Raw genomic sequence first — 72,089 nt, 5'->3', positions numbered from 1 at the left:
CTCAGTCTGAAGTTCCATGATCAGCTTGTCCTTTAAGGATATCCCGGCACGGTATTTGGCTAGCTCCCTCTTAGTGTTGGCCACATTTTCATCATACAGAACCTTGAAGTTGGCCATGGCATGCGGAAAGAAAGCGAATCAATAAGATAATCAAACCATCTGTATGTGAGGACAAAGGATCCTTACCTTCGAGAGCTAATCGAATACATCCTGGGCACTGTGGACTTCCACGTCAGGGTCCCTTTTTCTCTTCATGCTAGCCTTGGAACGAGTAGTCATGGTCTTCGGAGGTTCCATGCTGGAACTTTTCATCGGCTTCTTCTCGGAAGAACGAGATGAGATGAGGCTGTCGATATCTTCCAGTTGGAATTGACCTAACAAATTCCTGGAAGGCTTTAATGATGATTTCTATGCACCTGTGCGAAAAAAGATAAGTTCTTTATGACCTATTTCCTTTACTATTTTTACTATATTTATAATTAAAGAACAAACTCTAACTTACCGGACATGGTTTCTGAAGAACTTGCAGTTTCCTCGTCCGAATCGCTTCTCTCTTCAACAACAGTCATGAAATTCCTATCAAAAGGATCCAGAGACAGGAACACCTTCGCCTTTTTAACATCGTCTGGATCAGCAGCAAGATCTGAGAAGTTGGATACTGCACAAGAAACAACAAACCCACCGTTAGCCAATCAATAGAACAAGCATCACATATCCTCTGGATCCACTATCCTACCTTTTAGGATCCAGCGAGACGGTAAGGAATTCCCTTTGGGGATACTTTCCCTTATAACAAAAAAGAACTGGTTCTTCCAGCTTTGGTCGTTGTGAGTGGTCTTGTTGATCGGTAGAGGCTGAAAGGGTTTACTCTTGAAGAGAAATATGCTAGAACCATGAGTTACGAGGCTATATAAGTAAGAAAGGGCTGGAAGATTGAAGTCAAGATTTTGCTCTACAATCAGTCTCTCGAGGGTATGCAAAGTCCTCCACATCATCGGCATAGCCTGGATATAGCTGAGACCGGTGAAGGAAAAGAAGGTAGTTGTAAGGTCGGGAAATGGATACGAAAGGCCGAGAAGGAATGGGAGTGCCGGAAAACAAACCCAATCAGAAGAAACACAATCGCTTCTTAATTGAGAGTCGTACGCTCTAAACACTGTTCCTTCATGGAAACGTTTGGAGATTTTCTGGATTTCTTCGTTGGTGAATTTGCAGATCTCGGAAGCTGGATCTTTAAGAAGATGTTGCGTCTGAAGTACAGGAGTAATATCCTTAGGGCTCGAACTAAAGGAAGCTTTCTGGTCTCTTCTAGGCATTGTGATAGAAGGATGAGAAAGATATAGGAGATAATAGAAAAAGAAAGAAGGATACCTAATAGTTATGCCGGAATTACGCTTATAATCCGATGAAGAAGGAAGATATAAGGGTTTGAGTCTATTAAGTAGGCACAATTATTTGGTGGCAGGCGACGGTCTTGAAAGCTGTTACCCTTTCACATCTATCATGTTTGGGGGCAATTGTTGGGACCGGGATCTTTGATCCTTGAAATTCAAGTATCGTTGGCAATTGTTAGCAGGACTAAGGATCCTCAGTGGTTCAAGGATCCTCAACAGTCAATTTCAGTTATATTCTAATCTATTTTTTGCAGATAAAACACGTGCTTACTGGAAATTCCTATTCTTGCGGACGAAGTATTTTACCTGGTCTTCCCCTCTCGTCCAAGCTCTTGAACGGTCAAGTTGAAGAAGTAAACGAACGTGGCCGAAATTGTAGCATAAGTAGTTACTAGTAGTTATACTTGTATATATACATTAAGTGATAGCTGATTAACACACATCACTTTTAGCGCTGAGAGTTCATAGCAAACACTTGTATTCACGATCAGCTATCATTCCACCATTTGTAACCTTTTCAAGTTCAATATACTTGGTAGTGATGGTTTTCACTACCCAAGGTTTTTATACCGGCGGGATACTAGTTACCAAGGGCTTTTCCTCGTATAAATCTCATTTTCCAACCTTTACAATTACTACTTTGATTATTTTGTTCATACAAGCACCAATCCTCACATACGAATTTGGTTACGTGATCCTTAGACTGATTTTTTTACCAAAACACATGGTGGCACACCTTTATCCACACCCATAGATTATCGAGCTATAGTGGGATCACTACAATACCTATCTCTTGCACGACCTGACGTGGCTTTCATTGTCAACAAGCTATCTCAGTTTATACATGCTCCAACATTAATGCATTGGAGTGCTTTGAAAAGATTACTACAATATCTTCATGGCTCGATGCGTAAAGGTCTCTTGCTTTGAAATACATCTCCAGTACAACTTCACGCCTTTACAGACGCTGATTGGGCGGGTGACAAAGACAACTATCGAAGCACCACCGGTTACATCGTGTATCTTGGCTCCAATCCCATTTCTTGGAGCTCCAAACGGCAAAGCACCCTAGCCCGTTCATCAACCGAGGTGGAATTTCGGGCTGTAGCCTCGACTACAACCGAAGTTATATGGCTAAAATCTCTTATACATGAATTGGGTTTTAGCTCTGTGACGACACCCACAATATTTTGTGACAACTTAAGTGCAACGCAATATTCTGCCAACCCGGTTTTTCACTCTCGAATGAAGCATCTAGCTCTCGATTTTCATTTCATTCGCGAGAAGGTTCATAGCCAGTCTATAAGGGTAACACATATTTCCAGGGACGATTAACTGGCTGATGCACTTACCAAGCCGCTCCTACGATTAACTGGCTGACTTGTCCAGCGACCGTCAATCTTTAGGGAGCATATTAAAGAAAAAGAATAAATTCAAATATTATGAATTATTCTTTCCTTCCTTCAAATCATCACAATTATTAAAGTCAATGATTTCCCGTGATTGCATATCTCATTCAATAGTAATTTGTAACTGCATATTGTCTTTCCTTGATTTTAGTTTTCTTCTTGTATTTATATGTAAACTTATTCAATGAGAAAAATGCATTGACCACAATATCAATTACTTAATAGTGAGAACATAGGTTTTAGTAAAATAAGTTTTAAGTTGAAAGCATTCCATATGTGTTAAGTTACTTAAATACTTTGTGATTACAACCAAACCTCTGACACGTTTAGTGAGTCATCTAATCCATGATTAGACTATTATGTTTAATGTTTAATGATCATCGGATTCTGAACACACATGCCTCTACCCGAGGCCTGCGTGGGCGGGTCAGGCCAATAGATCTATCATCATACTACCACGGGCTTAACAAGTTAATGGTTGTACATGCGATTAAGTATACACTTGTAATGATCACACATAACGAATATTATGAAATAAAGCTTGAATCAAATAACATGTAAAACAAATTGATTATGCATGTTTTAAAGCCCGAAGTATAAAACGTTTAAAAGCATGTAAAAAGGGGGCTATGAACTCACTTTTGTTGTTGATGAATTGAGACTTGCAAAACTTTAGTTTAGAGTCCTAATGATCAATAAAGTTGTTATTATGATGCTACTTTATTTCGGTGGAATAAAATATTCGACCTCAGGTTCCTAGGAAATGTAAGTGGGTCCATTCACGCCAGGACACACCACTTGGTTTTTCCTTAGGCCGTGGCCTTGGTGACATAATTCTTGGTGAATATCTGTAGAGTTGGTGTTTGTTTGGAAGTACAATTGGATTTTGTTCTTTCATGTGATAACTTTGTGGTTAAGGGTTTTAGATTATCTTTTCCTGAAAAGAATAGGTTGTTTGCTGTTCAAGATACAAATTTATAAAAATAGTAAACCTTTGAGTTAGATTACAAAAATTTTATATCTTGTAACCATATGAGTTGTTTAACTTGTATATTTTTATAAGATTTAAGTGTTTATTAAAAAATATATAAAATTCGTAGACTACCGAGGGGTCTGATTCTAAGTCAGTTTAGTAGAAAAATCACTAAAAATCGATACTTTAACAAATTAAGGATATTCCAATTGGATAATTTTTATAATTCAAAGATCTACAATATATCCAAAACTTGGGTCAAAATTCGTAAACATGAGTGAGTGATAACATTTGTTTTGAGGATAAAGTTATATGTCAGGATTTTCAGCAAGACCCTTTGTTAAAGAAAAATAATAAAAACGTTTTTAAAATTTATAAAACTTTACACCAAAAATTACAGAGATACTAGATGTCACACCGCAACCTACGGCGGAATATGCCGGGGCGCGACATAATTGTATCATAGCTCAAAAGACACTAGAATAAATCCACGTGTCAATATCTAAATTATTAAATTCATATTATTTAAACATGTAAAGCACAATCATTGTTTCAAAAGAAATTACAAATAAAAATAATAAAAATAAAGTTCATCATTATTCATGCATCCTAAAGTCCAACTACATTTTGATCCCTTGATTCTTCATCCAATATAGCTACCTGCGCCATGCGGGAAAATACATAGTTTGTCAACATAAAGTTGAGCAAGTAGTCACGGTTTTTGAATACATATAATATAAAAATGACAATTCCTTGCGATAATATGAAATACTACAACTAGCATAACAATAATATAAAAGTTGTCTTTTCACTCGAATCCCATGGATAACGAGCTACTCCGACGGCGTATGATCATACTAATGAGGATGAGGATGAGATACCAACCACCAAAACATAAAAATAAACACATAGTCACATTTGCACGTATAACTAATTGAGTAATATCATATAACGCAAATAGTGGAATTGTAGTGAAAAATTGGTTAACGCATAACGCCCCCAAAATATAAATCGGTAAAAAGGGGGATATGAATTACTTACTTTATAGGTGGATTAATGAGGATGAGATAATAATAAAAAAATAAGGATGGACACGTTCAAGCCTTCGAGATACGTCAACAAGGATGCACTAATTGTTTAACGATAGTACTAATAAACGACGAAAATCTAGTAAGACATAATGATTTGAGATTAGATGGGATATTATTAGTTTCGACGTAGTTTGAAAGATTTGGCGTCCTTTAAGATTTTTAATTATTATTATAATTGTTATTTATTATTTAATATTATCATTACTATTATTATTAATATTATTATTATTATTATTACTATTATCATGTTTATTATTATTATTATTATTATTATTATTATTATTATTATAAATTTTAGTGGAATATCGATAGATGACAAATATTATATATAATGATGTATATTAACGAAGAGGTTAAACGAAATATATATAGTGAACCTATATATAAAAATATATAATTTGTTTAGAAGGAAACATATTTTGTTATATATATTGTGAACTCATATATAATTTATATATACATATATTATATATATGCGTATATGTTAATCAATAAATCAATAAATGAAGGTTCACGATAAGAAACATGTGACTTTGGGGTTCGGTTTCGTTAGAATAATGTTTATTAATTGTTATTATAGTTATTAAAGAAATTAAATGATGGATTACAAAAAAAAATAAACAGAACTGGGTCCAGGGAGGGTCGAACCCGCGCCCTGGGCCGGTTCAGGGTCTTAACATAAAACGCACCAGCCAACAGGCTGGAGCTTCACTTTGTGTTTCATACCAGCTCTTAAAATATTTAACCAGATACAACCCAGTACCCAGATTCCACTACAAACCCTAGAATTTGATTTGCTTAATCCGCTCATTGATTGGTTAAATTGAGTTAGGGTTAACATTTACTGATTAAAGATGAATCAAGAGCATAATTTAATTATCCGTAATGATCACGAAAAGAGGGGTCACGGAGGATTATTCTTCACGGCTCAAACTCGAATTCGTTAAGGGTCTGGACGGCCTTGTTAACTATAATTAGGTTAGGGGTTATTGTCGTGATGATGAGAGGGTTGTGTGGTAGGATTTAATTGATTTTTAATTGAGTATTTATAGTGATTTAAGAACATTTAGGCTGCGGCTCAAATTATGGTTAATTAGCTGTCGATTTTGATTTGTTTTTCCAATTTAGGGTGTCGGTAGGATCGATTTTAGTTAATAATCGATTTGGTGAAATCAATTTCTTGATTATATTCGAGAATTAAGGTTCAAGAAAAGTGGGGTGGGGGGTATCGGAGACGTGAAGAAGGAAGGAAGAAAAGGAATATTTTATTATTATAATAGTTTGAATAACCTTTACGGATTGACCCTTCATCTTTGTTCATGGTGCAACAATGGTAAATTGTAAGTTCAAAGAGGGTTTATTGCACATTCTTGATAGTTTAATAAATATAAAAGGAATAATTAACTAAAAGAAACATTTTATTGATAACTAACCCGAACACGAACCGGGTTGGGTAAACGATTATATAAACAAGAAACGGAAACCCGAAATGTTACAGTATTCCCTACTTTTGGAAATTTCGTCCCGAAATTAGAGATTAAGCCATAACGAAGAGATGCGGGTACTTGGCTTCCATTTGGTCTTTCTGTTCCCAAGTGAACTCAGGACCACGCTTGGATTCCCAACGAACTTTGACAAGCGGAATGCGGCTACTCTTTGTTTCTTTCTCCATATGATCCATGATTTCAACGGGTTTCTCGATCGCGCGCATAGATTCATTAACTTGTACTTCGTCGAGGGGTATGTGGAGGTTCCCCTCGGCTAAGCACTTCTTGAGATTGGAAACATGAAAAGTCGGATGAACATTGGAGAGCTCTTCGGGAAGATTGAGATGATATGCAACTCTACCAACACTTTCAACAATTTCAAATGGCCCAACAAAACGAGGAGATAACTTGTTTCTTTTACCAAAATGAAGTACTCCCTTCCAAGGAGATACTTTGAGGAGAACTCGATCACCAACATTAAACTCAAGGGGCTTACGGTGCTTATCAGCGTAGCTCTGTTGAAGGCTACAAGTGGCAAGAAGATTTTGACGAATAAGAGCAGTCCGGTCGGAAGTTTCTTGAACAAGCTCGGGACCGGTGATTTGCGATTCACCAATCTTGTTCCAACAAATCGGGGGGACGACATTTTCGACCATAGAGAGCTTCAAAGGGAGCCATGCCAATACCAGTGTGAAAACTATTATTGTAGGAAAACTCTACAAGTGGTAAGTGAGTATCCCAATTTCCACCAAAGTCTAGCACACTAGAGCGAAGCATATCTTCGAGCGTTTGAATCGTTCGCTCGGATTGACCATCGGTTTGCGGGTGATAAGCGATGCTTAGATCAATACGGGTACCCAATGCAGTTTGCAATGAATTCCAAAAATGAGAGGTAAACCGACCATCATGATCGGAGATAATGGTCAACAGTGTTCCATGGCGAAAAATGATATTCTTGACATAGAGTTGTGCTAGTTGACTCAAGGAGAACTTTTCTCGAATGGGTATGAAATGAGCCGACTTGGTCAACCAATTAATAATTACCCAAATACTATCGTTGCGGCTTTGAGTAGTGGGGAGTTTGGTGACAAAATCCATAGCTATGTCCTCCCATTTCCAAATGGGGATCGGCGGTTGCTCGAGCAAGCCAAACGGCTTTTGATGCTCGGCTTTGACCTTAGAACAAGTGAGGCATTTAGATACATATAACGCAATATCTTTCTTCATTCCCGGCCACCAAAACATGGGACGAAGATCGGCATACATCTTATCCGCACCGGGATGAATCGAGTATCGTGACTTATGAGCTTCATCAAGGATGAACGTACGAATACCGTCACGATCGGGAACCCATAAACGGTTCAAATAATAAATTAAACCGTTACGTTTGGTTTCAAGTTGGAGTTCGGCGCCACACGACATCTCGTCGTATAAACTTCCTTTGGTGACGGTGACGTGTTAGGCGTCGAAGATATGGTATGGAAGGTCGGATTGCATGGTGACACAATTGAGCAAGACGGATTTAATGTGACTCTTACGACTAAGAGCATCGGCCACGACATTTGCTTTCCCGGGGCGGTAGCGAATCTCGCAATTTTAATCGCTTAACAATTCGGCCCATCATCTTTGTCTCATTTTGAGATCCTTTTGGTCGAATATGTGTTGCAAAATCTTACGATCGGTGAAAACTACACATTTCGTACCATAAAGGTAGTGTCTCCAAATTTTCAAGGCAAGCACGACCGCACCAAGTTCGAGATCGTGCGTTGTGTAATTTTTCTTGTGAACCTTGAGTTGACGCGAAGCGTAAGCAATGACCTTGTCTCGTTGCATAAGAACAAAACCGAGACCTTGGATGGAAGCTTCGCAAAACACAACAAAATCATCGTTGCCTTCGGGAAGAACAAGGATAGGTGCATTGCAAAGCATGTCCTTTAGGGTTTGAAACGATTTTTCATGTTCCGGAACCCATTCATAAACCTTCCCTTTATGGGTTAGTGCTGTAATGGGTGATGCAATCTTTGAAAAGTTGCGGATGAAACGACGGTAATATCCTGCTAAACCAAGAAATGAGCGAACCTCCATTGGAAAGGATAGGGTTTTCCAATTTTTAACAGCCTTGATTTTAGCGGGGTCAACGTGAATACCCTTGTCGTTGACGATGTGGCCCAAGAATTGAACTTGCTTTAGCCAAAATTCGCATTTTGAGAATTTAGAATAAAGTTGTTCTTCTCGCAACAAGTCGAGAATAGCGCGCAAATGATCTTTGTGCTCGTCTTCGGATTTAGAATATATCAAGATGTTGTCGATGAAACCAATCACGAACTTATCGAGGTAGGGTTTACAAACGCGATTCATAAGGTCCATGAAAACGGCTGGAGCATTCAAAGTGCCCATAATGAGTACGGAAGGCGGTCTTGGGTATGTCATCCTCATGGACACGAAGTTGGTGATAACCTGAATGGAGATCAATCTTGGAGAAACAAGCGGATCCTTGGAGTTGATCAAAGAGATCATCGATGCGCGAAAGGGGATAGCGGTTCTTGATAGTAAGCTTATTGAGCTCACGGTAATCGATACACATACTAAGAGTACCATCCTTCTTCTTGACAAACAAAACGGGTGTGCCCCATAGAGACAAACTCGGGCAAATGAAACCCTTGTCCGTGAGTTCTTGGATTTGATTGGAGAGTTCTTGCATCTCGGAGGGTGCAAGACGGTACGGTGCTTTGGCTACGGGGTTTGCTCCAGGTACAAGATAAATACGGAACTCCACTTGACGTATGGGAGGGAGTCCAGAAACGTCTTCGGGAAATACTTCGGGGAAATTGCGAACAATCGGGATGTCTGAAAGTTGCTTTTCTTCGTGGGCCTTTGTAGTGACATGGGCTAAGAAAGTGACATACTTCATGCGCAAATAACGTTGGGCTTCAAGGCACGACATGAGGTTTAGCTTCGAGAATGGTCTTTCTCCGGTGACGTTTAGAATCACGCAACCTTCGATAGGGATACGAATAATCTTCTCGAAACATAGAATTTTGGCACGGTGAAGAGAGAGCCAATCCATACCAATGATGACGTCGAAGCTACCCATTTGCATCAGAATAAGATCAATCGAGAACTTTTGCCCATTAAGGGTGAGCGTGCAATTACGGACAACAGAGTCAATAACGATAGAACTACCGTTAGCTATCTCTACTGTGAATGGCTTAGACAATTTACTACAGGGCACATCAAGTAAGTACTCAAAATCAAAGGAATTGAAACTACTATCGGATACCGAATAAAATAATACCGATGCATGATGCTTGTTAACTAGAAACGTACCGTGCACCACATCGTTTGAGTTTCAGGCTTGGTGAGCATTGATGGTGAAGGCTCGCCCTTGAGTTCCTTGAGGTGCTTGGGTTTGGGAAGTTGAAGCTTGAGGGGTTGGATCTTGGTAGGCTTGCATGATCATGGGTTAATCTTGAGGATTTGGGGGAGGCATGAGTTGGGGTAATTAGGTTGGTAAGTTTGAACTTGGTAGGCTTGGGAGGTGTAGTAGGGTTGTGGAGCAACAAAGGCTTGATGGGCTTGAGCGAGTCGAGGACCCGCGTTGCGGAGGTGTCTTGGATCATCGCAATTATAGCAAGTGGAGCACGAGGGATGGCTCGGTGGGGTTGGTTTGACGGTGCGAACCGCGGTGGAGTGGCTTGCACTTGGGGTGCTTCTCGGCAGTATTGGGTGAGGTGGCCGAGTCGTTGGCAATCGGCGCACACTCGGCAATTGGATTGGGCCGGATGGTGAGGTTGACAAGTGTTGCAATACGGGTGTGGGCCGGTGTATGGTTTCTTGGTTGGAGGGGCTTGTGGGGCTATAACAAAATTTTGTGAATTGGGCTTTCGTTTGTTATTGCGGTAATGAGAGGAGTTGTGGTTGTGGTTGTGTTTGGAGGATTCGGGCTTTGAGGATGTTGGCTTGGACTCTTTTGCGGGCTCGGATGCGGGCTCATCATTGGGCTTTTTGGAACTTTACCGCGTCAAGGTCCCGGCCTTAACGTGGTTTTCAGTGAGGGTACCGGCTAGGGTGATGGCATCATGAAGTTCCTTCGGGTCACGACTAAGGACGGAATCTTGGATTTGCATCGGCAAACTCGAGATGTACTTATCAATGGCACGCTCCAAAGGAGTAACCATATGCGGGATAAGGACGCTCAATTCTTGGAATCGGTTGTTGTAAACGGTATTATCACCCCCCTCCCTCTTGCTTCAAATCCCAGAATTCTTCTTCCAACTTTCGGAGTTCATATTTCGGGCAGAATTGGTCTAACATGAGCTTCTTGAGGTCATCCCATGGCATGGCCATGGCAACCTCAGCCCCAATGTCTTTCTTTTTGCTAGTCCACCAAGTAAGGGCATTCGATTTGAAAACACTTGATGCATACATGGTCTTCTTGTCATCCGGACATGCACAGTGGAGGAACACGCTCTCCATGTGCTCAAACCATTGAAGAAGGGTTGTAGCACCCTCGGTCCCAAAGTAGTCGGTCGGGTTAGCATTGGTGAATTGCTTGATAGTGAAAACATTAGAGTTTGCGGGAACATTAGCGGCATTCACGGCTTGGAGTTGAGAGATGACCATCGGGAGGACTTCCACGATTCCCTTCGTAATGCGAGATGACACGCGACGACTAGAGTTGCTAGCGCGGCGGGTATGGTTGATGAGACGGGAAGACATACTACAAGGATTAAATGTGTAAAATTTATGAGGCTTGGTAAATGTTGTAAATGTATGAGTTTGTATTAGTTGATACTTGTGAATTCTATTTAACAATTTGAGGTTGAGTTTGTGGTTGAGGTTGAGAATGAAGTCATTTATGAGACGTGATTTTATAAGTGTTGACGTAATGAGCAATAATAAATAAAATAAATACATAAGTAAATAAATAAATAGTTATAACATAACTTAAAATTGAAACATGGGGTTTCATTTGTTGGTTAGGATTTCATGAACCACAATGGTTCCTTCCAACGAAATGAAAATATCGAAAACCAAATAAAATTTATTAAAATTTAGTTGTGAAGGGTGTTGAGATAGATGGTTAGAGTACTTCGGGAACCACCCCGTATCTGTGTACTTCACCCAACTATTCAACTAAAACACAATACGGAAAACCGAGTTTAGCCATGTATCACCGTGAATTCGGTTATAAATTAAGGATGTGATCGTCACACGACCACGATACAATAAGGGTAGTAGATTCGTGAACGTTTGGTGTGATACGCTTTGGCCTAACAAGTTTCACACTCACACCTCACCCTCCAGGAAGGCAACCAGGTCTCACGGTTCATCGAGATATATGCGCATTGCACTTCCTTAGGCTCGCAAGCCTTGGTGTCAAGGGATCAGTGTATAGGTGTGCCCCCCCCCTTACAGTTACTATGTATCTGTTACACGAATCATCCTCAAGGAGAGGGGAGGTAAAAGGTTGGAATTCTTAAGGAATTTCCCGATTTAAAAATCGTCCTAAAATTTTGAAAAATGATTTTGAGGCATAGCCTCGGAATAAGTGTGTGCTTTCGTGAACAATTGTATATGATAAACAATTTAAATAAATTAAGCTATGTACAAAAATTTAAACAAATAGGGTGCACGTATAGGAACACGTATAAGGACCCTAAACATGCTACTAGGTCGTTACGTCTAACCACCTATCTTATAGCCTTCGGCTCTGATACCAATCTGTCACACCCCAACCTACGGCGGAATATGCCGGGGCGCGACATAATTGTATCATAGCTCAAAAGAGACTAAAATAAATACACGTGTCAATATCGAAATTATTAAATTTATATTATTCAAACACGTAAAGCACACTCATTGTTTCAAAAGAAATTACAACTAAAAATAATATAAATAAAGTTCATCACTATTCATGCATCCTAAAGTCCAACTACTCTTTGATCCCTTGATTCTTCATCCAATATAGCTACCTGCGCCATGCGGGAAAATACATAGTTTGTCAACATAAAGTTGAGCAAGTAGTCACGGTTTTTGAATACATATAATATAAAAATGACAATTCCTTGCCATAATATGAAATACTACAACTGGCATAACAATAATATAATAATAATATAAAAGTTGTCTTTTCACTCGAATCCCATGGATAACGAGCTACTCCGACGGCGTATGATCATACTAATGAGGATGAGGATGAGGATGAGATACCAACCACCAAAACATAAAAATAAACACATAGTCACATTTGCGCATATAACTAATTGAGCAATATCATATAACGCAAATAGTGGAATTGTAGTAAAAAATTGGTTAACGCATAACGCCCCCAAAATATAAAGCGGTAAAAAGAGGGATGTGAATTACTTACTTTATAGGTGGATTAATGAGGATGAGATAATAATAAAAAAATGAGGATGGACACGTTCAAGCCTTCGAGATACGTCAACAAAGATGTCCTAATTGTTTAACGATAGTATTAATAAACGACGAAAATCTAGTAAGACATAATGATTTGAGATTCGATGGGATATTATTAGTTTCGACGTCATTATTGTGATTTAACCGGTTTGAAAGATTTGGCGTCCTTTAAGATTTTAAATTATTATTTATTATTTAATATTATCATTACTATTAATATTAATAATAATAATAATATTATTATTATTATTATTATCATGTTTATTATTATTATTATTATTTATTATTATTATTATTATTATTATTATTATTATAAATTTTAGTGGAATATTCATAGATGACAAATATTATATATAATCGTGTATATTAACGAAGAGGTTAAACGAAATATATATAGTGAACCTATATATAAAAATATATAATTGGTTTAGAAGGAAACATATTTTGTTATATATATTGTGAACTCATATATAATTTATATATACATATATTATATATATGCGTATATGTTAATCAATAAATCAATAAATGAAGATTCACGATAAGAAACATGTGACTTTGGGGTTCGATTTTGTTAGAATAATGTTTATTTATTGTTATTATAATTATTAAAGAAATTAAACAATGGATTACAAAAAAAAATATTTAAACAGAAGCGGGTCCAGGGAGGGTCGAACCCGCGCCCTGGGCTGGTTCAGGGTCTTAACATAAAACGCACCATCCAACAGGCTGGTGCTTCACTGTAAGGCCCCGTTCCAGGTAACCCTACTTGGGTGTTGGATTTACTCATAAACATAGTTCTAAAATCAGAGTTAATTAAAACTTTCACGGAATAATTTAAAACTTCAAACATCACATTACAAAACATTCGTTCTTGTCTTAAGCATACAAATTGTCTTTTCATAAACATTAATATAAGACGGTCATAACACTTTTTCGTAGATTTCAGTCTCTTTAGCTCATGCCATGTGTCCCTCCTCAAGCCAGCTGTCTCAACCTATTTGCCTGCGTGCATACTAAAAGTCAGCTACGCTGAGTGAGTTCTAGATAATAAAATAGCATACATTACCTTCATATCCTTACCCATACATTTCCGAAGATACGTATTCGTATCTTCCTTACTATTACTTCTTTCATACATTCTTTATGTACATGCATACATACTTACATACTTCCTTTCATAAAACCCTATGGTATACCATAAGCCCTTCTATCTTAAACATTACAGATATTGTAAGAGTCTGGTCCCTAACATTACATATATTATAAGGGTTTGGTCCCTAACATCACAGATAGTATAAGGGTCTGGTCCCTAACATCACAGATATTATAAGGGTCTGGTCCCTAACATCACAGATATTATAAGGGTCTGGTCCCTAACATCACAGATATTATAAGGGTCTAGTGCCAAACATCACAGATATTATAAAGGTCTGGTCCCTGCTGTCTCGAATAACCCTACCACCATACCTGTGTTATGTATGTAATATTCATACATGATCATTCATATAATAATAGCATTCAATACATAGTCATACACGTATCATACAATTACCATTCAAGTATATGTAGTAACTATCACATGGGAGCATGCACACAGCCCCGAAACCATAACAGATAAAGGGAGGGGCGCAAGAACTCACCTGGAATCGGTTTCTCTCCGAGTTAGTAGTATTGCCCTTCCTTAGCTGTGCACGGCTAACTGTGTAACATATTACGAGTGTCAATTATCTGTTACTACTACTTTATACATCTACGTTCATGAAACCCTCAACTAAAGAGGGTCCGGGGGCAGCGCCCCTGCTAGTGGGGTCTAGGGGCGGCATCCCTAGCAGGGTCCAAGCTGCAGAGCCCCTGGCTGGGGTTGAGCTGTCAGGTCAGCTCGGAAAAAATTTATTTTCATTAATAGCCCTTTATCAAAAACGCATCAGAAAATTGAATCGCATGGAAATTCACATGGAATTTCGCATGGAAATTTCGCACGAAATTTCGCTTCGCGTGGCCATTTCGCTTCGCATGGCATGCAATGCGAAATTCTTGGATTTCTCATGGCATGTGATGCGAAGCCCTTTTTCATGCAATTTAGGCCCGATTACCTTATTTTGTTACTTTAAAACCATTTTTACTCCTAGACTCTTCCTTGGAACCCGATTTTACCCTTTTTATAGGTTTTGGGTTGTACCAACTCTATATACCCTGTGTTTTATAAGGTCCAAACAACACCTTTTTGTCCTAAAATGAAACCGTTAACATTCGACCCCTTAAGTTTACATTTTTCTAGCCTCTTACGACCCGACCTATCGTTCTACCAGTTTGCATGTCGAACTTAACCACAACACGTAACCCTCTTTGCCGAACTAACCTTTTGTTCTAGGGTTCGGGTTCAGGTCTGGACCAACTCGTAGATCTGGACGTGTTCTTGTTGTTTAAACGGTGTTTACACACGAGATTCTTCCTTCTTCTTAGCTCGGATTTGGATTCGGGTGTAAAAGAGATTATGTGTGTGTTTCTTGTGTGTGGGTGTGTTTGTATGTTTAGAAAGAAAAGAGAAAGAGTGGGGAAGTGGTTGATATTTATAGGGGGCTATGGGCACCACCACCCACTCTCAATTCCAAATCCAATATTATCCAAACACTATCACACAATTAAATAAACGACACACGGTTAATAACAAATCCTCTTGTTATTTAATATTCTCAAAATACGGATGTTACATTCACTTTGTGTTTCATACCAGCTCTTAAAATATTTAACCAGATACAACCCAGTACCCAGATTCCACTACAAACCCTAGAATTTGATTTGCTTAATCCGCTCATTGATTGGTTAAATTGAGTTAGGGTTAACATTTACTGATTAAAGACGAATCAAGAGCATAATTTAATTACCCATAATGATCACGAAAAGAGGGGTCACGGAGGATTATTCTTCACGGCTCAAACTCGAATTTGTTAAGGGTCTGGACGGCCTTGTTAATTGTAATTAGGTTAGGGGTTATTGTCGTGATGACGAGAGGGTTGTGTGGTAGGATTTAATTGATTTTTAATCAGTATTTATAGTGAGTAAAGAACATTTAGGCCGCGGCTCGAATTATGGTTAATTAGCTGTCGATTTTGATTTGTTTTCCCAATTTAGAGTGTCGGTAGGATCGATTTTAGTTAATAAACGATTTGGTGAAATCAATTTCTTGATTATATCCGAGAATTAAGTTCAAGAAAAGTGGGAGGGGGGGCATCGGTGACGTAAAGAAGGAAGGAAGAAAAGGAATATTTTATTATTATAATAGTTTGAATAACCTTTGCGGATTGGCCCTTCATCTCTGTTCATGGTGCAACAATGGTAAATTGTAAGTTCAAAGGGGGTTTATTGCACATTCTTGATAGTTTAATAAATACAAACCGGGTCAGGTAAACGATTACATAAACAAGAAACGGAAACCCAAAATGTTACACTAGACACATAAACAACCAACTTAGGCTTTTGAAATTTGTGATTTGGATGTATTATAACCGAGATCTAATTGGCGCTTTGGAACATGCATGTTTGGAATAAAGAATTTTGAGGGTGATATGGAGTTCTATATATAGGGGTGTTTAGAGAAGAGATTAGGATGGATTAGAGATAGAATTTAACTAGGATTTGAATTCAAAATTTGGATAAGGCAAATCTTGGAGATCAATAAAATATTTTAGAAGGTTCTTCTTAATTTGAATTGTGGATATAAATTAATAATGACAAATATTAAATCTAGGCATTCCCGGTTCAACTTGTCACATTAACGATGTATGATAAAATAAACATAGAATCATGTAATTGTGCATATGATAATAATGTTATTAACAAGTAATCTTACTACTTTAGTAAAAGGCTATTTCATTGTGCCACTTGTCAAGCTCTCATCACTAAAAGTCATGCTAGTACATAAATTGTTGAGTTTCAACCAGTTTTTTTTAATTTATAAATTCAGTTATTATTATAACTTGAAAATTCGAAAGGTCATGTTGATACATGAATACTCAAGTTTCAATTCGATTTTCACTACTTACATTAAATTTACATTAAATTTATATATTATTTCAAAAGTTGATATATTTTTCATATGTCAAAGATTATTAGATTATTATTGAAACACGAAAACTCATGAGCATTTCAATTTCGATTTCATGTTTTGCTTCATGCGATATTATTCCTTTATTTATTTTACGATTTATGAGGATTGATTCTGATTTTAGGAATCTTTCATGTAAAGTTTCTTATGATAGATAATACAAATTTTATATTTATGTTCTTTTTCACGTGAATTCTTAACGCTTCCTAGCATGTCTTCTCGTTTTCCTCAACGTTGCCCTCGAAACTCAAACCACAAAACGACAACCCAAATCATCAAGCATTTTGCCATCGCAATCCCGACCATGACAAACCAAGATTCATTACTAACCACAACAATACATTTAAACCTCAAAGCCATACCTAAGTAAATCCAAACCCAACCTGACACTTGGATACTCAAACCTAACCCAACCGAGGTATTTACACGAGAACCCACTCTTTGTATAACATGGACGATTCTCCCACTCCGCTACCGCGATGTTAAAATGTCCCAAATAGTGTTAAGTTCGGCCAACTCATTAACTTTTGCCTCATAACTATACATACTCAACACTACACATTTATTCCCACGACCTGCTACCCAACCATTCATCCCACCCTTCTGTCTTACCTTATGCTCGTACCGGAAGCCTGTTACTATTTTAGAAACTCGAGCACACCCGTAAAACCCTGAAAAACCTAACTCGTTTCCGCTATGCAATAACTTACCATGTTCCTTGTCGTCTTAAAAGTTTATTTTTTTCTGCATCAATGCTTTACCTTTTCAAAGTCATCCACTGTGCTAAATTTAAAATAATAATAATAATAAATAAATAACTATGCCATGCATATCTTCCACTTTTATTTCACTTATAAACACCTTTTACGTAAAAAAAATTCAAATCTCGATTATAAATAGTTAATTAACAAATATATATAAATCCGTATATATATTCACAAGAATATTTCGTTACACGAAGTATAATCAAGATATTTTTTTAAAAGAAATCTCATTTTAACCAAATGGGTTATCCCAAATATTATTTTTATTATTATCCGTACAATCATTACTACTCTACTACTACTACTACTACTATTATTATCATTACTGTTACTATTATTATTATTATTAATATTCCAAAAAGATCTTTAAAATAAGATTATTTTATGATAGATAAAATTTATTATAAATTACTCTTATCACCTTTCACTCAATAATCAGTTTCTTCATACTTGTTAAGTCAGTGAGTCCCCTTAATATAATATACTCACTATAACGGTTATAATATTTGAGGATCCTCCATAATGTTTTCATAAGACACAACCCGACTGAAAATCTTTTAAACTAAAGGGTTTCATAAAGTTTCGCAAACTTTAGTACTTACTAAATGTTCTGGCAAATCATTATTTTTCCTTGAGTTACTAAAGCATCACGTTATTACAATCGATTTTCATAAACTTGAACGAATCTCAAACGATCATTTCTTTTCCTTTCTTTGCCAACGCCAACAAGTTCGGACTAAGAAATCATACTACCGCCCCCATAATAATTTTCATATCGCAACCCATCTTCGAGAAGATAAGCATTGCAAGCTACCTTTTTGTTTTCCCTTCCTTTCTTCTTCATATAGACATATTCTTATGTATATTATTCCGTTTATACATTATCGAAATAACTTTCATGTATCGATTTCTTTCGAAGATCGTTTACGAATTTAACACGGAGTTTGGTTATTCGTTAATTAGATATTTTCATAGATCCTTCATAGTTGCATCGGCTTACTTTTTTTATTTCAGTCTCATGGTCTATAACCGATTTACCCTAACCATAATCGTTTAAGTTGAAATTGGGACCATGCACATGATGAGTTTATAAGTGTTTGTTATACGAATTGTTTTTATTATTTGTTCGGTTTCTATCACACAACGTTTCATTGAATTACCTTATGATCCTTGTTTCATCAAATAAGACTAATGGCTTACTTGAGTTCGAAATTTCAATTAATTATTTTGTTCGCGATTTCAATGTTTCATCAAATTGGGACTAACGTCTTACTTTGATCTTGAAATTTCTATTACTTATTATGTTCGGGATCTCGATGTTTTACCAATTTGAGACCAATGTTTTACTTTGATCTCGAAATTTCAATTATTTTGTTAGTAATCTCAATGTTGCCTTACCCACAATGATATTTTGTTTGAAACTTTCATTTGTTTTACGTATCCAATAACTTAATCTACGTTATATTAAAGTTTCGTTTACTATTCTCGAACCCAATGTCTTACCAACTTATACATTTATATTTTGTTAGCCTGACGCTATTATGTTATTCTTGACTTCATTGTTTTGTTAAAATTTCGCGATAAAGTCTTTCATGAGTTATTCTAGTTATTTTGTGCTATTCAAGAGTTCCACCAATTTTGTTGAATGATTAATAACATCGTTTATTTCATTTAAGCTTCAATAATTTCATTTATTTCGACGTAAGGTTTCGCATGTCCTTGACCTCAAGGACTTGGTTATGTATTCTCATTTTTTTCAATCCTTATAGTTTATTTAAAAGATTTCATATAAGAAATTATTTCATCTTAAAATCCACACAATAGGACGGATTATGTGGACCATCCGACGATAAAGGTAATTATGGGTCGACACGTAATTATCCAAGTTCTCGCATGGAAGACATAATAAGTACGTTGGGTGCAGTAACTCGAAACCTGGAATGATTTTGAAAGACGGGACAAATGCAGCATGATAAGGGCATGGTGAATACGCCGCTGGTACATCCTATATATAAGTGTCCTTGCCATATTCCCATTTGTGGCGTCCTTTCGGGTCATTCAAGGATCGACGTTATTGTTTTTATTTAAATATGTATATAAAAATCGTTAAAACTTTTAAACAACTCCTCATACTAGTTGTTTTCTTATAAAATTTTATTTTTATTTTAATTTCGGGACCAAATTCTCAAAAGTTGTGAATCCTGTAACATTCGTTACTTTTCAAACCCGAAAGCCCGACCCGTTTCGAATTTCTGAATTTTTTGTTTTCAAGTATTTATATATAGATGTATATTTTATAGATTCGTTTGACGTTCATCTTCCGACTCGGTTTATCGTTCAATGTATTTTTGTTTATCATTTACTATTAATATAATATTCCCGATGTTTGATGTTCAATGTCCGTTCGATTTGTATTTCATTGATTCGTTTATAAATCTTGAGTTTTATCGTTTAACCAAGTCACAATCTAATCGGGAATAATTCAAAAACTATCAAAGTATTTAAACTTTTATTACATTTCATAACAACTTTCAAAGTTCAAGGATTAAAATGATATTATACTTTAAGTTTTATGTTAAAGATATCTTGAAAGTTCAGGGGGTAATCATGCAAATTTAGTTAAATTATAATATTAAAATAATCAACCCAGCCCCACCCTCCCCCAACCCTCGTTTTTCCGGCGACGGCCGCCGTCCGGCGAGCCCGCATCTCCAGCAGCCTCCAAACCCCCCTAAATATCGTTCTTTGACCGATTTTTATGCATAACGAACTTTGTCAATAATAACTAATCGTAATCAACTTATTAATTGCATTATATAGATGCCAAAACGTAAAATCTAATCCCGTAATCACCGCCGGATTGCCGGCCAAATCAGTTATACCCAATTAACGCGTATACGCTCCTGTAACTAGTATAAATACGGACCTAGGACCAAGCCAAACTCGCTCACATCCTTCTTTCACTCTCAATCTCTCTTATTTGACTGTAATATGAACCTGAAGACCCGTCTCCGGCGAAGCTCCGGCCACCGTCGTTCACCGTCGATAAGTAACTATACCAGGTAATGATTATATGATTTGATTCGCTTTTCTTCAGTTAACAAAACCCCTAACTCTAATTGACCAAACTCAGAACGGATTTACATAATTAAATTGCTAGGGTTTATGTAGAAGATGATGAGCAGGTTATATGATTTATATAAAATTAATTCCATACTATTATCAAATGTGTTGGCTGGTTCATTGGTTAGTCTCTTTGGTAGTGGAAAGCAGGACCCAGGTTCGAAACCCACCCGGGTCAGATCATTTTAATGTTCATTTTTTTTCTTTCTATTTTTTTAAACCTTTATTTCATTCTTTTTATTAAATCAAATAAATTGTTAAAATTATTATAAATTTGTAAAATTCTTTTTAACTAAACAAAATTTATTATAAATTAAATTTTGTCATTTTCATCTAAAATCCGAACTTTTAATATTCGTTAAAGTTTCTTTAAATATGTTATTATTAATTATTAATTTCGTTTCGTTAATCTTTATAATACATCAACGTAGTCGTTTTTGAGATAAAACTTGTACCCTTAAAATCCGTATCCCATAAATATTAAAGTTCACTTATTAACAATAAATTATTAATTAAATAATATGTAAATAAGATATTTCGTTAAATCATTTAAAATTTGTTTATATAATGATTCGTTAACGTTAACCTGTCAATTTTAATTTGTTAATTTAAATTCGTTCGTTGAACTTTAATTCGTTAACTTTTAAACCATTAAACCTTGATTCGGTAATGTTAATTCATAATTCGTTAAACTTTATTTCGTTAACTTAAAAACTCGTTATCTTTCTAATTCATTAATTTTAATTAAATAACTTAGTTATAATTGTTCGATATAAATTCTCATTTAAACCTGTACAACGTAATATCGCAACTCCCACGTTAGTGTTAAAAGTATAATATTAAAATATTCCACGCATTAAGATAATAAAATATATAACGCGACATCTTTAAAGCTAAATAATTAAACCGCATAATCCTATTAATTAATCCTTAAATATTTGTATTTATTCTGTTTATAGTTCGAGAAGTTTGATCGTTTCGGATTCTTTAAAGTACTTTCGGTTGCTTCGGTTTCGTTATTGTGCTTACGCTTTATATTTCAAGTTATCTTCGATTTCGAGGTGAGTTTCTCACAACCCTTTTCAAAACGTTTTCATATTTTGGAGTGGCATATGTATCTGTATTAAAATTCAAGTGTTATTACTTTTATTACAAAACTACAATTCGTATATGGACTTGTGTGTTACTTATATTACTTGCACAAATATTACTTGCACGATTGAGAAGCCTCATTAAGTATGATCATACACCCCCCTTTGCACTCCGGTCCATTTGTATCGAGTGGAAAAGGGCCTCATTATCCAAGTACGTTGGTTGTTACCAATTGGAAAGGACCTTACTTGCGCGATTACCTAAGTACGTTGGTTGTTACCAACTGGAAAGGGACTTACTTGCTCGTTTATCACTTGTCCATGAATTTTATGGTTTTTATGTACGTACTTAAACTGTGGAAAGCTCACCAGCTATGTTCATAGTTGACTTTATTTTATACATATGTTACAGGTATAAAGATACGAGGATGAAAATTAGAAGACACATAGCATGCCTATAGGATATCCAAAGAACAACCTAGCATTTGTTTATTTATTTGTTACAACTTGTATTATTTGATAAACTTGTGTTACATGAAGATTTAAATGAAATAATGTTATTATGGTCACCTAATAGTGTCACGTGTGTTTGAGCAATCTGTATGTCACACTCGGGCGTTTCCGCTTTAGCCGGGGTGTTACATGTCAATCTCATAGCCATTCTCACATTTTTTTCAACCCATTTCAATATATAGTCCTTATTCTTTAAGTCATTTCAGTATATGAATTCAATATTTTTATAAAATGTAAATCATAACCGATTCATTGATTAGCAGATGATCTCAAATGACATCATATTAATTAATTATAACGTATGATATTTTATGTGCATGGATATTAATTAATTAACCGTATAATACACGGGCATCAAACTAGTAAATAATATATGATTCCATAATATTACAGATGGTGAACTAATACACGAACTTTATTAAATACAAAGTATAATCGACTAGCGATTGCATGCATGGAAATGGATAGATGTTACAAGAGATGCCACCATCACATTCCATTAGTGTCATTACCTCCAGGGAGCCAATGAAATAGCCAAAGATGTCAGCGCTATTCCATACCTCTGCAAATACCACAAGAAAAGTAATGATACGCAGAGATGCACAAAACGGTTACCTGATTTTTAAAATACTGGTTATTAAACGAACCGGTGTTCGTATCTTGAAAACACAACCTATCAAACATGTGAAAAACCAAAAAGCGGTAAAAACCAAAAAAAATCGGCGGTTGTGATTAACCGATTCAATGCTCAATACTCAATACTCAAAGCCAATTAGGAACAGCCGGTTAGAATCGGATTGGGATCAGTTTTTGTGCTAGCAGTTGAAATTGGGTTAGGCTAATAACCTATTCTGGTTCGGAAATTGGATTTTGTTTTTCACCACAACAGTAGGCTATCTCACTTCACACTCTGAATTCTGAAGAATAGGGTTTACTATGAGAGATTGCTAACCATGCCGTCGGAAAGGAGTACTTGAGGAACGGATCAAGCCAAGATTAATGTAACATATCTTCTTAGTTTTGAGTTTATCCTTCATATCTTTTTGAAACTGAAATATATTCATATGAATCCTTGTTGCGGTGACTATTTCCAAATTAATTTCCAATTTCCACCGAGCTTGTGACAAGTTACTGACCAATCATTTAGTGTAATTGCAAACTTACATGGAATCTGAAGTCTTCTCTAGATACTTACGGTCTATGCGAATTTTTTTGTAATTCTAGGTGTTGTAAGAGACCTTTTTGTATTTGTAGATGGTTTATTTTATTTTTTGTAAAACTAGATAACTTGCAAGGGGGTTGCGAGTTTAACCACAAATTATAAACTCGCAATAGGGGGCAGCGAGTTTAAAGAAAATCTGACAAACCTTTTAAACTCGCAAGGGGGGGGGGAGGGGGGCAACGAGGTTTGAATATATCAAATCACCTTCCGAAATTACCCATGTTTTTATTCCATGTGCAAATGTTTAGAGTATGAATCTTACAACCCATTCACAAATCATATCTTTTTTATTCCCTCCATGTGTTTTATATATCAAATCAATCCTCACGTTGGTGTTGAATGAAATATAGGTCCAGTTAAGAAAAGCATAGTCAGTGGCGGAGCTACATAGTGCCACCAGGTTCGGTATTCTTTTTTGATTTTATATATAACATATTGTATTGAATTAACGAGTGAAACTAGTATCATTTTAAAAAGATATTTGAACCCATTAATTATTAAAAAAATTAGTAATCGATATTTTTTTATAAAGTCTAAAAAAGTTTTAAAATAACTATAAAATTACTAATAAACATTATAAATGAACCGGTAATAACTGATATATATATATATATATATATATATATATATATATATATATATATATATATATAACCCCAATATTGTGATAGAAAAACAAAATGAATAAACAAATAAATATATAAATAATGTTTAAGATAAATAAGAATTTATATGAGAAGTTGGTTAGTTTTATATGTGAACTAGCATCATGCCCTCGCGTTGCGGTGGGGGCGTAAAATCATGTCAAGTAGCATCCATGCCACACCACCACCAGCGACCACAAACACCGAAAAAAACTTGTATAAAGAAAGAAATAAAAATAAAAAAAAATTAAACCGAACGAACCATAGACGTAAAACGTTGAACCACGCACGCGAAACGTAAAACATAAAAAAAATAACTAAGTCGATCTAGGAGCTGCGTGTTACGACGGGTACGTGAAAGAGGAAAAATAAGCATAATAACGTTTAATCACACATACATTGCGATGTGTTAACTCGCAAAATTTAGACCAAAACGTAAAACGTAACATTTGTAAAAAGTAAAAATATAGTGGACCAAAGTTGAAAGTTAAAAGTCTTGGGATTAAATTGTAAAAGAGGTTAAAGTGTTGGGTTAAAAGTAAAGTATTATTAGATAAAAAAAATGAAAAAGAAAAACTAAAAGTGAGTACAACCTACTAAGCCTGAGGTACAACTCATAATGCATACTTAAGTTGCTAATTGTATATATATATATATATATATATATATGATGTTGGGTTGGTTTTACACATCCAAGGAAAAAAATAAATAATAATAATAATAAATAAATAAACTTATAAAAGATAGGCATTCAAAGATTTAAATCAATTTAATATTATCATATATGTTCTTTTGATTCGCAAATCCTCATCCAGTTTGTTTTCAAACATCGGGGGATTATATGAAAACTTGGAAGCCATCGTCTTTCAATCAACTATCACATATTTAAACCCCTGGATCCCTAAACGAACTCCATCGAACCCTACCATCTCACCTATAATATTCCGTGACCTATTCTGTTCCAACTATCAACGGCTGCCGGAGACAACTATCACCATCGTAGACGTTGCTGAACTTGCCGGAAATCATCAGCACCACCAGTACCGCCGCTCGACTAAAACTCGTCGTAAATCACCACCGATCTTTACTGCTGTCCTCTGTCACCGTTCGAGCACCGCCACAGTCCACAGATATTCGTCGACGCCACCACTTCCCTGTAACTCGCCGGAAAGTCGACACCCGATCAGTCGTCGTGTCTCTCGCTTCCACCGTCTGTTACAACCACCACGTGCAGCCTCCGCGTACCGCTGCCGCGTACCATCACTGTTGCTCACCATTTGACGTCTTGTTCCGTTATTCAGACACCGTCACACGCTCGTAGTCTCTTACCGCTCTCGCTCTATTACACGTCCTGTTTTGTCGGCTTGTGAGGACGTGCGAACAACTTAGAGTTTTTCTTATTTGGTCTTGCTTTGTTTCGCTTATTTGATTAAGGTACGGTTTCTGTTTTGTTTCCTCTTAGTATTATTTTTATTCCATTACTTTGTGGTACGGTTTCCGGTTTCCGGTTTCTTTCACTCATAATATTAATTCCAATCTGTTACTTTGTAGTTCGGACTTTTGGTATTTTATATTTAATACCCCACAATTGTCTCTATTGATATGACCCAATTGGCCTTTGGACATTTTATGCGTCGTCGTCGTCTCATTATTATTTAGTTTTGTTTTATTTAGATCCATTTGATCAAAGTTCTGGTTAGTGAGTCTTCTGCATGCAATAGACCTTATAAACTTGTACTCATTATTGCATGTTCTTATGGATAATAATATGAATTTTTATTATTATGTTATATGGTAGTTATGCTGTCTTTCACGTTTAGTACTCTGTTACCCGAGCACAACACTTTTCGTGATAGTGTGTTTTAAAAGTTCACGGCGTCTCTAACTAGTACTTTGGTAGTGCTTTGGCCGTTTAGAAGCGTATGGATCGATCCTAGTTTAGTTATATGTTACACGTTATATGTTATAAGTTATATGTTTCGGCTCTGGGTACTCCTTTAATTACGCTACTTATTTTAATATCTCTTGTCGTGTAAAGTTAATCACTGTTATATGTTTAGTAATACGCTTAGTATTGGTTTTAGTCTAGTATTATGTTCATATTTCAGATACTTATTTCAGTTATGATATATTTTGTTTAACTTTCGCTTATTCGTCTTATCGTCATTACTATTGTTCTTTCCGTTACTAGGTAATTTTTGGCTCTGTCGTATTTTCTTTCTTGTGTTTTCCTATTTGTTTACAGGTAATCCTGAACTCGGGGGAGTTAGTGATAAGAGAGACTAATGAAGTTCAAGATTATAAAGAGTTAATTCATTTTGATTTAATAATATGATTTAGGTTGCTTTGATTTATTATAATTTGAATTGTGGCTTTGATTTGATATCTGTAATAGTGACACGTCAACCTGTTCCGAGTTGGGTGTTACATATTTATATATATATATATGTATGTATATATATATGTATTATAAAAATACCTAAAATTATTCTTAAATGGACCAATAATAACCTGTTAATGTTTTAAACATCATACCTAAATAAAATTTAAATAAAAGTTGCGATTGAAAAGAAGTCGTGATTGAAGATGTTATGAGCCGTTTTCAAAACATGAAAGCACGTAGAGAACAGTTATAATATATATAATATCTTTTTTTATATAATATGACTTTGTATATATTGATTGTTGACGACATGCTTTTGTTATGATAGTGATGTTGCATTTTATCTATCTTGCCGACCTAGCCCGACCCATTAGGGTCCGAAAATTTGGCGTCGGAAAAAATTATGCACCAAAAAATCCCAAACCCATAGGAAAAAATGTCTAGCTCCGATGGTGGGTGTAATGTAGTTATATGTTATGTTGGTGAACTTATTTAAAACATATAAGGGATTCTTGTGTGCTAATAAATAAAAGAGGAAACAAAAGATTTTTTATTTTTATTTTTGTTAAAGTTACGGATAAAAGCATTTTGAGAACCTGTGACCACATCTTGTTTTTTTTTTTTTCAAATAATCTCATCATGAGAATTTTTGTTAAGAAAGATCCAATATATCAAACATATGCTAATTAAAACATATACAGGGATAAAAATATGGGTAATTACTGAAAGTGATTTGATGTATTCAAACCTCGCTGTCCTCCCTTGTAAGTTTAAAGTTTTGTCAGATTCTCTTTAAACTCGCAGCCCCCCCATTGCGCGTTTATAATTTGTGGTTAAACTCGCAGCCCCCTTGCGAGTTATCTAGTTTTACAAAAATAAAATAAACCACTTACAAATACAAAAGGGTCTCTTAGACCACCTACAATTACAAAAAATTCAATTGATGCAGGTACATTATTAGCACATAGAATTATATATACATTATAATTTGGAAAGTTTACACAAGACACATATATATTGTTCATTTCAATATGCATCTTTTGTATGTACATTATGCTGATGTATTTGTAAGTTAAAGACCGTATGAGCATAAGCTTTGTTGGACCACACCTTTTCAAGCTTTCTGAAATTGCATAACACGCGTCCCACTATGTTTTATCATTTGTATCCATCTATCTACCTCCACTTTCCATATACCATCTAGAACCTCAGCATTCTCTCTCTGTCCGAGTTCATTTATGAAAAGAAAAAGCAAAGAAAAGAAAGTTTTCTCTTCTTATCTTTTCTTTTGGAATCTTATCTTTCTCTTCAATTTATTTTCCTTCCAAATCTTTTCAATTTGGCCAAATACAAATTCCCTTATTTACTCATCATTTTCTCTTCACTCCCCTCATTTTCTTTCTTTTAATGAAACTCGGAACACATTTTTTAAATTTTGCTTCATTTTTCTTTCTTAAATAAAACTCGGGAACACAACATATTTTTTTCATCCCTTTCATTCTTTAAATGAAACACATGAAACTCGAGAACACAGTGTTCATCTAATCTCTCTCTCTCTCTCTCTCTCTCTCTCTCTCTCTCTTTTGTTTCAAAGATTAGATGTGTAACAACTCCAAAAATAGGGCAAGAAATTTTTTTAAAAGAAAAGAAACTTATAATTAGATACCGAGTTTGATGTTTATTAAATAGTCGAAGCGAATCATATATTGAAGTACTTGGCCTGAACCGTAGAGACTACAGGTAATGGGCTCGACCCAATGATTATGTAGAACCCAATAGAGATAGAGATAAACCCGATAATAATACCATAAATTATAGCATGGGTTTGGCCTAAATCAATCAAGCGAAACCGGGACTCGGTTAACCAAGCGAACCCGATAACTCAAAATATTATATGAATCAATCCATAAACATATCACTTTACCGAATATCCAAAATATATATAGAAAAAAAAACATCGAATGATTACATATCACCACACGGTCACCAAAGCAAACGGGGCGAAACGAGAACTGAATACCAAGGTTGTGACATATTTTATAATGCCATTTATGGTGACATATTTTGCTTTTGACACTTTTGGTTTCCTCGCGCCTGAAGCTGTGGAGCTACTTACCCGTGTTCAGCGGGTCATGCATAGTAATGTTATGATTCCAAGATCAGAAAATATAGTTTTTAAAAGATTGAGTTTTGCGATTCAAAAAGGGGTAGCGGCGCGGCTTGTTGCCCGCTTGCCTTCTGTTTCGATGTAATCCAAAAGGTCTTTAGTTTATTATTAAAAAACTCTCTTAAGATGATAAAGTAACAAACATAAACATTATATAACTTGTATTATATGAAGAACTCCCTAGCAATTATCAATAAATGGTCATTAAATATCATTAAAAACCCCATCCATTTTATTTTATAAAAATCGTAGCCCCTCCTTTTTGCCATTTAAGTTTTATAAAAACTCATGAAAATATCTTTTATATTTTGTAAAAGACATAAACCCCTTTTTAAAGTCGTATTATTTCTCCTTTGCATTTGACTATAAGTATAATCCTGCTGCCCCAATCAAAACCGCCTCCAATCACCATCGATCAGCACCAATCAAGTTACATGCAATTCTCTTCATCCAATCTTCTGCAGCTGGACCCCTCTCTAATAATCCTCTGCAAGTTCAATCAAAATACATTTACAATCTTCTACCAAACTGTTCTCTGCTTCATCCCTTGAAGAAACAAAGTCAAGAACAACCACCTGGTAATTCAATCTTTATTTTGTTGTTTGATAATCCACTTGTTGATTCCGCTCTCGGATTTATCAGAGAACCAGCAAACCTGAACCACCTAATGGCAAAAGCAGCTTATCAAAATCAGATTTAATATAATAGTTTGTTAACATCTTTAATTATTTAGAAATCTTAACCGGAAACTCGGTCCTTAACCCAAATAAACAAGACGTGAAACTAAACCAGTTAAAATAACCAGAATATGTAGAAAATATTACCAGTTTCCAACTTTAAAGATCACATAATATGCAGCCTCTAAAACTGTGGCTAATTTAAGGCCATTCGATAACTCGTTTACATGAAAACTAGTTTGAAATAGGTGACCTTACTAACTTCTGGACATTTAACAGAAGTTCCAAAAGTTAAACATGCAAATTTAAAACCTCAAACCTGGTAGAGACCAGCCCCAAAGGTTAATATTTAACCGAGTAAGAAAAATCATCCAAACCGACATTTTGGTGACCCATTTGATAAGAAATAAGCCCTGCAACCCGAGTAACAATAGAATATCTTTTTGCAGCCATGAAAATAATATTTTACTGATATACAATCTGATCCGTAACCAAACAGAAACTGAATTTTTATAAGTATAGAGCCTAACCGATAACTCACTTCTTAAATCAAACTAACGGGCCATGAACTAGACCAATTAACTTTGATTATTAACCAGAACACAGATTACATAGCAGGTCATAAACTATAAAAGATTATATAAGGTGCATCCCCAAAACAGTCGCCATGCTCATGGTCTTCCAGTAAATCGTTTAAGGGTAACTAGCTTGAAAACGAAGGCGATATATGACCATATTAACTTCTGGACATCTAACACAATTTCCAGAAGTTAAACGTGTGTATTTCAGTCCTTAAAAACTTGGTATCAATCAGCCCCAAGAGTTAACATTAAACCGTGCGATAAAAACCTTTTAAATCGTCACTTTTGTCACCCGTGCAATTGCGAACCAAACCCAGAAACCTAAGCGATATTATAACACCTTTTTACAACACTAAACACATTATTTTGATAAGCTATAAGCTGGCCCAAAACTGTTTTATGCGAATCATTGTATTAAAGCCAAACTAGAACCCGAACGGGCCAAAAACCGTACTCGTGCTCGTTAGTGCGGCTTTAAAATATTTTTTAGAACCTATGAAATGATAGAACAACTTATTTTTAGGTACTATTACAGGTCCTAACATACTTGATAACCAAATATGATTTTTGTTATAAATGTACCATAAAGGTGCTAACGGGCCCAAACCGAACCAAAGCCATATTTGGCTTCTGAGCATCCCAATATCAGTATAAAACTTTTCGTAAGTCATTACAATGTATTATAACGGGTCCAAAACTGTTTTGTGGTGAAATCCAGATTTTAAGTAATAAATATGGCTAAGGGCATTTTTGGAACAAAAGAAAAATCGATTCTCTCTCAAAAACTAAAAATATAAAAACATGTTTTTAAAGCTGAAAATTATGATCTAAATTGAAAAATATAAGTTATAAAATATTCAAGGATAAGTGGATCTAGAAAAAGGGCCCGTTTGCAAGCTTAAACTCATCGTTTCGTTTAAAACCGACAACGAGCTAACTTTTAAAGATCAAAACACTTAGAAAATATAAACTGTACATTTTTCCAGAAAATTTTATTTAAAATACCTCATTATAATAGTATAAGATATTCTTGATGGATACAACATATCCTTTGTCAAGATTTGGTGTTTAACCGCGAGTTACGGTTGAACCGACCTAAACTGAACAAGCATTTTGAAAAATGCAAAAACATATAGATTCTGAATTTTAGCAGTAAGTATAAGTTTATAAAATCATAATTTGAGTGTTTATTTATTTTGCCTTTAACCCGAATTGTACCGAATTAAACGTTAAACGAAAGTATGAGGACTAAGACCGTACAGCCCCAAATTATTCCGAAATAGTAGACCTTCAAACAACTTACTTTTATAATATATATAGTTCTGGAAAATGAGAAGGTTTGATTTCAAGAGTATTCATTTATATAATCTTACAAGATACTCGTTAAAAACCGACAACATCGGTGATAACCGACATTGTCAATTTTTATAAACTCAAGACATATTGATTCAAACTAAGACCATTAAACCTCCAATATAAATAAATGCATAACCCAAAAGGTCATATGGTAACCCAAAGTCCAACCGAAGGCCCGAGCTTCCTACTAGGCCCGATCTTTCTAAAAGAAGAAGCTTTATCGAAATCTGACCAAGTGAACTAATGCGTCTAATTTTCTTGATACCAGAAATATATAACTAAAGACATAACACCAACATTATAGAACTACATAAACATTAACTTTCCATAAAAGTAAACTTTAATCATCGTGAACCACACACTTTGGCCAGCACTTAGAATTAACTAATACAAAATACCAATATTGAATTTTACTGTATTGTCCAATAACGTATTGCTGATTAATATATGCTAGGCGTACTTGGTGGTTCATAACGTAGTTGCAAGCTCATAGATTGTCTTTCATTTACATATATTGCATACGGACTGAGGTGAGTTTCGTGCTGCCCTTTTTTCTTAAACTTTTTAGGCTGGATACATGCTGGTTTTACTTATGGTGTGATGTTTATCAAGACTTGTTTTCTGCCATGATTTTGTCCCACTTAAACTTACACAATCATTAACTCAGGGAGTGAGCCTAGGGCTCGTATGGATAGTACTATTTGGGAGACCCCCACGCACAGTGACCTATGTTGGGTAAACCACACCGAGGTCTGCGGACCGTTGCGGCATATGACCTAAACCTTTGGATTATTGCTTTGCAGCGTAATAATCAGGGACGGGCGTCGTTCGGTTGTAAGTCTAGGGGAGGCTTATGATCGAATGCAGGATTGATTGTGGACTTGATTGATGTGCACCATACTTTATACTTACGTACACGCAAACTTGCGCGCTATTATAAATTAACCCTTTTATATGTATGTGAGCTACACTCACGAACTCACCAAATTTTTAGTTGATACTTTTTAGCATGTGTTCAGGTACTATGTGGATAGCAATTTTGGATTAACTTTGTAATGAGAATGCCTAAGGATAGAGGCGTGTGCCGAACATGAACAATGATGATTAGATGCCAAGAAGATTAGTGGAATCAACCACGAGATTGTAGAAGTGTCAGAGACAGATAGTTGTGTAGTTATACCTTGTTTTAAATGCATAGTATAAACATTGTACCTTATCTTTATTAATGAAATTTCGCTGCTTACATTGGTACCAATTTGTCCATAAAACGACCAGGGCCCATTTCAGGGTGTGACAAGATGTAAGTTGAATCATCGGATTCTACCGATGATAGTGCACTTGCGGCACAAGAACTACGACCGTTTAGACCTTTCGTAGAGAGAGAAAGAGTGAGAAAAAAGGTTGTTGCCCTGTCGTTTCCGGCGGCTTATCGGCCGTCTATGGCGGCGGTGGCGGATGACGACTTGGTTGGAGCTTGATTACGACTGTTGCCGGGTTCCTAGGCGGCGGCAGTAAGACGGGGATAACCCTCTCTGGTGACTTTGGGTTTTGATCTGATCCTTTTCACATTCGGCTACTTTGATTTTGGGTGAATATGCTTGCTACTGTTTACTTATTGTGACCTCAAATGCGGTGCACATGAGGTGTTGGATGAAATGCATGTTTGTCCTTTTGGGTTTTAGAAGGGCTGTGATGTTTTTCTGAGCCTCTATTGTGAACATTTGTCACATTAGGTACGGTGCACATAAGGTGTTTGATGGAATGGTTTGATGATGCTGCAACACCTTTTGGGTCTACGTAGGGCAATAATGATGATGGATTCTTGGTGTGGCAAGTTAGTGTGTGGACCCTAAGGTTCAAATGAACACAACACTTTTTGATAAACATTGTACTTGGAATAACATTATTGTTGTTGTTATGGTTGCTTAAAGTTTTGGAGAAGGAAGTGTGGTTGCTATGGTTTTGAGACCACACAAAGCTTGGCCATATTTGTGTTCTGTGATGAATAGTGCTTATGACATTTTTTGAAAATGGAACATGACATGAATATTATGACAGTATGTAAAGATTTGCTACTTAAAGATTTATAGTCTTTCCGTAGCCGTGGCGGCTGCTACTTTGTGTTATTTTTCGTTTGTCGTTTGAATTCTTTATCTAGGCTATGATGAGACTCTGTTATTAGGAATGGTGACGTAAGTTGCAACCATAACGGAAATATGAGCCATAACTAATATAATCAACATTTCGTGTTTTTTTTTATAGTTTTGTTATATATTTGTTCTTTTCATTTATGTGAAACAACAAACATTGAAAACTTTTGAATTATTTTGTTATTTTTCAAAGCCATGATGATCAAATTCAAAAAGATTCGTTTGCCTCTCGATCACCATGATCTAAGCTTCGGCTATGATTTCACTGCGGGGGGTCGAAATACTAGTATTATATACATGCAATCTCTTGAGACAAACACGATTAAAACATTGATACTTTAAAAAGTGCATTCATCAAATAATGATTAAGTACATAAAGATTTTTTTAACTATTAAGTGACACTCTTTAAGACCAACTTGATATCTTTTACAAATAGTGGAGAATACAATATCGGGTCTACTTTATTACTTTTAGCATTTTATATAGTTTTCTGCTTTTATATTACACTAATTTGGAATGTAATTAGTGAATCACGAAATATATATATATATTCGATCTTTTTCTCGGTTTTGAGTATCAATTAGTCCTTTGATTAGTTAGCCTTCATAACTTAATTAGAAAAAATGTTACTATTGAACAATAATGCCTAGTGATTTGAGTTATTTGATGTTGCATAGAATGATAAAATTCTCAAGATTCTCATTTCGAAATTCAAAATAATTCATCTTTTCATGTCACTTAGGCAATTATGAGAAGTTTGTTAAATCTCACAAACTGTAAGTCTGAACAACTGATTGTTCAAATTTGCTCTTCGGTTTTCTATTTGACTTTATTGAAATGCTTAATTGGTACATCTTGAAAGAAGTTTACAACGTCAACTTTGACAAGGCCAGCATAAGGAAATATAAGCTCACTTAATAATACTTAGACGACTAAGAGCATTCTCATCCAACCTCTTATATTATGTGAGAGATGTTTTTATAATTTAGAAAGTGATTCAGGGTGTTGTGAGTGAAGAGTTTTTATATTTTAGAAAAAGTAATGATTTTTCTGTATATTTGAAAAGTTACTGTTCATCCTCTAGAATTTTTTAATATATTTTGAAAGTGGTTGTGAGTGAAGGAAAGAGAAAATGTAATGATAAAAGGTATAAAAATTATTATTTAATTGAAATAGAGAGAGAAAATAAAATGAGTTTAAGTGTAATTTTTTGTTTAGAGATGAATGGTGAGATCAGAATGCTCTAAGTACAAGTTGCCTAAACTAAGTAGCAACAAACAGTGTATCCAGCATTTAAAGAACCCAATAAAATACCAAGTTTGTGAAATGAATAGCTTTTAAACTGCTGATCAACATATGAACAACTTTGCTCATACATCGATTAAGGTGTGGTCAATGTCTATGACTACTTCTAAGTATACAATTAAGCATTTTCTCATCATCAAGTCACTATTATGCGTTATACATTAATAGTTAAAATGGAGTGGTTTATGTTTATTTATAATATAAAAAATAAAAACTAAAACATGTATTATTATAGAAACCTACCACCACGCAACTTAAAGTAAATAATTATATTTTATTATTTTTTTGAAGAAACACTAAGTGAACCCTGGACAGATTATAGATAATCTGGACAGATTATAGATAATCTGGGGTTAAGTAATGTTTCCCACGGATGAGGTCTAACTGAGAAGGCTGTTCTTCAGGAGACCTGCAAAACAAACACCGTAAGCTCGTCACTGAGAAGGGGGGGGGGTTCCTCCTTGTGACCACCCTCCGGCGTGAGAATCAGACTAGATTGCTCTGAATATAAGTGTATATTAAGAGATTGCTAGATAACTGGGTAGCAGATGATCTTACCATTCCAAGATGTTGGAGTATTTATAGCCGAAACTCTTTGCATCAGGCGTTGGTACGTGGACCCTGCATTCTTAAGTCCGAAGGGCATCATTTTATAACAAAATGTACCATCGGGCGTCCGAAACGCGGTTTTGTCCTGGTCATCTACGGCCATGTGGATTTGATGGTACCCCTTATACGCATCCAAGAAGCATTTAAGGCGAAATGGTGCCAACGAATCCACCTTAAGATCAATTTCTGGTAACGGATAACAATCTTTGGGGCATGCTTTGTTCAAATCTTTGAAATCTATGCACATGCGCCATTGTTTGTCATTCTTCGGTACCATTACGGGATTTGCAACCCATGTTTGATATCTACTAACGCGTATGATGCCTGCGTCAAGGAGTTCCTTGACTTGGGTTCTACACGCGTTAGTTTGTTCAGGCCCCATTACTCTGCGCTTTTGTACGACTGGCGTAACAGCCTGATCGCACTTGAGCTTATGCTCCGCCTTACTTCGGGGTACACCAGTCATATCAGCTGGTGTCCACGCAAAGATGTCAGCGTTTTTCTGCAGTAGGCGTTTGAGTAAGGTGCGGGTGGGATCAACGATTGTTGGTCCAATGGTAACGGCCTGGTCGGGGTATTTGCCATTGAAGGCCCATTTTTCCGGTTCGGTGATGGTTGGTTTAGCCATCTTTGGTTTGGGTTTAGATGAGACAGATGCGATGCATACCTGGGGAATGCCAGTGATCATCGCCACACCCTCAGCTGTTGGCCATCCCATCATGCCGTGGACTGAAGATACCACGGCGTTGAATCTTGCCATCCCGTCTCTCCCGAAGAGGATGTCGTATGTGTGGTGTGGCTTCCTCATCACGACGAAGTCCACATCCTCTGTGCGGGAGTGTTTTCCATCTGTAAGAGTGACGGGGAAAGATAGGATACCCAGGGGGGTTTCTGTACTGCCGTCAAACCCTTCCATTGAAGCGTAGACCGTTTCCAGGCGTTCTTTGTCTTCATCATCCAGCTTGTCAAAGAACTGCCTGTACATCACTGTTGACGAAGCGCCGTTGTCAACAAGAGTGCGGGTAGTGATGTAATGCCCCAGCTGGCTTTTGATGACGATGGGGCCATCTTTGCTGGGGCCTCCTGGCACTCGCGGGAAGCGTACCTCAGCTTCCTTCCACGCGCATGGTTCTGTCGCTCGTCTTTTTCTTCCTGCGACTTTGCCATGGACCATGTTGATGCTGATGTCGACGGGCTTTCGTCCGTTACCTCTGTACCGGTTGTCATTTCTTCCTCCCTTCCTGATTGATGCCACGAGATGTGCAAGTCTTCCATCCTTCACAAATGTCTCAACAATATCCTTCAGGGATGTGCATTCTTCAGTACCATGACCCTTTGTCCCGTGGAAATCACAGGATTTGCTTTGATCCGCATTAGGTTTCTGCCGGATCAATGGGGCTTTTGGCCATGGCAATTTTTCCGTGGCAAATATCTCCGTGACGCTCTTGGTGAGTGGCGTCCACCGGTGTTTTCGGTTTGAAGGGTGTGTGTTGTCCCTTCCGCCAACAAGAGGGCGAGAGCTGGATGAGGTGTCAAAGTTTACCCTTGACTGCCAAATACCTAGCCGCCTCTTTTTGTTCTGTCGGGCGATCCTAACGTTGTTCTCCCTTGTCCTCTGCGTGTAGAGGTGAGTACTCTGGGGAAGATCTCTTCCCAGCTGCTTCTCTGTCTCGGCAAAGCGCTTGGCTGCCGTCATGATGGCATCCCATGTGGATGGCATGCCGTCCTTACCCGTTAATGTGCGGATAAGCTCTGGGTACTCGGCTCCCTGGATGAAAGCGGCGCGAACGAGATCTTCACTTACGTTGCCCAGACTCAGTTTCTTGGAGTTGAAGCGGGTGATGAAGTCTAGTAAAGATTCATCCTCCTCTCTCACGCAGTTGAGGATCGTCCACTGCTCTTCAGTGTACTTCCTCTGTTGGCTAAAGTGCTGGCTGAACTTGTTCTGAAAGTCCGCCCAGTCATATATGTGGTGGATCGGTAAACGATCGAACCATGCCCTGGCCGCTCCGACCAGAGTCATCTGGAACATGTAGCACCACGTGGGTTCCGTCCAGTTGCTGACGGTAGCCCCCGCAATGAACCTGTTCAAATGGTCGTCTGGGTCGGATAGACCATCATAAGTGCCAATGTTGGACATCTGTTTGGCACTTCTAGGGGCGATTGCTTCCGCAATGTCCCTTGCGAATTTTGATTTTCCTGCATTTGTAGCAGTTGGTCTAAAGGTTTTGGAGAAGTCACGCGGGTTTCTCTCCGCGATTGGTTGAAAAGCTTCCCCAAAATTCCTTTTTGGTTGGACGTCCGTTTCCTTACGCTTCCCTTTCGCCTTATGGCGAGGGTTCGCGTCGGTATCGGACTCCAACTCGTCTGAGTACTCGCAGTCACTGCTCATATTGAGGTGTTGGCGAGTACTGCCGAATTCGTCAGCCTGTTGAGCTGAACGCAAGCGTTCATCAAATTCGGCTTGGAATTCTCTTTGTCGTGCTTCGGCCCACGCCTTCACTTGATCTAGTGTTTGGCGAGGGGCCCTTGTTCGTTTTTCCAACTGGGTGTCGGTGAACCCCAGTGGAATATTTACTACACTTGCTCCGGCCTTGGTGGTCGGAGTAGTGTTCGTAAGGATTGTATAACCGCCGGTGTTCCCCCCAGTTGCTGGGGTTGTTACCGGGGTTTCTTGGTCGGTTACTGGCCTTTGGACCGGAGTAACGTTAACCATTTCTTCAGAAATTGTGAAAAAACTAAAATAGTTTTAGCTTTTATGCACGGATGGCGCCAATGAAGAAACACTAAGTGAACCCTGGACAGATTATAGATAATCTGGACAGATTATAGATAATCTGGGGGTTAAGTAATGTTTCCCACGGATGAGGTCTAACTGAGAAGGCTGTTCTTCAGGAGACCTGCAAAACAAACACCGTAAGCTCGTCACTGAGAAGGGGGGGGGGGGGTTCCTCCTTGTGACCACCCTCCGGCGTGAGAATCAGACTAGATTGCTCTGAATATAAGTGTATATTAAGAGATTGCTAGATAACTGGGTAGCAGATGATCTTACCATTCCAAGATGTTGGAGTATTTATAGCCGAAGGTAGGTTAGAAGGTATAGCCGGCTGAATAGTATTCCTGTTCTACCAACAGTGGACTATGCACAGGCCATACTGGTTGGTGGATAGGTTACGGCCAACAGTAACTATGTCGGCTGCACTATTCCTCCAACTGTAGATTATGCACGTCCTACCTACTGTGGATTATACGCAGGCCATGCTGGTTGGTGAATAGGTTACGGCCAACAGTAACACTATTTCACCAACTGTAGGCTGCGTATGCCCTGCAGTAAGGGTTGGTGAGTAGGCAGCGGCTAATAGTGAAACAGTACTAGAGGGTGCTCCTCCTCGTACTGTTGTCGGTGAGCTGTCACCCTGTGATTGGCTCATGGGCTGTTCTGGTCAGATTGTCTGTCCTATCCATACCTTGGTAGGTATAGTACAGAAGATCTTTCAGAATCATACGGACTGGCTCATTTTGGCGGGATTGTTCCCGTCTTGCTCATTCCTTCATGTGACTACTGAAGTATCTATTGTCTTGTGCGTGTAGCCCTGCTGTCTGCGGGTAGCCTTCCCTGATGGCTTGTATCCGCAACTGCGGGAACAGGCGGGGTACTTCACCATTGGGAGGCTTTCCCTGCGTGTACAGCTTGCGTACTGCGCGTAAGGTTCTCTGAGCATGGTGGGTCCTGCGGAAGCAGATGGCCTTTGCGCAGACGTCCCTGTTCAAGGTGAGTCTTGCGGGACCAACTGGGCTCTGCTGGGACCTACCTCTTCATTTTTCATTCTAATAAAATATATAAGAAGCATTAAATTAAAATTTGGATAAGAATTATTTGGTAGAAAATATGAAATGGAGAGAGAGAATCGGGAGTGTGATTAAGATGTGCTAAAATTATACACTATGAATAGAGAAAAAGAACGGATTTTGGTATATATTTTTTTTATGTTATTCTCAATAAGACGATGTTACATTTTTAAAAGGGAAAATCGAGTAGAATAGTAACCAACTTTCAAAAGTGTTTCAATCAGGTCACTGATGCATATTTTTCTCAAATCGGGTCACTAAATCTTCAAATCAAGTCTCACCGATTTTTTTGTGCGTTAAGAAAGAAATAGAGGATAAGACGTGGGCGACGGAATTTGCAATATATGTAGTTAAATTTAAAAAATTTAAAAAACATTAATTATATTAAAATTTAAAAATAAAATTCAGGTCGTCACTCAACGTCAACTTCAAAAAAAAGATAAAAAGATTTCTTATGTGAAACAAAAGAAAAGGCTAGAAAAACATGTTAAAACTTTTAATTTAATCAAATATGAAAGTTGGGTAACTTAATTGGAACACTTTTTAAAATTCAATGACCTAATTAGAACAGTTTTGAAAGTTGGTTAGTATTCTATGAAGTTTTAAAATTATAAGTTTTATTTATAAAAGAAAAGTGATGAACAATAAGAGGTAATATGTGTTAAGGTTATTTTTTTGTATATTTAAAAAAAAAACCAATAAACTAATACCGAACCAAAGTTGGGTTGGTTGGTGTCTTAATAGTTATTTCCATTTCTTTAAGGCTACTGGTTATTCACACACTTTTTGACTTATTCACACACCTTTGGACTACATATGATCGTATAGCTGCCATATGATCGTATAGGAATGCAGATTTGTCAGCTTTTCGCAGCCTTTGATCGGCTGTCGTCCAGGAACATTCCATACGATAGTATGACAGCTATACGATCATATGAGGGTTTTTTTTTTTGTTTTTAAACAACCGACAACTTTGACGACCGTATGAACTTTGGGTATAACTTTTAAGAAATTATAACTTTGAAGATGTGTGTTTTAACTACCCTTTTAATATTCAGAATTTTGGGTATAACTTTTTTGTAAAATTATAACTTAGAAAAAAAGGCTTAAACTTTTATAATGCGTAACTAAATGCATTACATATTAAAACCGGGAGAATATTATATCACGTTCGGAATACCATTACGTAAAACGAGGGTAAGCATGTACGGAATACCAGATTTCCTTTAACAATCATATCCGTATACTATCACAAATCTAAACACATCCGGCTCAATTAATTCTTTTTTTTTTTCCATACGATCGTATGGGAGTCATACTATCGTATGACTTCCAGTCAAAACTTCGTACGTCAGTGTACCTTTGTCACGTCGGGCTCCATAAGATCGTATAACTCCTATATGATCGTATTTAGGGTGTATGAGTTTTGAGAGATGGTGTATGAATATCATAACCCTTCTTTAATCTTGTTGCAACCAACCGACTGATCCAAAGTACTTCGATGGGAGTAGTGGCGGCTGCCATGCCATTGAAAAATCTCATATTGATCATGGATATGAAAGATGTAAGTTCATATGAAAGACTGAACCTTAAATACCACCAACCAGCTGGTACTAGATTTAATGAACTTACAGAAAGTCTCCACCCGGTAATCACAAAGAGGCAGCTTGTTACGTTGCTTCAATAAGGAACACATGATGTGTTATATTAACAGATGTAACGCAATATAGATGACATGATGTTTTTTCCACGTCACCATCATCGATCGTCACATTATTATATATAACTTTTGTAACTTTTGATACACCAAGGACACAACATACTTGAAGATTATATGGTTATAAGATCCCGTTTTTTAGGGTAAACAACCAACAACGGCAATCACATAGATTAACCTGGATTCCTAAATTTTCTTTCTTTTTTCTTTTTCTTTTTGATTTTGTGTTTATATTCATGTTCATGTTCATGTTATGAACGTTGTCTTGCATGGGATTTGCTTTTATACAAGGATGGGAGGCATTCGAAAAGCATGCAAATCATTTTTCTCCAAACACCATTTTGGCAAGAAATCACACCGCAAAGACCAACGGAAACACCCGCAGGTTCCATTTCCATTTCGTTTCTTGCCGAACAAGAAACAACCTTTTTACGCGTTTATCTTTTAAGTTTATAATCAAAAATACAAAACCGGATGCCATTGTAAATCGTTTTATCTGCCATTTCCCTTCTGTTAGGTTGATGTAAATGACAACAGAGATGGAGATGATGATGAAACACAAGATGTTACTTCCCCTAAAGTCACTATGCCACAGCTTTCGAGAACCGCAAGCTCGGGTTGTCTGCCTATGTGTCGGTCCAAATCAACAAGCCAAAGAAGAAGCAAGACCCCAGGCCGTCTCCGGCCCGTGAATAGTTTGCTAAGAAGTTTTAGCAGGAAGAACATGGAGTCAAACTCCTTCCACACTGCCCCTTCTTTCTCCAAAAGAAGCAACTCAACCATTATCTATACCAACGCTAACGGACTCCGAAAACCACCTGATATGGTTAAACGCCTAGAGTGCACCCTCGAAGAATTGTGCTTTGGGTGCATCAAGAAGGTTAATATCCGACGTGACGTGCTTACAAGTGAGGGGTATGAATTCACATGCCTGCTGCTTTTAAGGGTGTTTGGGTCTGTGCTATGAATAAACAAAGTTTATTTTTATTTTTCTTTTTGAAGGCAAATAATACAAGAAGAGGAAGTGCTAACGATAAAAGTGAAGCCGGGATGGAAGAAAGGAACGAAAATCACGTTCGAGGGTATGGGAAACGAGACACCGGGCGCATGTGCAGCTGATATTACTTTCTTAGTAGATGAGAAACCGCACCCGGTTTTCAAACGAAACGGTGACGATTTGGAAGTAAATATTGACCTTCCTTTAGTAGACGCGTTGACTGGTTGCACACTCACCATCCCTTCTCTGGGAGAGCAAGAATCATATTTAACTATCGATGACATAATCATCCCTGGCTACAGAAAAACCATCCCAGGACAAGGCATGCCTTTACCAAAACAAGAAGAAACAAGAGGAAACTTAAACATAATATTCTCAGTTCAGTTTCCACAGCATTTGACACAGGAACAACGATCCGAATGCTTTAATATCTTGCAAGATGCATGTTGATTTCAAACAGTTTTAAGAAGGAATTATAAAAGTGTAGTACACTTATACATTCAGAGAGCTTTTTAAACCTTTTTCACATCTATGAAAAGCCGAAAAGAGTACGAATGATGCCAAATAGACTACCATCCAAAATTGCCTTGAGGAGTCTAAGTTTACCAGGTGTATATGGTGGGTACCTTGCTGGTGCGTCTCCATAAAAGCCTCTGTATAGAACGGCTTTCTTGTGACTAAAAGCATCAAATGAGAATTTACCATGGTATGCCCCCATTCCACTCTCACCGACTCCACCAAATGGTAATGTGTCAACCATAAGCTGCACGTTAAAACCACGAGACGTTAAACATAAGTTATTAAATGAGTTACATATAATGGTAGTTTAGTATAATCTGAGTCGTACGTGTAAGGTGACATCATTAATAACCACACCCCCTGCAGAGACATTGTTAACAAAGTTTTTTTTGAGCTGCTTGTTGTTGGTAAATAGGTATGCAGCAAGCGGTTTTGGTCTTGATCTGATAAACTCAATGCCATCTTCAATTTTTTCAACCTATATAAATCAAAGGAAAGATTAACAACCTATAATTACTTTATAATCTGAACAAAATATCAAATTCTTTTACCGTTACGATAGGAAGTAAAGGACCAAATATCTCATCACTCATAATCAGCGAGTCTTCTGGGGCATCCAGTACAATAGTCGGAGCAATCTTTCTGTAATAGAAGTAGGATTAATTATAGTACAGGTGGCAATAGGGCCGGGTTGGGTAACAAGTAAAATTAGGTAAGTTTTACGTACAAGTCAAAATGGGTCCGGTTATGTTGACTCGGATCACTTATATAAAACTAGTGAGTCAGATATGATTACAAAAAGTATATTATTCGAATAATAAGATAAACTTTTTAGTAAGTAAGATTTAGATGGTTTTATGCCTATGAAATACACTTTCAGTGTTCTTTTACCCATTTGACATGTTTAATTTGACCACTTTTATTACTATGAAACTAACAAGCTGGTAGTAGTAGGACTGTAAGCAAATCGGAAGAACACCCACAGGGCATGTTTGTGTCCGTTTGTTTAACTTTAAACAAATAAACGATTAGACATGAACAGTTAAAAGAACAGGGTTTTCTTGTTCATGCTTGTTTATGTTTGTTCATTAATAGCATAAACAAGCGGTTCACGAACATAAATGAACGAATATAACTGAACATAGATGTACGAATATAAACAACGTAACTAAAAACATGAAATGAAACACCAATCAAAAAACGTGAATCTCAATCTGTTTGGTCTAAAAAATCAATAAAACTAGATTAATAGTAATGGGCCTAACAATTTAAATGTATACATTCTCGAACAAACTTAAATAAACATAAACGAACGAACGAGCATGTGTTCATGTTCGTTTGTTTATTAAATAAACAAACATAAACAAAACTCCCGCTGGTTCGTTTACAAGCCCAGGTAGCAGGAATAAACAAATCTCACCGGTTGTTTTTGTCTGTTTGACCTCCAAGAATGATCTTTCCAGAAATCTTATCATCATCTAGCATCTTTTTCAACCGAGCAAAGTGATTTTCGTGCCCAACTCGAGATATATCTGGTGAGTTCATAGGATCATCCCCAAAAAACTTTTTCACATTATGTTTGAAAGCGTCTATCTGCAGAATGACATTATCAGACAGATTAACTAAGATTTTTTTCTAAATGATAATTTGAATCGTCAAAGAAAGGTATGTACCAACACAGGAGCGTATTGTTTTGTTGTTATTATGTAATCAGGACCGACACAAGCTTGTCCATTGTTGCATCCCCACTTACCTGCAACTATACGCTTCGCTGTCACCTATATTATGCAGATAACAAGTCAAGATAGAAGAAAGTAGATGTCATGTGGGATAGAACTGTATAGGGGGTAGCAAAATGGCTCACTTGCCAAAAGGGGTGTTTTCGTTACAGGTCAAAACAGATGGGTTGACCTAAAATATTCATGTCGAATTTTTTTTATAGATAGTTACAGTGTCATATATAATTACTAAGATTATATTATTTCAATAACAATCTAACTTTGAATGATGTGATTTAGAACTTTTATATGCACATAATACACTTTGGGGGACTTTAAACACATTTAACCTCATTGATTACTTGTTTGCCCCTTAAAAATAAAACATAACCTGGATCAACCCGTTCACAAGTTAACAGGTCCAAATTGCCAGCTGGATTATACAAGCATATGAGTTTGCACGTAAAGAAGAAAGCTCCTTACTGCTAAGTCAATGTTCGAATCAACCAAAACGGGAGATTTGCCTCCAAGTTCTAAAACGACAGGCGTCAGATTCTTGGCAGCAGCAGCCATGACAACTCGTGCTACTCGCCCATTTCCTACAAGGTCGCATTTTTTTGCTTATTTAAATATAATCATGGTTTTAACAGCAATTGTCATTGATTAAAATGTATTGAGATCAGTTGATTTCAGTAGACGGCAAAATAACAAGAAAAACGTAAGAAATCTAGTCTATATTTAAAATCCAAGAAACAAAGAAAGACCTGTATAGAATATCTTATCCCACTTTTGCTCCAAAAGCGCAGTTGTTTCAGGGACAGCACCTTCAACAACTTTAATTGCTGAGTTGTCCAGATATTTTCCTAAAAGTTTTGCCAGCAATGATGACATGGCAGGAGCAAGTTCAGAAGGCTTCAAAACGACAGCATTTCCAGCCGCAATTGCTCCAATCACTGGATCCACAGATAACACTGTTTTTTTTTTTTTTTTTTTTGGGGGGGGGGGTAAATGATCAGCAAACAAACATTGATAAATATATTAACTCAGATATATTATTAACATACATAATGGATAGTTCCATGCTGATATGACCAATACAACACCGAACGGTTCTGGAACTATTTCTGCCGAGGAAGGAAAAGTGCCTAAATTGGTTTTCGCCTGCCGATAAATGTGCATTATGTATTTTCTTTTATCCATTTAAGCCTACATGGAAAGTATTATGTCCCACTTAAATTGCAAACACAATTACCTTTTCTGGTTTCATCCAATCTTTTAATTCCTTCAGGGCCAACTTGCATGAATTCCTTATCATAGCAATCTGCATTATAACGCAATGGATGCAATTCAGTAGGATAAAATGGCCCGTCCAATAATATTCAATTAGCAATCATCAAAGAGCTACGAGACCAAAGTTATGGGTTCTAAAAGAGACTGAAATGATTGTTATAATTACAATGAAGCGGGCAACCTCAATATATAGAAAAAGAAGCCATAAACCATAGAAAACCTAACTTGGGCATACGGGTCATATACTAATAAACCTTAATAATCAAGCATTAATAACTATAATTAACATGGGTGAGGAAAAAGTTGCATAACAATGAAGAGGCAATAAGCATTATAAAAGCAACATATTAACGATCTTGGAAAAAATTCAACTTTTCCATGAGTTTACGACTAAAATAATTACGCTAAAGTAATCACGTAATCTTCTTTAAAATACATGCCCACACACAAGTCAAATGAACTTTTATAGCCAACATAATTCAAAAATAAATTATGCTTAATGCATGTTTTCCACCATTATACTTCTAGAACGAACGATTTTCAAAAGGTCCCCCCTTAATGATGTAGACTGATAAAGATAGTGAACAGATTGCACAATAGGCTGAAATAAGGCTAACTATCATCACAGAATTGGGACTGAATATATTCAATATTGCAACTCTTAATGTAACTATTCCAACTATATTTGGTAGCCTCAATAACTTAAATGAGATCCTTCCTCTTTCTTCAACAAATGCACATTAGCTAATTCGAAAACAATAAATTGCTTCTGTTCAATAAAGAATTTTGAACATAAATGCTGTATCATAAATTAAAAATCTCAACGAACTTATTAATTTTGCTAAAGCTGGATGGTTCGTGTCAATTCAAAAAACCTGACAGTTAAATCACAAACAATCTGCAAATTTTGGCTATACTAGCTAATTCGAAAACAAGAAATTACTTCTGTTCAATAGAGAATTTTGAACATAAATACTGTTTCATAAATTCATAATCTCAACAAACTTATTAACTTTGCTAAAATTAGACGTTTCGTGTCAATTCAAAAAACCTCACTGTTTGTTAAATCACAAACAATCTGCAAAATCTGGCTACACAAAAGTACCACCACAAAAGGAAGACAAAAGTATTCATCAGTATAGAAAACTTAAAAAAAAAAGAAAAAAAAAGCATTTAATGCATTCTCAACTAAAAAAATAAAACAATTAATATGTTAAGGAAACACAACATCAGTGTTGTGACGTTATCCGTACATCATTTCCCCTCACAACATTCTGTCAACGCCATTTTTATACACCTGAATAAAACTGAGTTCAGGAAAGTACAATAGAAATTTAGGTCAAACTTCGATAATCTAAACTCTTCTGTGTCCGACTGTACGGACACACTAACAGATTATTATTATTATTATTATTATTATTATAAAATAACAAATTAAAAAGTTCATAACAACATATAATCGTTAGATCAAAATTAATCAATAACAATACATATGCTGTATCTAATCTAATATAATATAATGAATAATTAAGTATTAAATAAAATGGAATTGAACAGAAAATGAACCTCATGAATGTAAGCCTCCATCTCGTGCTTGCCTAGGTCAGAAAACAGAGCATCGCAAATCTGCTTATCGTTCTCGTCCAGCATCTTCAACAAGCTCTTCAACTGCGACAATCTCCACTCGTGACTCTTCGTTTTTCCGGCGAGAAACGTGCTTCGCAAGTCCTTAACCAGAGAGTTAGCAGCGTCGGAATCAAACACCGCCGTTGCCGTTGAATTTTTCACTTGCTGTTCGTCGGACGCCATTGTTATCAATTATCAATCAATCTGAAAATAATAATCGGAAATCGGCTATTATATTATATTATATTATATTATATACGTGACGTGACGTGACGTGGTGTGATGATGACTGAATAGTGGTTTAGTTTGTTTACCTGTAAATGGAAGAGTGAATATGAAGAAACAAGGATGGATGGATGGATGGATAACGAGCATAGGATAATAAAACTTAAAAGTTGTTTTTCTATTTTTTAACGCCTGCCTGCCTGCTTACCGAATTCGTGGATTTTAGTGGTGATATAGTCAAAAGTAAATTGGTTCTTTTGTATTGTCCACAAACACCAATTGTCAAACTTTTTTTCAAATAATTTTCATTTGATTTAATATTAGGAATTCTTTTTAATAAATAAAAGTTTTAAATGCATATATATATATATATATAGAAAACAATTTATATTCAAGAATAACAGTTTGGTCAAAATGTTCATCTTTTATAAAAGAAAAATGATAACGCGTATGCTTTAAAATAATTTTTAAAAACTGAACTTTCTTATTACTTTTTCTTTTAAATTAATTCTTTTTTTCTTATACGTCAATTTAGTCATATATTATTTCTTAGTTATAAAATATTAAATAACTAGCTAAAGCTAGTGTAGCACAAGGGATAATCCAAATTATAAAATTACAAGTAAAGTAAAAAAATTACATAACGTATATTGAAAAATGTATTACATTTATGCTTGTAACTATACTATGTGTACATAAATTGATTTTATTTATATCACAAAATGATTTTTCGTAAATGAACTTAATAAAAAAAATGCATGTGCAAAAACATACTCGAGAACGCTCATTCGATTAAAAATATCATTCTCAGTATTATATATGTATAATTGAAAGAACTTTGGTTATTGACCAATTTCGAGGAAAAAAGCTTTTCATACAATAATAGTTCTGACTACTACGTTTAAATACAGAAGGAAGTTACCTTTATTGATATATTTATCAATTTACCATCCATAGAAGGAAATGAGAACATTAAATTGTAACTACGAATGTTTTTCAAGAGCTACGTGTTTCTGAGCTACACCGTGAATAAGGTTTTGATAAGTTTCGGGGAGCTTATTGACTTTGCTAAAATGACAACATAAAAAATAACATGTTACCTATTCAATTTTGTGAATATTTTGCTTTATTTGAGCATAGTTTTACGTGGCATGCTTCCCATACAATGTTCTGACCACCGTTGAAGGAAAAGTTAATGCTAATACAAATGCTTCAAATTTGATAAAAGTTAGAAGCATTGATAGGCCTGGGGGTGACATGTCGAAAGTGTTCGCTATCTTTTCTTAAATTTTAATAGTTGAGGGAGAAACAATCAATTTGTCAAATCCCGAACCATTTGATTATTTTCAAAAATACCCTTGAAAATAAATTTAAAACTTGAATCATGTTTAAAATTCTAACTTTCATCCGTTTGACATTTTCAAGCCAACACTTTGAACCCGTAACAAATTTGAAAATAAATATATTTTCATTCTAAAACTTTTAAAAATACTTAGATTTCCCATTTGACTCGTAACAAGTTTGACCCAGATGTAGTTAACTTGTACTAAACAATCTATTTACCAACTTTGACCCATAAAATCAAATTTAAGTTCCACAAGAAACACGAAATAATCCTTGATAATATATATGAAAGTGATTGGTATATATTATCATTACATTTTAACACACACACACACACACACACACATATATATATATAGTTTACTAAATTAATTGAAAAAATAAATTGATAGATTTAAAGCATATCTTTATAATTTATAAATTTATATGACAATTTACAACAATAACAACAACAACAATAATAATAATAATAATAATAGATAAATGAATAATATTTGAAATTATATTCTTTTCAATCTTTAAGTAACATGATTTGCTGTTGATTTTTAAATTTCACCAAGTATTTTGGAATATATAGTAAAATAATATGTTAATATTTATTTTTATAAAAATGTATAGATATAATATAAATATGACGTAAAAGGAAAATGAATAATTATTTATCTATGACATATATTATGGTCAATTAAGATCTTAAAAGAGTTAGTGAGGTTTAACCATAAAGCAACAAATGTCAAAATTATTTTCTTTTATTAGAATATGTAGATGTAGATGTAGATTGTTGTTCTACGATTTACAATGACAACTTTTAGACCATTTTAAAATAAGTTTATATTTTAAATGTTTTTCATCAATCTAATCATATCTATACCAATAATAATAATAATATATGCCCAAAAGTATATGAACGGGGTTTACATTGACTGAAAGCATAAAAACGAGTGACGATACATGTATCGATAATACCGCTAGCGGTACTGATATTGTTCGGTTTGTACCGAACCTTGTATAGCTTACATTAGAAAAAACTCTAATTTGAATAAAACTTCATTCTCAACAAAATTTACACCGGAATGCCAAGAAAAAAAAAACTCTACGGTTCCTAACGACCTCTTATTTTAATATACATAAAAACAATAATTTATTTAATGTTTATATACTCGATTGAAAAATTAATGATAAAATCTTGAAATTGTGAAATGAAGCTCAGCAGGACCAACATCTAAAGCGACGATGTTGCAATTGAAGAGTTTCAGATTCAAGTGAATAGCGGAAGATGGAAGATGGCGACGACGATGTTGGAAGAGGTTTGTGGCGATGGCGCGAGGATGGGAGGCGGTGGTGGCCAATGAAAGTGGAGGAATGTGAGATGCCGAATGGTCAGGTTGGACGATTAGGGTTAATAACCTTCAACATCGTTACCTAAGTTCTCACTCAATTGATTACATAACCGTCCAATTCAATTAATTCCATATTGATTGCAATTTAAGGTTGCCGGATAGTCGGATTTAACCAGATCCCCTGAGACACAGCTCCTACACCCCTTCCTCCTCACGGGTGCAAAACCTCCACCCCTACGCTGTCTCGTTCGATGTTCCAGTATCAGTCTCGGTTTAAAATTCCGAGAATGCGACGTAAGACATTGAAACGTTCTTCTATTGAGAAACTGTCGAGAGCTCACCTCTGGTTTCCTTTAATGGATGCTCCAGCACTCGTACCATTGATAGAAAGGTTTAGGAGCGTTACTCCCAGATGGGCACACCCATTCATCTCAGACATCAAAGACTAATAATATTACTTTGTAAACTAGGAATATAATAAATATCGGACAATAATTGTTGCTCCCCCGTTTTACCGACTAGCAATATCGACCCTTTCCCGCAAATATCAACATAAGACCCATCTCCAAATTTAACTTTGCCACCAACACGTTTATTTAATTCAGAGAAAAAAGATACATTACCCGTCATATTGTTGCTCGCTCCGTTATCCAAATACCACAAGTCTTGTTCGTCCGAACCACCATTGTAATCTTTTGGCATAACCTTCTGTTCATTCAAGTACACTTTTTCTTGAACACACTGCACCATATAGAGGGACGAGTCTTTTTCTTCTGTGTCGGCCAAATTTGCTTGTTTTTCTTTTCTTCGCTCCGAACACCTCGAGACAAAGTGACCAAATTCATCACAACGAAAGCATTGAACTTCCGAGTAATCCTTTTTTAACCTTTCGTTTATCCCCTTCATTGGAGCTTCCTTGTGAACCACGGTTCTGATTGCCACGTCCACTACCACGTCCTCGGTTCGAACCTTTCCTGCGACCCCTACTCGATTTGCGTGAAACCTGCCTTGAACTCGAAGAGGATTCAGAATGATTAAACAAAAGTTTACCTTCTTCAGAACGCAACATGTGTCCTCTGATACGCTCCTCATAAGTCTTTAACCTCCCGAAAACATCCTCAAAACCGACTGTTTTAAGGTCTAATACTTGCTTAAGGGATCCTACAACTTGGATAAACCGGCTCGGTAGGCTTGTGAAGAATTTTTGAACTAGCTTCCTTTCTTCATATGGTTGTCCAAGTGTGGTTGCTTTAGAAGAGACCGGGGTTATTCTCGAGGCATACTCATCAATTGTTTCGGTTTATTTCATCATCAAACCGTCAAATTCACGTATTAACGTATGAAGTCTAGCATCCTTCACACGTTCTGCGCCCATGTTTCTTGACTTTATGGCATCCCACATCTCTTTTGCCAATTTAAAATTACCGATTTGAAGTATCTGTTCCTCGGGAATCGACTGAAACGGAAGCGCCTTTGTGATGTTATTTTTCTTCGCCTCATTAGAGCCCAGGTCAATTACATCCCAAACTCCATGAATCCCAAAAACAACCTCCATGTGCATATCCAACTTGTGTAATTCGTTTTTGTCAAACGCGGACACTGAAACGATCCAGATATCATCTCTTTACCCGTTTGGTTCTCGTCACTCATCTTGTTTCTTCGACTATAAGTCTTCGAAAAAACCCGTGACCTCGATTCAATGGTTCCAACACATGATTCAGTTTATTGTACACAACCAAATCACCTTAAAAAATAATAAAGAATAAAGAAACTTAGCTTCAAAATTCCTCTTGTTTGCTTTGTTAGCTCCTGTCCACACAAACAAATACCTTTTTGTCTTTTATGGTGTTCCTTTTTGGTAGTTCACAGAAACCACCTTTTTGACTTTTACGATCTTTCTTTTTGTGTTCCCCAGGCTCCTACTTCAACAAACAATAAACTTCTTTAACAATCCGCTCTTCTCAGCCGCTACTAAAAGCCTAATTAATTCAAATCCAAATCGATCGCTGCCTACCCTCTGTTCTGATTAAGAAACCCTAAGTCGCGGTTCCTCAATCCACCGGTTGTAGATACAGGTTTCCGATTGAACTCTCTGAATCAGAACTCAGGTTGTCGCTGTTCTGATTAGCTGAACGAACCTTCGACAATTGCAGGTTTCTGATCACCGGAAAAAAGTTCCCTCACGTCGCAGGTTCTGATTCCGGTGGCAGGTGCATGTCGATCGTTGATTGCAGGCTCCGATGAACGCAGGTCCCCTTTGAACGCTCTGATACCAATTAATGGAATTGGTACCCGGTATCGAACACAAACTCAGACACGTTTGTTATTGAGAAACTTCACAAAACTCAATTGTTTAGATTACAATCTCCTAAACCCCAAAGCACGGGTATTTATAATCTAACCTATCACGTTTAGACTACAACTAGGATTGCTAAATAATAGGACCTGATAATTATACTAACAATTAAATCTGAGCACATTTAATTGTTTATAGTTATGCACTCCTTAAATCATGTTACTTTGCCTTACACGCCAAGTAACGCTCTTGACCCGAAATTCCCAATAGTGTCACATAGACGTTATGCCATTTCCACAAAGTTTTCACATGAACCCATATGAAGGCGTGATTTCACTCTTTCAAATGGAACCTAAATTCTTTTCTTTTGTTTGTTAAGAACTTTCTTTTTGTTTTTCCGAAACAAGAAGTTTGAACGTAAATGCATCTCACAACCTAGAACAATTCAAATGGTCATTTCAGTTTTGAATCTTGGAGAATAGGTTCAAGAGACGAGGGAATTAAGGATACCCTCAAAAAGCCTAATTAGTCAATTCGTATGTACTTGAAAATACAATAATTTTGTTAATTTATCACATTCCACAAATGTATGAAAACTATTAGGTCATGATTTTTTATTAAAAAAATTTAATGTTTTTATGTTTTCATACTAACTAGTTGATTACCCACGCGCGCTGCGGTACGGTAGTGGGGGTTTTTCATATTAATTATGTTCATTACCGTAGTGGTATGAAAATGCGCTTACTAAGAGTTTTATAAGCCTAAAACAACATTTAAAATTATGCTTAGGTGTGGGATGTAAGAAAATGTAAAATCACCATTCATAAAGTTTGAGAGTGTCCTTTATAGTAAAATCATCCAAAGTTTGGGAGATGAGTTTAACTTATCTACTCTTTAGTAAGCGGTGTTAGAATGCCTTCAGATTCCCTATGCTCAAGATTCTTGACCGTCATCCCCATAGAAGGGTTATGGCAGCACATGTCAGCAGTGGAGTATCGAGCCATTCTTTATAAATACCGTCTAATAATCTCATTATTCCCGGTTGATGAGCCATGTCCGGTTTGCTTGGATAGTTTTGGTGAACATGTCGTTTATTACAAGGAGCTTCCGGGGTTTAAATATAGGCATGATTTGGTCAGAGACGTCCTTTGTGTTAAAACGAGTGAGGATCTCAGCAAAAAAAGAAGCTTCTGTGAATTTCCTATCGGATCCACTTGAAGGGAGGTTTACTCTCCGGCCAGCAGGCGTTCTTGTGTTTGGATGTACAAGGGGAGCATGCTTGTATAGACCTTATTAGAGTATCCCGTTGTCGGGCTTAGGGATACCAGGTTTGTTGTTAGGCAGACTATGTTGAAGGCGGAATCAGGAAAAATTGCTAAACATGAGAAAGCATGTGCCGAGAATAAATACGTATTCATTCATTTTGCTTTTGATACATTTGGATCCCTTACCCCCAAAGCTATTACGTTTATGAAATTATAATAGAAATGTAGCAGAAATTTTATAAAACTAGTATTTAGACCCCACCGTGTTATGGCAGGGGCCATAAGATCGTGTAAAAAGAGTGCAATTCAAATCTCAAACTGTTAACGTGAGGCTCAAGTCCACAGCATGGCTACAACATAAGTTGCCATGTCAAAAGCAAAGCATCATCACTGCCTAAACAAATTGGAGGCATGATTTCACTCCTTCAAACGGAACCTGAATTTTTTTCTTTTGTTTGTTAAGAAGTTTCTTTTTGTTTTTCCAGAACTAGAAGTTTGAACATGAATGTATCTCACAACCAAGAACAATTCAAATGGTCCTTTCAGTTTTGAATCTTGGAGAATAGGTTCAAGAGACGAGGGATTTAAGGATATCTATCAAAAAGACTAATTATTCAATCCATATGCACTTGAAAATAAAATAATTTTGTTAATTTATCACATTCCACAAGTGTACGAAAACTATCAGGTCATAATATTTTACAAAATAAATTTAATGTTTATATGTTTTCATACTAACTAGTTGATTAGCCACGCACGTTGCGGTACGGTATGCATACGTGGGGGTTGTTCAGTATTAATTATATTCGTTTCCGTAGTGGTATGAAAATGCACTCACTAAGAATTTTATAAGCTTAAAACAACATTTAAAATTATGCTTAGGTGTGGGATGTAAGAACATGTAAAATCACCATTCACAAAGTTTGGGAGTGTCCTTTATAGTAAAATGGTTAGAATGCCTTTAGGCTTCCCATGCATAAGATTTCTAGACCGTCATCCCCATCGAAGGGTTAGAGCAGCACATGTCACTAGTGGAGTACCAGACTATTCTTAAATATCATTTAATGATCCCGCTGTTTCTGGTTGATGAGCCATGCTCTGTTTGCCGCAAAGTTTGCTTGGATAATTTTGGTGAACATATCGTTCATTGCAAGGAGTTTCCGGGGTTTAAATATACACATGATTTGGTCAGAGATGTCCTTTGTGATGTGCTAAAACGAGCGGGGATCTTGGCAAAAAAAGAAACTCCTGTGAATTTCCTGTCGGATCCACTTGAAGGGAGGTCTACTCTCCGGCCAGCAGGCGTTCTTGTGTTTGGATGGACAAGAGGAGCACACTTGTACAGACCTTATTAGAGTATCCCCTTGTCGGGCTTAGGGATACCAGGTTTGTTGTTAGGCAGGCTGTGTTGAAGACGGAATTAGAAAAAAAATTGCTAAACATGAGAAAACATGTGCCGAGAATAAACACTTATTCATTACTTTTGCTTTTGATACATTTGGATCCCTTGCCCCCGAAGCTATTAAGTTTATGAAATTATAATAGAAATGCAGCAGAAATTATAATAAAACTAGTATTTAGAACCCGCCGTGTTGCGGCGGGGGACATAAGATCATGTAAAAAGAGTGCAATTTAAATCTCAAATTGTTAGCGTGAGGCTCAAGTCCGCAGCATGGCTACAACATAAGTTGCCATGTCAAAAGCGAAGCATCGTCAGTGACTAAACAAAATTAATCTCAACAGATGGCGTCATAATTCTTGTACAAATAACCAAGGTGTTGATAGTAAGTTGTAAAGTTTGGTAAAACCCTTGCTTGTCAAACAAAAAGCAATTAAAGAGGCTCAAGAAACATCATTACCCGTTCTTCAAAAGGGACTATCTCCGATTGAACCACACGGGTTCACACATTGACCCGTTTAACACAATTAGGGTCTTTAACCGTTTCAATCCGTCAAAAGTAGGAACCAAACAAAAAATGAATTCCAATATGCAGTTAAGTAGAGAAAAAATGGACGAAAATAAAGTGGTGCTTTAAAAGAGAGGCTAAAGAAACATCATCGCCCGTTCAACGAAAGGGCCTATGCTCGATTGAACCAAACAGGTTCATACGTTGACCCGTTTAACACAATTACGGATTGTTTCAAGCCTTGAACATAGGAACCAAAAAGACTCGGACAACATCACTATTTATATAGCTTAGGAAACCATCATAGCTTTAATAATATTAGATTATTAGCAAAATCAATCCAGCCCTACTCATAATACAACCGTTCTGGCCGAAACCTGCATCTATCATAACGAAAATATTATCTTTTTTACTGGACATGTTATGAGGCGCACTCATAAAAGGGGTTCGGTTGTCATAATCAGTCTTATACTAAAAAATGAAACCGGCTAGCGATACATAACAAATGAAAGCAAAGCAGCATGCTACCCTCACCGATTCATCATAAGCAGAAAATTTACCTGCAAGTAACTCAAAAAGTGTTTTTATTTACCAAAATGTTGAGTAAGCTAATGTTCGCAATTATAAGTTATGACTCAATTCAAAGTTATAAGGCTTAGATATATGAATAATAAAAAAAGGAGAAATCATGTGTCATGGCTGCAAGTTTACCGGTTGCCATGTGAAACCGAAATTAAGCACATGACCATCTCGGTTGCCTCGCCAAGACATGTAAAAATCTCAACTTCGATCAAAATCAAACTCATCATCATAGCCCTATTGCATTTAATCACCTCAAAGGCATCAGTAACATGTACATAGCGCCTGAAGTACTACACATAATAGCTACAGTCATAGAATCATCTGACTTGCCAAGACTACTACATATTAACCATTATTATCAAATGGTTGTTAAAATCATAATATTCTGTTAAAATGGTTGTTAAAATCATAATTTGGAGTAATTCATGCAGACAGGATGGTAACATTCTTAAATTTTAAAGATGATTTGCAAGAACCAAAATAGTATTACCAAAACAAATACATATGAGCTCAAGATACAATGGATTTATGCTATTTACAACATCAAATGAAGCTTTTGGATAGGATGCGCTAACATACGTTGGATTCATCCACAATTTTCTGACCATTTTCAGGCCCAAAGTTTTTTCTTAATTTGAGAGTCTTGAATAAATGTAAATTTTATATTCCCTAACTCACTGTGCTCTTAATTCCATATTTCTTTTATACCGAATAAACCTATAGTTATTATTATGACTTCAATAGGTTCCATTAGTCAACTTGTCGCATGGACCACCACATGGAGGTCTTTGACAAAGATTACCAAATAGTGCAAAGGATATGCTAGTTGGTCAACTTATTGTAGTTACCATAAAGCTATTTTATAATACTATTATTCTAATCATTTTTCGCTATCTATATAATCAAAGCTCTACTTTACATATAATCGATGTGTACTTAACTAGGTCGAGGACTTAAACAATATCCAAAATATCCCTTAAACTGTTCTTGGTGGATCAGAGGTCATTAGGTCAAAGAAATAAAGGTTAGTACTATACTCATGGAATGATATTTGTTTTCGTTGGCATTAAATGATCTCAAATTATAGGACTAAATCCCTTTTTTATAGTTTTTACTTTGTGAGATGGATTGAGGTTGGTGATATTATATGCGAGATAGAGACTGATAAAGCTACCCTTGAATTTCAATGTCTTAAAGAAGGGCAAACTTGTTTTTTTTAATGATTTAATGCGAAATTCATATCTTTTTTCTTTGTTAATCTCCTCTTTGGGGATGCAACACCGTCTTTGGTTCTATATTGTTTAATATTTTAATATTTTCACTGTCTTTGGTTCTATATTGTTTAAGATTTTAATATTTTCACTGGACTTTTGTTTAAAGCAGATACATGGTTAGTTAGTAGAGATATGTTAATCATCACACGAAATTTTAAGCAATTTTTGCTTGTATCACAAACGTCTTTCTTTCTTTTCTTTCCAAATATTTATAAGTTTGACTGTTGGTATGTGGTTTTGTAATGAACTTTGTATGTCCACTTTTTTTTTAGACTAATTTGGTTTTTGGGATATTTTTTAGTCATCGATGATGCTTGCTAAACATGTCAGGAGTAATTGATTTGTGTGTTGAACATGTTCATGTTCTTTCGTTTATGTTTCTTATATAAACATACATAAACGAACTTCCCACTGAAATTTGTTTCGTTTGCAATCCTAAAATTTATTGTTGGCAGCATTTACTGACAATATTCCCCTTGTGTCCCTGCCGCGAAGCATGGGCTTCTCCACCAGTTATATATAAGCAAGAATATTTGATTGATTTGAATTCTATTTGTATTTTTCTTTCGGATTTTGTATTTGGTCGATTTAATAAAATAATATAGATATTGCCATTAATATTGTCATGTTAGTGTCGAGCTGTGAGCAATCAGTTTGCGCCCCGACATTTTCGTCTTAGGTTGGGATGTGACACTACGCGCTGGTGAAAACCGGAAATCTTGGTTCATGCTCTTCGCTGTTGGAAAAAAAAAGGATTCCTCTTTGCATTTATTAAGATTCTTTCTCTATGAGTGTCATAATTGGGATAGTATTATTATTATTATTTCAAAATTAAAGAAAGTCAACTCTTGTTTTTTAAAAGAAATCATAGACTATTCTTCTTCCTATATTCTTCTTATGTATGTGAATATGAATATGGCTTCCTCTTTCTCCGTAACGAATCTTCTCACTTGCAATCAACATCTTATGGAGATCTTATTGAACGGATATATTTCTATGAGAAAATAGAGCATCTTGTAGAAGTCTTTGTCAGGACTTTTCAAGATAATTTATGGTTGCTTAAATTAAGATTCTTTCATGTGTTAGGTATAATAAAAGTTGCTTTTAGGAAAAAAGAGTATATACGGTGATTAATTAGGAAAAGATAAACCAAATTTTAAATGTAATATATATTTGATTTGTTTTGATTTGAGTATTAAGAAAAAGGAAATCAAATTCTAGATAATATTAGATTTTTGAATGAGTAGGTTTCATTAAATTATAAATACTTCTTCAAGTCCAAAACAGCATCGTCTTCTGGTTCCTCCCACAATGAACTATCAATCAGCAATCAAACCCACGTCTCAACCATACTGGCCACCCACCTTCTCTCCGACCAACACGACTCCAACGTTGTTTTCTCGCCGCTTTCCATGCAGGCCGGCCTGAGCTTGGCGGCCGCTGGTTCCAAAGGCCAAACGCTTGACCAACTCCTTGCTTTCCTCAAAACAAATACCACCGATGACCTCAACTCTCTTTACTCGCAGCTTGTGCCCGATATCTTAGTGGATGGTAGCCCAAATGGCGGACCGCGATTGTCTTTTGTAAACGGTGTTTGGCTTGACAAAACCCTTTCACTTAAACCTTCTTTCAAAAAGGTTGTGAAAACCGTTCATAAAGCCGCTTGCAAACGGGTTGATTTCAAGACCAAGGTTAGTTCCGAACTTTATTTTAACATGTTGTTGATCCATAAGACCAACACTAGACATTAGTAACCAAAACGTATGTAGAGTTATTGCCCAGAATGTGTACTATATATGGGTTACTATATATATTTCAGATCATATTTTCTAGTTTTGCCATCAATGATCATGTTAGTGGTGTTTCACAGATTGTTCATTGTATGCTATGTTAGCTTGTTCTGATAACCGAGAAGGTTCGGCCCACTATCAAGTTTAGTTTGTGTCGGTGTGTTTTTTCAACAATTATATAATCACATAATATTCATATATATTTTTGTCCTTTGTTAATAATTTTGCTTAAATATCTACGAAAAGATTTAAAAAAATCATTATGTTTGTTTGATTAACTAAATTGATGAAAATGAACAAAGTATTTCTTTCGACTAACCAAATGAACGAACATGAACAAAATAAGTGTTCGATAATGTGTACGTAAAGTATATCATTAATGTTTGGTTGTTTATATTTGTTCATTAACGTTTTTGTACAGTTCACAAACATTTTGGCAAGCGTTGGGTTCATTTACAACCTTAATGATTTACTGTGATATGAGTCTTGGTTATTTTGTTTTCAAAATTCAGGATTGTAACAATTTCTTATTTATATAGCTAACATATTGTTTATTGATTGATTAACAAAGGCTGTCAGGGTACCTAAGAAAGTGAATTTATGGGCCAAAAAGAAAACCAATGGCCTTATAAAAAAAGTCATTCCTGATACTTCAGTTAACAATCACACTAGGCTCATCTTTGCAAATGCCCTCTACTTCAAGGGAGCATGGAGTCAGAAGTTTGACAAGTAAGAAACAATAGAATATGACTTCCACCTCCTCGATGGTAACAAAGTTAAAGTTCCGTTCATGACTAGTTCGAAAAACCAATTAGTGAGTGAATATGATAATTTTAAAGTACTTGGCCTTTCCTATTCGAAAGGTCAAGATGAATGCAAGTTCACAATGTATATTTTCCTCCCGGATGCAAAATACGGCCTTCAATCTTTAGTACAGAAAATCAGCTCCACATCTGACTTTATAGAGCGTCACATTCCATGCCAAAAAGTAGAAGTCGGGCGGTTTTTGATATTAAAATTTAAGTTCTCATTCTGGTTTGAAGCTTCTAATATGTTGAAGGAATTAGGTCTTGTATTGCCTTTTAGTGATGATTGTGATTTTACCGAAATGGCTGACTCAACTGTGGGTGAAAATCTAGAAAGTCTTTATGTTTCAAGCATTTATCATAAAACGTATGTGGAGGTTTTTGAAGAAGGTACTGAAGTTGCAGCGGTCAATATAATGATGAGGCAGTTTTTCAGTGCACCGCCACACAAAAGCGCAAGAAGGTTGATTTTGTGGCGGATCATCCGTTTTTGTTTGTGATAAGAGAGGATGTGTCCGGTGTCGTGTTGTTTATTGGACACGTGATTGATCCAAGTGTTAGTTGAAATATTTGGTATCATGAATACGTTGTCTTTTGTTTATGGTCGTGACTTGTTTCTTTTCTTTTTTGCTGTTGATTTTTGTGCCAACTGGTTTATGGGTAAGACTAATGCAGCTTTGGCAATTTTATTCAGATTCTTGCTGATGATTTGCTATATTTTTGTTCATTGCTTTTATGGGAGTATGGGACAGGCCGGTTATTAATCTTTAATAGTGTCTTTTGTTTTGAATGAAGAGTTTTATGTTGGTTCATTTGTACTTACGCTAGATGTAAAAGAACTAGGTCACCTTGTTCTCTTGTTTTTATTTTTCCTAAGAACATAATATTGGGTTTTTAACCAATAGAATTTATTGACGTCTTATGTTTACTCTAAATAAAATGACCAGACAAAATAGTCAAAACAAACAAGAACTAGTTTTATACTCATTCGGTAGACGGGTAGTTTAATATCATGACAATTTAAGAATCTTTTCTTACACTCTAAATGAAAACAATATTTGATTAAGATCAGCATACAACTTGTTTAAGTGACTAGTATAAAAAGGTTTGACTAAACTGAAAAAACCACAAACCAATGAAAAATAGTGGATGTTGAACTACTGAAACGTGAGGAGCATAAATTATTGTTTAGAATGAAAATGTTAAGTCGCATTCATGTATGCTTGAATAGCTCATGTTTTAGATATCAAATGATAAGGGTATGTTTTAGATATCAAATGATAATTGATATGGATATATGTGTATGCACTTGCTAAAAAAAGAGACAAAGTTCAGGAGCTCTGTAGTATCAAAAAAGCGGATCTAACAACGTTCTTGAATCAATCCCAAACTACGAGCTAGCGAAATCACTCGTCGCAACCGAGATCTAAGAACTTCTTGTTGTGTTTGTTATTAACCGAAAAAGGAAAGAAAGAGAGTAAGGTACAAAGAGTAGTTGGGTGAGAGTTGGTGAAATTGATAATAGGTTGTGTGTGCATGGACATACCTCTACTATCTATAGTAGAGGTATGTCGTCCCTTTCCATTATTTATGGCCCAATGGGCTTTTGTTTACAAGGCCTCGGGCCTAAACATATATAAACATAGACGAAAGCTAGTTTAATACATCGTGAACAAAACGAAATAATACAAAAGACTGCATTACATAAATGGGCCCTAGAATCTCCCTCAAGTCTTTAGTATTATTTGTGGCCTTCGTCCTCAGACTGCCTCGTATGCTAGCTCTTCATAGTATAGCAGGTCTTCAACAACTCGACGAACAAACTTGTTGAACTTTTCAACGATTTGTTCAACATCTCCTTTGATTGAGTCAAATATGGCAATGAGAGGACTTTTGTGGAGTTTCATGATGTTATCCTTCTCAAACCACATCAGCATGTGCTCATCAAAGAAGTGGAAAGCCTTGTACCTTGAATCTCCCATGCATCGGATCACAGCTTCACCAGTGTGGCTGCCAAACTCCAAGAAGTCCTTAATAGTATCTGGCTCGAAAGGACCAACGATAAAGACATCAAGCCCATCTTCTGGCATTTCATATCTCAGGACCTTCTTTTTCTTTCCACCAAGGGCATCAAGCTCAGTAGGATGTCTGCGTTTCTTTCCCTTGTTGAGCTCTAAGGTTGGATAACCATCCTTGGCTTGATGGTGAACAAGACGTGTGAACCATCCATGTAGTCCTTCCTCAGTACCTCTATAACCCACTACTCTTCTAAAGAAGTTCATGTCGAGCTCTGACAGAGTCTTCATCTCGGAGTGATGCAGGTAAGTGAGGGTGCCATTTTCTCTTCTGATCATCCAGCTTGGACTGTCACTGTGCCACTGAGCGTACATAATGAGAGATTCATTATGAAAGGCATCATTCTGGTATCGATTGTTGTAGTACTTAATCACGTAATGCCGTGTCTTCCTTTTCGTCTTGGGCACATTAGCAAAAGCTTTGGTTGGGGGAGCGACAACAGTAGCAGGATCGACATCAGCTTGAACAGGATCTCTGATTTCCTGTTTTGAAGTATCAGGAAATGGTGACCAGTTGATATAGTCATCGTCCAAGCCTTCTTTCTCTTATGACTGTGTACCTGCAAGTCCATCAATTTCAAAAATAGAACGAAATTCTTCGTCCAAACCTGCATCTCTGTCTCTTGTTTTTGCTGCAGCACCACCGATGAGGGATAGTCATGTGGCAAATCATGTTGTGGAACATTTTGTTCACCTACTCCAGTGCCACCACCAACACCAGCACCTCCATCACCTCTACCATTATTTTCATCATCAGAATCATCAATTATCCATCAAATCATCTTCTTCATCTTCCTCGTCATCATCCTCATTATCTTCTTCAACATCATCAGCTTTAGTCACTCCAGTATTCGAATTTACAACAAGAATATCTCCCGAGCCAGTAACCAACACATCCACACCAGCACTAACAATTGTGCTAACCACCATGGTAACATCACAAGTAGCACCAACACCATCATTATCATCATCATCATCATCATCATCATCATCATCATCAGAGTTTGCCCAACTTCCGAAGACTGCACTCAATCGAGCCTTAAGATCCTCAACATCTTGATCAATCATCTTCATAATTTCAGAGGCGACACGATACTTGCTGGCTATGTCTTCTTTTATCTTGATCTGAATCTCGTTCAGAATATCTTGTTCTTCAATCTTCGCTTTCAAACGATCAATCTCAGACCTGAGCTCAGAGTTTTTAGCAATGAGAGTTCCAAACACCTCCTCCCTTGGTCATTAAATCCGTTAATAAGGCCGGATATCACGGAAATTAATCAACTCTACACGTAAGTTGACCAATTACGCAATCAATTACAAGCTAATTATGTTGATTGGCCAGCTAATTGATGATACATGAACCAAATCAAGAACTGTGGCTTAATTGATGATGAATCACAATAAATACTAGTCCATATTGCAATTTAATTATCCCACACCATCCTCTAACTATTTTGAATCAAAGCCCTCTCCCAATTTACTCTCTGAACAACCCGTTTATCCAACTAATGTTTAAGAACGACGCCGGAACCCTATTTCTCTGTCACATCCTTCTCGTGTTAAAATCAGGTAATTGTTTAGTTCATCTTGATCGGAATTGGATGCTTAACAAAAGCCCTCTGTCAATTTCGATTGACAGAGGGCAAGTATGCATCAATTTGGGTGTCTATCGATTAGGGTTCGTGTAATTTTGGGGATTATTGGACATTCTGTTTATCTAAATTCGTTTCCAACCTTTAAACAAACTCAAGCTATGGCTCAGTTGGCCAGTGCCATGCGTTTTAAACATGTGAACTGGCCTGGGGCGCAGGTTCAAGTCCCCCAAGCTTGATTTTGTTGTTTAATTTGTTTTATTTTTCAATTGTTTAATTTAAATATCAGTTTATCTAAACTAAATTTATATAAAAACTAATAATGTTTCACTCGTTTAAACGGACCAAACAAAACATATTTTAAATAAATTTTCATTTAAACTTTTCTGTATATATATATATTTAAACTTTCAAATAAATTTTCATTTAGATATGTGTGTGTGTATGATTGAGATTGTATGAACACCATTTGAAAATTGAGAACTTTGAGAAACATTTTGGAGCACAAAAAAAATCATTCTTTATAAAACCAAATCAAACGTGAAAATATAAAAAGTAAAAAAAAACCAAAATATTTATCTAGCATTCCGGTTTCAAAAAAAAAAAAAAAAAACTGGTTTTGCTAAATTATAAGCATATGCATATTATATTTATATATATATATAATTGTTTTTACTTAATTATGAAATCTATATATACTTTCCGACCTAACCTAATATAACCTTTACAAATAAATAAATTTTTTCCTCATCTAAATGAACGGTCACCAAGATAAGTTCTCTTATATATATATATATATATATATATAATTAATCTAGCGTTTAATTGAATTAAAAACTATATTTAACTTGTAATAGTAATTAAATTGTTACATTTTTAACTCACGTTATAATTTATAATATTAGTACAAAATATATTTAACACCGTATCGATCCCAAATCCATTATAAACCTTTTGTTAGGGTGTTTTATTCGTTTATATCATTAGAATATTTATTTTAGTTATGCCTTTAAAATTAGGACATATCGTCGAACCTTCTCGTGAAACTAACTACTCCACTTTACCTATCTTCTCGTTATTTCTTTTATTTATTTTAAGGTGAGTAATGACATCCCCTGTTTCTCTATTTTGTTTTGGGGGCATTATTTGTACTAGCAACTACGATTGTTATATTGTTTCACTCAAACACAATTCCTTTTTTATGTGGTTGTAATATTGCTTGATTAATTGTTGATTTCTAAATGATTTATATGTTTACTTCTTTTATGGTTGGTTGGTTTCTCATCCTCATAATATGATCATACACCATCCGAGTAGACATGTCCGAATCTAGAGGCATGTTCAAAAAGACACATTTATTGATTGAGAACTTATCCGAGTAAGCATGTCCGAATCTAGTGGCATGTTGAGAGGATACATCTATTGTTATGTTAATTGATTGTATTCACTAACACAAGGAATTATTTTATTTTTCATTATTATTATTATTATTATTATTATTATTATTATTATACTAAACCATGGTTACTCGCTCAACATGTGTTGCTTTAACACCCGTTAATTCTCGTTAATCAACATAGGCATTTGTAAAGTTTGTACAATTGTCGGGATTTGATTTTTTCAACTTGAGGGGCCTTGTAGTACTTTTAAAAAGTCCATTTAAATAGCTTTGGGAATAACTGATTGCATATACCAAAGTTGAGGGGCTGGTTTTGTAAAAACCCAAAAATTATTAAACCTTGGCCGCCTCCTTTCTCTTCTTGCAATTGGACCAAAATAGACCCCCCCCTCGATTTTCTTCTACTTCAACAAATTCAAGGATTTAATCAACTAATCACAGGTTAGTACTATGATTAAGAATGTCTTTTTCATCCCTAATCCGCCGAATGTGCTCGTTAATCTATCAAGTTCTTCGTTTAGGTCAAAACCGACTATTGTGCAATTGAGCTATATCCGAAGTTGAAAAATTAAGGCTCATTTTTCTAATAAATTCCTAGGCATGTCAATTACATCATACTCAAATATCATGGCCATTGGAATTATTTTGGTTGGTCAATTGTCGATAGTTTGAAAACTAGGGTCTATCGGGTGATTAACCGTTAATTGGTGAAATTTGCGTGTTGTATGAGAGAACGGCCAACCCAATTAGTCTGTGTAGTATTATATTGATATAATGGCTGGAAGAAAATTTATTTTTGTTAAAATGGGGGTAATTTGGTTGGTGATTACTCGATAGGGCCGTTAGAGCACGAATTCTCGTTTAATCGTTAATTCGTGTGCTGTGCAAGGGAATTGCCGACCCAATCAGCTCGTGTAGTATTAAATCTTATCAAGACGGGGCTGATTTGGCTGGTTATTACTTAACCAGTTGGTTAACGTGCGAATTCGGCACAATTAACTTTAAGCAGGTGAAGTTTGGGACCCTTTTGTCCCCGAGTTTAATTAAGGGGAAGTTTTGGTAAATTAAAGGCTTCGGGGGGGGGGGGGGGGACTGATATAAATGAATTTAAGTGTGGGCGAGGCTTTGGGCCAATCCAATCATGTTAGAACGTCTCGTAGAGCAAGCGAGTCATGCGACCTAGTTAGTGATTGTTGTGTGATATAACTTGGCAGGCTTTTGATTTTGAGTGATTACCTAGCAGTTCTCTAGATTGCTGATAATTGTGTGATCCCTATCAGGTGAATTTCATGATGCCCCTTTTTAAATATTTTTATGTTTTGGGCTAGCATGCACACCTTATTACGTTATTACCCGTTTAAACTGTTTGGATGATACTGCATAGACTTTACTATATTTATATATTTTGTACTTATATATAAATTTATTGTCTATGCTTGAGGATTTTATTTAGTTGATGTTTGACTAAATTATATGTGTGTGTGGCCACTGATGTGAATGTTCTGTTAAGCCGTGACTGGGTTAAATAAAGACAAAAAAAATTCCTTATTCCTCTTTTGTGGGTTAAGGTGAGGAGTCCCCTAACAGTTTAATTGTCCTTGGGACAAGAAGATAAATTACTCGAGTTCTTGACTTCGTGTTTAGAGATTTGAGGTGAGGAGGATTGTGTTACGTGCTTGACTGAGGAAAAGATTATTTTGCCTTATTTTTATGAAAGTCGTATATTTATTAAATTAATTGATTTCTGATAAATATTATTTAAGAAAAGATGAACTCACTCAACCTAAGCTGACTTTGTGTGCATGTTAGATTGATTTCAGGTTTGAGGAGACATGGAACATCGCTTGGATTTGCTCGAGGCTACCCGAAACTTTTGGAGGCATTTCTAGTTGAAGACCTATTATTAAAAAAAATAGACATTTCCATTTATTGCCGAAACTTAATTTGTTTAATTTAAGAATTTTATTTGAATGTATTTCCCGGGTTGGGATTTTCAGTTGAAAACTTTTCTGCTGCATGTCGCTCTGAACTTACTTTAATAAGTCGAATTCACTCTGACATTTAGATATGAATTTTTATGGTGTGATTACCAACTGCTTGATTCCCGGGTTTTGGGTTCTTACAAGTTGGTATCAGAGCCAAGGTTTGAGAGATTCAGGCATCCTTTGATGCTTGGACTCGAACTATTAAGGGAAGGACAAGAAATGCTAATCACGGGTAGCTGCATGCCAAGAGGTAACCTTTTTGTTTTTTAAAGTATTAGAGTTTCTTTTGTGTGCATAAATTGCTTAAGTGCTAGATAGAATGCGAATATGGTTAAGAACAGGGGGTGCTTAGAACGGGCGGGTAAACTAAATGACTAATCACACTTGATCAACGTTATTAGCAGTTTACCATTACTTTCCATGTTCTATATGCTACTTGTGCTTGATTGTGTTAAAGTTATGACTTTGTAGGGATAAGATATGGCTATCACTAGTGCGGCCAGAAGAGGCCGTCCCAGCGCTCATGGCCATAGGCCGAGTGTCGAGACTGAGGGAGAGAACCCGAGTACTGAGTGGGAAGAGACCCTGGTTTATGAGGAGGGGGATAATCCTGGGTTAATTCCGTTAATGCGCGTGGCCATCGCAGATGAGGTTTATCAGGTTCTTCATAGCGCAATTCCAAAAATTGTTGCTGAGGCTGTTAAAGCCGTGGAGGATTCCTTTGTAGCCAAGGGTTCGGGCAAGGGGGACAAGGTAAAGAGGGGTCGAGATGAAACCGAGTTGACTGTATCGAGTGATGATGAGGAAAGGGTTCGTGCGGTTAAGGTTACTGATCGGGGTTGCTCGTATGGGGATTTTAAGAAGTGTGACCCCTAGTTTTGATGGCACTAAAAATGCGTCATCGACGCATCAATGGGTGAGGGAAAAGGAGTTTGTTCTGAAAATTAGTAAATGTAAGGGGGATAACATGGTTACTTTTGTTATTGCCTCGTTTCGTTCTGAGGCGTTGTGCTGGATGGACAGCTTAACTCAAGCCATGGGAGACATGGCTGTTAGGAGGATGACTTGGGAAGAATTGAAGCAATTGGTTATCGAGTAGTTTTGTCCTCCGCATGAATTGGATAAAATCGAGCAGGAACTGTCCTCCGCATTAATCTTGGAAGCGGATACCATCACCATTGAGAGTATACTACTAAATTAAATGGCTCGTTTATGTCCTGATCTGGTTGCTCCTGCAAGCAAGAGGATTAAGAAATACGTAAAGGGTCTTCTGGTGGAAATTCGTAGGGGAGTGGTGATCACCGACATAAGTACCTTTCACTTAGTGGTTACCCTGGCTGGTACCTTATATGATCAGAGAGAGATGGTAAGCCCGAATAAACCTAAAAGGAATTGGAACTCAAATTCTAACCCCAATGGCAAACAGTTTGGGGGGCAATAGTTTAACGCCAGCTGCGAAGAAAGCGAAGACCGAGGCATCTGATTCTAGGGGGTGCATTTTTTGATAAATGTACGAAGTGTGGGAAACCGCAAATAGGGGAGTGTAATCAAGTCTTCTGCTTGTTTCCGTGGTGCAAAGACTGAATACCTCCACTTTGAGTGTCCAACTTTGACTTGTTTCCGGTGTGAGGGGTCCTGGCATTTGGCATCCATGTGTACTGAAGGTAAGGTGAAGGGTTCTGAGCAGGGAAATTCTTCTAAGACAAAGGTGGAAGATAAACCAAGGCTAAGGCTAGGGACTTCAATATCTATATGAAGAAGACGAAGAAGGACGCAGACGTTGTTTCAGGTACCCCATTTATTCCTTTTATTCATTAAAATTCTCCCGTTTTATTTCTCATCCTTTCGAAAACCTATGTATATTTGTTTAGCTAAGAAGTAGCATACTACCATTCCAGATACCTTTTTTACTTGATGAGTTACAAGCTTCGATCTTGTTTGACTCGGGTGCTAGTAGGAGTTTTGTTTCTACCGCTTTTTTGTCATGTTAAATAAATCACCCGAGCATGTAGATGATGTGTTTGAGGTTGAAATTCCCGTAGGGAAGTCTGTTACTGTGTCTAGAGCCATTCAAGTTTGTCATGTTGAGCTGTTTGGGTATATATTTTCAGTGCGGTTGTATTTAATGCCCCTAGGCTTTTTCGATGTGGTCTTAGGATGGATTGGCTAGTTAGTGTGGGTCTCATAATGTCTGTGGTAAAAAACTCGTGCGTCTCGGGGCTCCGGATGGGAGTCAAGTCACTATTTTGGTGACAAGGGTGGTGCAACGCCACATATTATATCCATGCTTAAGACGGGGAAGCTTATGCAACGAGACTGTGGGGCGTATCTAGCATATGATATATATATATATATATATATATATGAAAACTGATATTGCTAATGACGGGGACATTCCCATTGTTACTACTTAAATATATTCCCATATTATTTGTCATATGTGCCGCCGGATCGTGAGGTTGAATTCAAAAACATCACGTGCTCTTTTCTGTAATTGTTATGCTTGTGTTGGTTTTGTTGTCGGCTTCATTGATAAAGCGTAGAAGTCTTTTGCATTTAAGCTGCAGGTGCCAACACACAAGTATATCGACGAGATTAATCCGCACACGAGCTGGAGGAAGATGATACTACAAGTGAAACCGCCAAAGATAATGAAGAGGGTACCGATGAAGACATTCCTTCAGAGTCTGTTCACGTCGTTCAACAAATGGTACTACAAAAATAGAACGAGTGAAGCGATGATTATACTAGGATCGGGAATGAATACAAGTTCATTCGCATTATCGATCCTATGTAGCTTGTTAACTTATCGGAGTCTGATAACGACGCGTTATTCGATAATCAGATCTGATTTGCTAACGTAAGCGACTATGATCTTGCGATGCAGTTTCAGCGAGTCATTCGGGTTTGCTATGCGTTCAAGATTCATAGTTGTAATGATTGGAAGACGAAGATGTTTTAAGGCTAAAGTATAGAGAGCTCGAGACGAGGGATAGTTTGTTGATACACGATTCGAGCGTCTCGGTCTTTATATTATTATTATATTAGTTTATAATATAAAGGGAATTTTGGTAATTATGTATTTAGCCCATTCACCTTTATTGTAAGGCTCATTCTTTACCTTGTAACGAATGAGTCACATTCGCTATAATGTAAGTGTCATTCATTATCTAAGAATAACGAATGACACAGCGAATGAAGGGCCATTCCTCTAATGTATGTTTAACGAATGACTAAAGGTCATTCGTATGGTTTAATGTAATGAATGACTCATTTGTTACGGTATGTCTTAACGAATGAGGTCATCTCTATAAATACTTGTAAAGTATTCTAACGTGTTAAGAGTTTTGCATAATCGTATTTCCTCTCATTACGCTGCCAAATCACTCCATAACACACACACCACACACATTAAAGTAATCATAACTTCCTAATCGTATTCATAACAGTAATCCGCCGAATCCGAACAATACGTTGTCATCACAAGATCTAGATTCGGCTCATACACTCTCTCATAATGTCCGAACAGTGCTGTGATGATTAACGGCTGCTTCATGCACGGACCCCCTTTTAATTTTGGAAAGACCACCGGCTCACTCTTCTAGTCATCCTCTTCCATTTCTGTTCGTTTGTTCTGACAAAACTATCTGCCATGAATCATATGAACGTTCAGGTCTTTAATTTGTTACTTGAGCGGACCCTTAACCGCCTGATTTGACTGTTTTCGCGGACCTTGTCCAACGTTTTTTACCAAATAGTCGAGTTTTCTCACTTTTCAAGCTTACACAATCATTAGTGTCGTGCCTAATGTCATCATGAAATAGGCAATGTTTGTTCGGGTTCAGATGCGCTCGCCGAGTAAACGGTTGCGGTTTTCTGAACTCAATATTCTCTGTTGTAAGAATTTCAGATGGAGTTTTCTGTAGAGGAATCCATCTCTGTTCCTGCTTTCCTTGTCCGCAATCCTTTTGTTTCTACCCTATCAATGATTTGGCATCAAATTGTTTAGGAGATTCTTCAAGCGGTTGGATCCTGGACCAATTCGAACCCTTTTCTTCTTTTTTTAGGGCGGGTACTTTTGAATTCTGTTTTCGCGAGCTGCTACGGCATCTCCCAACCCAAAAGTTTCTCGGTAGCTGCGAAGACATTGGCTGCTGACATAATAGCATCCCACGTCCTGGGCATTCCATCTCTTCCTGTTAGATAGCGGATCAGATCGTCATTTCGCACATTTTGTCTGAACGCACCCCTCATGATGTCTTCGCTTATACCACCAACGTTCAGAATTTCGTTGTTAAACCTGGTGATAAATTTTTCTATGGATTCTTTATCACGGTGAACGACATTTAAGATCTTCGAGGGGTCACGCGTGTATTTGCGTTGCTGGCTAAAGTGTTGTGAGAAATTTGCCACTAAATCATCCCAGCTTTTTTTTGACCATCCAGAAGTTTCTCGAACCATTCACGCGCTGCCCCAGTTAGGGTTAGTGCGAACATATGACACCAGTAGGGTAACGTCCAACCACTGACTCCCCCAACCGTGGTAAAGTTTCATAGGTGATCACTTAGATCAGTAAATCCCATTATACTTACCAAGGTTTCTTGGGATCTTGACATTTATTAGGAAGGGCGCAATGGCAATTCGAGGAATGAATTTTGATTTCTCAGCAAATGCGGCTTGCCGGTAGGGTTTTGTAAAATCTTCTTCCGCATCACTACAGTACTCAGTGTGCTTAGTAGTGTCCGCGCATGACTAGTACATTCCTTACCATACCCACGGCTGTCGTCACTTGCATAACCCTCTTCTTGGTACGTAAAATCTCTTTGCTTCTAGGAAGCATGACTCTGATCATACACGACCCTGCGGGATAACAGCTGCTGGGTCGGACGACCTCTGCGATGACTTCCACCTTGCTGACGATCAGCTGATTGTTCAACATCTTCCAATTTTGGAATAGTGTGACTTCGCTGAATGACCGACGGAGGTGAAGGAGATGGTGAATCATAAACCAGGGTTCTTTAT

The 72,089-nt window shown here is 36.5% G+C and overlaps 3 protein-coding genes and 1 pseudogene across 3 annotated transcripts; 2 read left to right on the top strand and 2 right to left on the bottom strand.

Annotated features, from left to right (window-relative positions):
- Positions 1-41,534: 41,534 nt before the first annotated feature.
- LOC143624340 (uncharacterized) lies at positions 41,535-42,484 on the top strand. Its single transcript, XM_077095035.1, has 2 exons — positions 41,535-41,952; positions 42,040-42,484. The coding sequence occupies exons 1-2, from the start codon at positions 41,624-41,626 to the stop codon at positions 42,482-42,484; spliced, it is 774 nt and encodes a 257-aa protein (XP_076951150.1). The 5' UTR covers positions 41,535-41,623.
- On the bottom strand, positions 42,465-47,370 carry LOC143624339 (aldehyde dehydrogenase family 3 member H1-like). The gene is made up of 10 exons (XM_077095034.1): positions 47,128-47,370; positions 45,524-45,592; positions 45,336-45,432; positions 45,036-45,242; positions 44,755-44,870; positions 44,227-44,331; positions 43,974-44,146; positions 43,105-43,195; positions 42,882-43,031; positions 42,465-42,797 (listed from the first exon to the last, which is right to left on the bottom strand). The coding sequence occupies exons 1-10, from the start codon at positions 47,368-47,370 to the stop codon at positions 42,564-42,566; spliced, it is 1,485 nt and encodes a 494-aa protein (XP_076951149.1). The 3' UTR covers positions 42,465-42,563.
- A 3,164-nt stretch (positions 47,371-50,534) lies between these two features.
- LOC143624305 (uncharacterized) lies at positions 50,535-51,651 on the bottom strand. The gene is made up of 2 exons (XM_077095003.1): positions 51,414-51,651; positions 50,535-51,103 (listed from the first exon to the last, which is right to left on the bottom strand). The coding sequence occupies exons 1-2, from the start codon at positions 51,649-51,651 to the stop codon at positions 50,535-50,537; spliced, it is 807 nt and encodes a 268-aa protein (XP_076951118.1).
- Positions 51,652-53,304: 1,653 nt separating this feature from the next.
- On the top strand, positions 53,305-60,657 carry LOC143624304 (serpin-ZX pseudogene; annotated as a pseudogene).
- The last annotated feature ends 11,432 nt before the right edge of the window (positions 60,658-72,089 follow it).

This window comes from Bidens hawaiensis, unplaced genomic scaffold, assembly GCF_021521415.1.
Source record: "Bidens hawaiensis isolate Kalapana, Puna unplaced genomic scaffold, B.hawaiensis_p1.1 tig00003760_1, whole genome shotgun sequence".
NCBI classification, from domain to species: domain Eukaryota; kingdom Viridiplantae; phylum Streptophyta; class Magnoliopsida; order Asterales; family Asteraceae; genus Bidens; species Bidens hawaiensis.
The sequence above is the reverse complement of the archived record's forward strand: the minus strand, read 5'-3'. Positions and strand labels throughout refer to the sequence as shown.

Coding starts and splice junctions, on each gene's coding strand:
- LOC143624340 (XM_077095035.1), top strand. CDS start 41,624: ATGCCACAGCTTTCGAGAACCGCAAGCTCGGGTTGTCTGCCTATGTGT. Junction 41,953..42,039: donor GACGTGCTTACAAGTGAGGG/GTATGAATTCAC, acceptor TTCTTTTTGAAG/GCAAATAATACAAGAAGAGG.
- LOC143624305 (XM_077095003.1), bottom strand. CDS start 51,651: ATGGAGGTTGTTTTTGGGATTCATGGAGTTTGGGATGTAATTGACCTG. Junction 51,104..51,413: donor GTTAATACGTGAATTTGACG/GTTTGATGATGA, acceptor TTCGAGTTCAAG/GCAGGTTTCACGCAAATCGA.
- LOC143624339 (XM_077095034.1), bottom strand. CDS start 47,370: ATGGCGTCCGACGAACAGCAAGTGAAAAATTCAACGGCAACGGCGGTG. Junction 43,032..43,104: donor CTTTACTTCCTATCGTAACG/GTAAAAGAATTT, acceptor TGATTTATATAG/GTTGAAAAAATTGAAGATGG. Junction 42,798..42,881: donor TTAATGATGTCACCTTACAC/GTACGACTCAGA, acceptor TTTAACGTGCAG/CTTATGGTTGACACATTACC.